The sequence below is a fragment of the Solanum verrucosum genome, unplaced genomic scaffold (assembly GCF_900185275.1).
Source record: "Solanum verrucosum unplaced genomic scaffold, falcon-dt-bn FXZP01000307.1, whole genome shotgun sequence".
NCBI lineage: Eukaryota > Viridiplantae > Streptophyta > Magnoliopsida > Solanales > Solanaceae > Solanum > Solanum verrucosum.
Genome location: NW_026020264.1, coordinates 2,024,575 through 2,096,663, shown reverse-complemented (window position 1 = coordinate 2,096,663; position 72,089 = coordinate 2,024,575). Strand labels below are relative to the sequence as shown.

The 72,089-nt window shown below is 31.7% G+C and overlaps 7 protein-coding genes and 1 non-coding gene across 8 annotated transcripts in view; 3 read left to right on the top strand and 5 right to left on the bottom strand.

The window, feature by feature from the left end:
- LOC125833648 (uncharacterized) overlaps positions 1 to 3,543 on the bottom strand; it is a 6,693-nt gene extending 3,150 nt beyond the window's left edge. Inside the window, exon 1 of the mRNA XM_049512816.1 lies at positions 2,915 to 3,543. Coding sequence (XP_049368773.1) covers positions 2,915 to 3,505 — 591 coding nt within the window. The 5' untranslated portion in view covers positions 3,506 to 3,543. The remainder of the gene's footprint in view (positions 1 to 2,914) is intronic.
- Positions 3,544 to 19,933: 16,390 nt separating this feature from the next.
- On the top strand, positions 19,934 to 20,015 carry TRNAS-GCU (transfer RNA serine (anticodon GCU)). Its single transcript has one exon. It is a non-coding gene; the product is annotated as a tRNA-Ser (tRNA).
- A 4,027-nt stretch (positions 20,016 to 24,042) lies between these two features.
- On the bottom strand, positions 24,043 to 26,367 carry LOC125833644 (transcription factor MYB46-like). The gene is made up of 2 exons (XM_049512813.1): positions 26,072 to 26,367; positions 24,043 to 24,923 (listed from the first exon to the last, which is right to left on the bottom strand). Exons 1-2 carry the CDS (start codon positions 26,365 to 26,367, stop codon positions 24,122 to 24,124), a joined length of 1,098 nt encoding a protein of 365 aa, XP_049368770.1. The 3' UTR covers positions 24,043 to 24,121.
- Positions 26,368 to 34,568: 8,201 nt separating this feature from the next.
- LOC125833578 (probable carbohydrate esterase At4g34215) lies at positions 34,569 to 36,603 on the top strand. Its single transcript, XM_049512733.1, has 3 exons — positions 34,569 to 34,915; positions 35,055 to 35,247; positions 36,391 to 36,603. Exons 1-3 carry the CDS (start codon positions 34,569 to 34,571, stop codon positions 36,601 to 36,603), a joined length of 753 nt encoding a protein of 250 aa, XP_049368690.1.
- A 336-nt stretch (positions 36,604 to 36,939) lies between these two features.
- On the bottom strand, positions 36,940 to 42,781 carry LOC125833655 (ATP synthase subunit O, mitochondrial). The gene is made up of 6 exons (XM_049512825.1): positions 42,516 to 42,781; positions 41,654 to 41,704; positions 39,720 to 39,963; positions 38,121 to 38,233; positions 37,446 to 37,532; positions 36,940 to 37,354 (listed from the first exon to the last, which is right to left on the bottom strand). The coding sequence occupies exons 1-6, from the start codon at positions 42,618 to 42,620 to the stop codon at positions 37,235 to 37,237; spliced, it is 720 nt and encodes a 239-aa protein (XP_049368782.1). The 5' UTR covers positions 42,621 to 42,781; the 3' UTR covers positions 36,940 to 37,234.
- Positions 42,782 to 43,495: 714 nt separating this feature from the next.
- LOC125833670 (telomerase reverse transcriptase) lies at positions 43,496 to 59,530 on the bottom strand. The gene is made up of 13 exons (XM_049512838.1): positions 59,215 to 59,530; positions 56,089 to 56,166; positions 55,859 to 55,924; positions 55,594 to 55,759; positions 50,473 to 50,536; positions 50,090 to 50,384; positions 49,462 to 49,588; positions 49,019 to 49,163; positions 47,774 to 47,912; positions 46,224 to 47,384; positions 44,949 to 45,508; positions 43,989 to 44,261; positions 43,496 to 43,802 (listed from the first exon to the last, which is right to left on the bottom strand). The coding sequence occupies exons 1-13, from the start codon at positions 59,503 to 59,505 to the stop codon at positions 43,520 to 43,522; spliced, it is 3,648 nt and encodes a 1,215-aa protein (XP_049368795.1). The 5' UTR covers positions 59,506 to 59,530; the 3' UTR covers positions 43,496 to 43,519.
- Positions 59,531 to 66,709: 7,179 nt separating this feature from the next.
- On the top strand, positions 66,710 to 67,141 carry LOC125833669 (uncharacterized). Its single transcript, XM_049512837.1, has one exon. It carries the CDS (start codon positions 66,723 to 66,725, stop codon positions 66,924 to 66,926), a length of 204 nt encoding a protein of 67 aa, XP_049368794.1. The 5' UTR covers positions 66,710 to 66,722; the 3' UTR covers positions 66,927 to 67,141.
- Positions 67,142 to 67,468: 327 nt separating this feature from the next.
- On the bottom strand, positions 67,469 to 70,040 carry LOC125833645 (uncharacterized). The gene is made up of 6 exons (XM_049512814.1): positions 69,748 to 70,040; positions 69,611 to 69,675; positions 69,377 to 69,429; positions 68,814 to 69,272; positions 68,464 to 68,638; positions 67,469 to 67,885 (listed from the first exon to the last, which is right to left on the bottom strand). The coding sequence occupies exons 1-6, from the start codon at positions 69,890 to 69,892 to the stop codon at positions 67,694 to 67,696; spliced, it is 1,089 nt and encodes a 362-aa protein (XP_049368771.1). The 5' UTR covers positions 69,893 to 70,040; the 3' UTR covers positions 67,469 to 67,693.
- Positions 70,041 to 72,089: the final 2,049 nt, after the last annotated feature.

Below are 72,089 nucleotides of genomic sequence, written 5' to 3'. Positions count from 1 at the left end.
TAAGATCCTATTACCCTCCAAAACTTATTTTTTGAGGCCGAGTCCGTGACTTCACCTAAGTTAGGCGCATGGGTGCAGTTTTTAGACAGTACTGACCAATAAAAATTGGCCACGTGTTAAAATAAACTTGAAAAAAATGAATATTAACTCAATTGTCTTCTTCTTTATCATTGTTCTCCATCTTTGGAAAAAGAAACCACCATTATCATTCAACTCCTTGCTTCGAAAAGGTAAAGTAAATTTTTAATATATTCTTTATATTTACACCTTTTTATGTCGATTATTAGTTCTGAATTTAAATTTCTTTCACAATTTTTATGTATAAATGTTGGGATTATGACAAAATCCGAGTTGAATAAGTTGTGTATGGATGAGAATGATTCAATGATCAATGCAGAAGTGCGATGCAAGCATGGAATCTTATTGCAAATGCAAACGTCTTGGTCAGATCGCAATTTCGGAAGACGATTTTGGTCTTGTCCTCACTATGAGGCCACAAACTGTAATTTTTTAGATGGAAAGACAAGGAGAGAGTCGATGAACACAAAGTACCAAAATTCAACATAAAAAATAAATTATGAGTCGGAAAATCAAATTTCTAAAATCAATTTTTGAAGATAATATTCTTTCCCTTGTTCCTTTCTCTTCCTTTTTGGTAAAGTTAACTTGAAAACGTAAAGTGATAACTTTTAAAATTTTGGGAAGTGTAAAGCTATTTTTGAACTGATAGCTTACTTTTTAGAAAGTTGAAAAAGTCGAGCCTAGCGCGTGTTGAACAAAGCTTTCAACCTATCTGGTTTATATTGCCACGTAGGCCTAAAAGTAGTAAAAATTAATTAAAAAATAAATTCAAGGATAATAGGACATTAATAAAGATTAGGTGTGTCTCAAAATTTTGGACATAGGCTAGGGGGTACTTATGCATTTTCCCGCATGTAAATAAAGAAATTTCTTCGATTTGCGAGTATTATAGAATTCCATTATCTTCATCTTAATGGAGTTCCGCTGCATAATTGTTGTAATTTTGAAAAGGAAATGGTAGATTGGAGGTGATTATTAATTTTCAATTTATAATTTGTTAGTAATTTTATTTTTGATTTAACAATAATTTGATGATATTAATGATGGAATTGGTATTATAATAGTGACGTGATGAAGACTACTCCGAAGGATTGACGAAGAAGGTGGCTACGTAGAGAATTCCCGGTGATGAAGGACTAAAGAAAAGCAGAGAAGGGTAAGGAAGAAAGAAGAAGAAAGAGAAAAAGAAAAAGAAAATGAAGTTAATAAAATAAGAAAAAACAAAAATGAAAACAAAGATTAAAAATTAAAATTAATACGTGGCAGTTAATAACTGGTGCGTGATTACACTTATTTTCTTGCAATGGAGGGTGGCTGAAAAATAAGATATTTACAACACTTTAAAATTGCTTAAGGGGGGGGACTAAGACCCCCGCAAACTTGAAATGTCTTTTTAAAAAACAAGTCTTACTTTAATGGGATAATTATATATTTTCTCTTTAATAAAATAGAACTTCAACTTCAAATTAAAATTTTGTTTGAAATCTCAAAATTAATAAAATAGAATTTATTTTTAAAAAGACTAATGTTCAACGAAAAAATTATAGTATTATATGAGAGAATTATATTTAAAAAATAATTAAATACTACTATTATTTATGTATTGGGATTTGGGCCATTGGATCTTTTATAAAAATATGTGTATTAAAAGTTTACAATAACATATAAACGCACCCTTTATTTATGAAAGCTCTTAGAATATTCTGATATTTTATTTATGAAAGCTCTTAGAATATTCTGATATTTTATTTATGAACAATAGTTTGCTCATTTGATATAACACTGTATAATAGTTAGAGAAGTTTGATAATTTTCACAAGCTACAGAATTTTTAAATATATAAAAACATATATAACTTTGTAAACCAAATCAATAATTACAAACTCATGTTCAAACGTCTATAATCTTTTTAGTCAAGCGGGTAAAAGAGATTTAGCTCCCTACTTATAGTTGTTGATATATACTCAGTATATACTATATACATTATTCGTTATATTATGAATATATAAACTATAATTTATGAAAATGCAATGATTTAAGTTATATTATTGTTATGAGTTTTGTTGGACGTATGTATAAAGTAACTAGATAACGTATTTTATCATATTCTCTAAAATTTCCTACTATTTAAAAAGATTACAAAAATCTCCTATTCATGAATACATCATTTTGCCTAATGTATCGATTAAAACATTGAATGATGTATCGAAATCAAGACATAATGTATCGAGACGTTAAGGGATGTATTAGAAATCAAGACGCAGCGTTTTGAAATGTATTCGGATTCCACCAAATTTAAGGAATTTTGTAATTAGAAAAGAGTAGAAATATAATGTTATTAGTTTTTTAATAATAGAGATTTATGTAAAATTCCCTCAAGAGAATCCAGTATTATCTGTGGCCTAGTGCCCCTCATATTGGGCCTCCTTAAAAGAGAGCCTAACATGAGTTTGGGCCTTCATGTCTTTTCGAACTTAATCTTTATAAAATGGGCCTTCATTCAACAAGCATTTTGACCTTAGGTCTTTTCAATGCCTTTACAAGAAATCTTACGTCTTTTTCACTTTTTAAATAAAAAGGATCAAAAGATAATGGTAGTAATAAAAACAAATTTGGTAGCTACGTTTTTAGAATTTTCATTAAAATGTTTCAAAAAATAAAAATGCACTGCTTGAGATTTGAAATTGAAACTTAAGTATAGACAGCTTCTACACTTATATATAAAGGATCAGATTTTTTTATCGAGGAGATTCGGACAAACACCCTCACGACCCTAGATCCGCCTCGAATCGAATAATTAAAAAATTTAAAAATAAGAAGGTAAGAGTGTTACCTCAATAGAAACCTTAGGTGAAGGAGGCTTTGTGGCAATGTAGAAAACAACCAAAGCTACTATCATACTCACAATAAGCCTCCATGTTACTTGCACAACAATCCACGATGTCGAATCCGAATATCCCAACGAAAAAAACCTCATCCAATTTCCTTTCCCATAATAATCATCGTTATCGTCATCGTCCTCATCATCGTCATCGTTAACACGAACACTACTACCATTTTTCCCATGATTAACCAACAAAATTGCACCACAACGCTTCTCATCGATCCCCGTCCCGTGGCTCTGAAGAGAGTCACATGAAATCTTCTTCTCGTGATGCGAAAAGGAGTGGTTAGATCCACGGGACGAGGAGTATCGAGAGAGAGCTAACGGACCGGTTTCCGATCTAGGCAACGGCGAATCATGACATCCGGAGGAATATTCGTTAATATTATTATTATTGGTGTTGGTGTTGATGTTGTTATGACGAGATAATTCTCCGCTATTTGCATGTGAGAGAGTTGATGGACTTTGAACGAAGTAAAGTGGATATGGAGAATTTCGAAACAAAGCTTCCTCTTCTGAATCCATTCTATAGTTAGCCATTGTGAGATGAAATTTGGGGGAAAAAAGAAGAAGAGAGGAAAATGTGATTTTTTCGCAAGTGTGTTTGGAGGGTATTTTAAAACAAAAAAGGACGTCGCTTTTGATGTTGGCTCAGCTTTAGTGACTTGTTCCATCATTACTCTGACACTCTGAGCCTGCACTCTGTGCCTTATCACAGCTAAAGCGGTACTCTCTGTTTTTATATGAATTAGTTCGACAACACGAAAGTTAAGATAGAAAAAAGATTGGATTGAAATTTGGTGGTTTAAAATAATTAAGTGATAGAATTGAGGGAATTATAAATTATTTTATTAAGCATAAATTAAATATTTTAGGGTTAAATTATTACAATGCGACATTTTTTTTAAATTTGATAAAAATAAAAAAGTGAATCATATAAACCACAACAAAAGAAGTATTGTTTTTTTAACCGATAAATCCTTTCACTTTCTCAATCTTTTTTGGTTTTAACATTACAAGTTTGACTGAGTAATGCTTGTCAAGATCATAATTGTGTGTTACTACATTAATGAAATAACAAATATAAGTTCAACCGAAAAAGGTAGTAAAGTTTATTAAAGTTCTAAAATTAAAAAAAAAGTTTGTTTGTCATATGTTTAGATACTAATATTTACTGTTTATTTATCAAACATCAAAAAAAAAAGGAAGAAACTAAATATACTTATTCTTTGAGAGATGCATTGAAATATCCATAAATCTTTAGTTTCATTTTGATAGCCTTAAAATACTTCTTTATTTGACTAATTGAATTTAAATACACATTCGATTTTATAACATGAGTGAAATGTGTCCTCAAATTCTCGTCAAATTTAGAAGTGTTTTCAATATTTTTCTCAATTTTTTATGAAGAGTCACATATTTCTATAAGAGTTTGAGACCATTTTTATTATGCCGTATCACGGGGTGTATCTAAGTTTCGTGAGTTGAGTAGAGAGATACTTTTAGGCTATTAATAATTTGGAAACATAATGAAAAATTTACTTTAAATCATGAGTGTTTTCAATTTTATTCTTATTATTTGTTTTACAAACATAGACAGGTCCTTATATTATACAAAGAAAATATCATAAGTTGCAATAGTTTCTATTTCAGTGGAATACATATATAAATGCATATATACCATATATTGATCCCACTTATTATAATTAATTCTTGAAATACGATAAATATTTTGAAACGAAGATAATAATAGCAATGACAAAATTAAAATAATCAAATTTCAACTTTTTATTCGAACTATCGGTAGAAGCTTTGATTGTGCTATCTATGATTCCATTGTATAATATAATTGATATTTCCCGTCCGCATTTTTTTATTCATTTATTAGAACAAGATATCAATGTTTTCTTTCTTCAAAAATTCAAAAGTAAATAATTTTTTTTTGTGAAAAATAAACTAATCCTTTTTGTAATTAAGATTATCCTACGCCACCTTCATAATTTGAAGGTAGAATTGATTTTATAAGCTATTAATAAAATTTTGATTTTCTTTTCTGATTTTCATTTTCATATATAAAATGATCCTTTTTCTTTATCATTTTTTCTAAGTGGCTAATTTTTCTTTTTTAATTCCTCTGCTTAATTGTGTTTTTAAAGCTGGTAATAATCTCATTGTTACGATTTACGATGCTTTTTCCGAAAATTATGGAAGGGCCGGAGTCATAATTAAATTGATTTAATTAACCTCTACTGCCTATTTTATAGACTATACTATTTTATTATGCTTTACACCGAATTGTTTCCCCTTTTTATGTCCGAGAGAATCATGACAAATTAAGCACGCTTTTTAAGCATAGATCTAGCGGTATTTTTAAAGAATTTTAATAGCTCAATTTGCCAACTAATTATTTTTAGCGAACGATTTTTTTGCAATAAATTTTAAAGTGATGAAAAAATAAATTACAATCACAACTAAATATAAAGTAACATAATTTTACTGATAAAAATTGTGGATACAAATCTGTTTATTCCTTACTTCTTTTTTCCTATAACTTTTTCGATATTCAAGAGTCGTGTGCATTGCTTCAGTTTTATGTATTATCGGTCTGATTTATCCATTTTTTATTTTTAAATATGTTAAACGAATAACCAAATCAAAAAGATATTTTTTATCGATTTTCAATTTAACCAAAAAAGAATATACTTATAAAATATATAACTTCTCTAATAAATTTGACACAACATAATAATGCAACTTAACAAATACTCATAAAATAGAAACAATATTGACAAACATAAAAAGAACTATGCAAGTGCAATACAAAGAAAAATTAAGAGGAATAGGGTTGTTACTTTAGATTTTGACGTTTTGCATAATGTAAAGTTGTGAACTCAAAGTCACTGTGAAGTGTGAATTAAAGACTAAATAACAAAAATAGTAACTAGTAAGGATTATATATTATGTACAAATAAAAGTAGTTAATAACAAGTCTTAATGGATTATCGATTTATCCAATAATCAATATTAAAAGTCAATACCTAACTGATAACCCGATAATTTTTTTTACAAAACCACTAAAAAACCGTGAACCCAATAACAATATATCAATAACACTTTTTCCGATTTCGTTTATCGGTCAGTTCGATTTTTGCACACCCTCAATCATACTGACGTAATTTCTCAAACTATGATCATTTCCTTTTTAATGAAAAAAACATGTGGATATTCCTGGAGTATTTTATTATCAATAAGAGTCAAACATATCTTGATCTCTTTATGAATATCTCAAGAGTTTACTGGATATACAAGATGCCTTGTTAAGGGGAGTTGTTAGAATGATAAGCATTCCTCAGTCACCAAGGGAGCAAAAAAAGTGCGAGCCCCAAAGGATGAGTAAAAAAATAATCTCTATCTCATTTTTTATGACTTATTTTTATTTTTAGTCCGTTTTTTAAAATGATACATTTCTATATCAAGTGACAATTCAACTTTGAAATATTCATTTTACCCCTACAGAAATGATTTATAGCCACAAAATATTTATTACTTATTTTAGACCAGAAGTTTTAAAAGTTTTTTTTCTTTTCTTAAATTTCGTGTCAGGTTAAACTAACTCACACAAAATAGAACAAAATGATAAATAATAAGAATGTCCTTGTTTCTTATCTTTTTTTTTGTTTCAATTTATTACTTTATCTATTCCATATGAACTGAATTCATCAAACAATGCATACTTATTAGGAAAAATATTCAAAGACGTAATTTGAACCATATTTTTCACTATTGTCGTTTGTGAATTCATAAATGTAACTTTCTAAACTATTAAATTTATGTCCTATAAAACATCAAATGTCACAAAAGGACAATTATGAAAACAAATTCAAACATCCATCTTAAATTTTAAATAATTTAATTATTTTAAATAAAAAATCACAAAAATTGAGTTAATATAGAATAGATAAGTAATTTTATTCTCTATGTCTCATTGAGCCCCAACATTCACGTCTTTCATAAAATCTTTTCAAATCAGTCGGTCAAACTTTTAAGATGCCAGGCAACTGTTTTTTTTAAAAAAAAAAATTTTAAAATTAGAAGTGCCAAATCGATGATCAAATTGAATAAGAATGGATCAAAAAATGGGATAAATAAAAACAGAATAAAATATTCAATATTTAACACATAGAAAATGAGTTAACCAAGGAATAATAGGGATTTGGATGGAATGACAAATTTAAAATGAATGACAAAAAGAAGAAGAACATTGGAATCTCTTATTTTCTTGTTTTTGGGGCTTTTACTCAGTATTTGATGCTTGCAATGAAGCTTTGACTAGATTTAGACAACAAACTACAGGGTTTATTTTGGGGGTGACAGTCTCAATAACTTTTCTCTATACATATGTTGAGATAGCTTACAGTTTTCTTCAATGGAAGTTGTAGCTATAGAGAATTAGGAGATAAAAGGAATTGAAAGCAAAATAGTAATTGCATTCTCTATTATTCCATACTCTCACACTGTTTACATTGTATGTACCAATACGTATATATACAGATTACAATGAGATACTCTACTCACCTCTAACTAACGACTGACACAATTAACTAACTAACTACTAACTAATATCTTGACTGACAACTGGCTTCACACTCCTCTCAAGCTTAGTCGTATGAAACAGGTTGAATACTCCAAACTTGGATAGTAAAAAATCATGTTGTGTGTGTCCAAGGCCTTTTGTCAAGATGTCTGCCAATTGGTGATCTGTCCTTACATGTTCTGTATGTATCATTCTCTTTTGTATCTTTTCTCTAATAAAGTGGCAATCAATTTCAATGTGTTTCGTCCTTTCATGGTATATAGGATTTGCTGCTATTTGTATGGCTGCCTTACTATCATAAAACAATTTCACAGGCAGTGTTAGCTTCCAATTCAATTCTACAAACAACCCAATCAACCAAACTACCTCTGTTGTGGCACTTGCCATGCTTTTGTATTCAGCTTCTGCTGAACTTCTGGATATGGTACTTTGCTTCTTGCATTTCCAAAATATCAATGAATCACCTAGGTTAACCACAAAACCACTAACTGATTTCTTTGTCATGGGACAAGTAGCCCAATCTGCATTACAATAAATAGTCAGTGCATGTGAAACTTATGATGACAGGATGATTCCTAAGCCAGGGGCATTCTTCAGGTATCTAACCACCCTTAATGCAACTTTCATGTGAGACTTCTTAGGCAAATGCATGAATTGACTGAGGTTTTGTATTGCATAGGCAATATCAGGTCTTGTTATTGTAAGATAAAGTAACTTCCCAATTAGTTTCTGATAACTAGTAGGGTCTTTTAAGAGCTCATCATTCAATGTTTTTCCTGAGCTAGCAGCTATATTCTCATCATACAGCACACTAGTAAGTCTGTGATTTGCTTCTAGTGGAGTGTTGACAGGTTTTGAACCTGTGAGGCCTAGGTCTGAAATCAAATCAAGGCAAAACTTTCTTTGGCAGACTGAAATACCTTTGTTGCTTCTGGCAATTTCAAGACCAAGAAAGTACTTCATCTCCCCCAAGTCCTTGATCTTGAAATGGTGGTTGAGAAGTGTCTTAGTCTCCAAAATAAGAGTGGAGGAAGACCCAATGATCAAGAGATCATTCACATAAACTAGGACTAGAAAAATGTCTGATCCAACTACTTTAGTAAAGAGAGAGTAATCATGATGGCTCTGAAAGTTTAACGTTCCACTGCCTGGAAGCCTATTTAAGGCCATAAAGGGACTTTTGTAACTTACAGACTTTGGCTGACTCCCCCTTGCTTAAAAAGCTAGGAGGTTGAAACATGTAAACATCTTTCTCTAAGTCACCTTGGAGGAATGCATTGAACACATCCATTTGGTGAAGCCTTCAACCATTCATAGCAGCCAAAGATAAAACAGCTCTAACAGTGACCATTTTAATCATTGGAGAAAAAGTTTCCTGATAGTCCAAACCCTCTTCTTGTGTGTAACCTTTAGCAACAAGTCGAGCCTTGTACCTTTCAACCTCTCCAAGAGCATTATCATTCACCTTAAACACTAGGGGTGTGCAATAGTCGGATTAAACCGAATAACCAAACCAAACCAAACCAAAATTTTATTTGGATTGGTTTTTTTGGTTTTTTGGATTGGTTTTGGATTAATAAATTACTTTGTTTGGTTTTTTGGTTTGGTTTTGGATTTTAAAAGATAAAAACCAAAAAACCAAAAAAACCAATACTGCGTGGAGTCGCGTGGTGTGCCACATAAGTCAAAAGGTGTACAAAATTACAAAAAAAATGAGTTCAAGGGGGTAATAGGACCTTAATTTAGCTAGGGTGTGTCTCTGGGATTTCGGTCATAGTCTAGGGGGTACTTATGTCTTCTCCCTTTTATGTTTGAATTACATCTACAATAGGTATACTTATAAGTATTGTGGTTTAAGTTTTACTTATGATTTATATTAAAAAGTATATTTAAGGGATTAAATATTATTACTTTGGTTATATATGTTATTAATTATTGACATAACCGAATAACCAAACCGAAAAAAGCCAAACCGAATACAGAAAAACCAAACCAAACCAAATTTATTTTGGATCGGATTGGGTTACACTTTTACAAAACCAAAAACCGAAAATCCAAACCGAATAGTGTAAAACCAAACAAAAAAATTGAATGCACACCCCTATTAAACACCCATTTGCAACCAATAGCTCACTTGTTAGGAGGAAGATCAAAAAGACACCATATATAGTTGTTTGTAAGTGCTTGAAGTTCTTGTTGCATGGCAAGTACCCATTCAGAGTGACATGCAGCTTCAACATAGGTGGTAGGCTATTTGATGGAAGAATAAGCACATATGGACTGGTAGTGAGGGACAACAATATTAGCATAAGACATGTATGCTGATAAGGGATACTGTCAAGAAGAACTAGACACATTATGTGATGGTAAATGAGCATGCATAAAACTTTGGAGCCAATATGGAGGTTTAACTGTCCTAAATTTCCTAATGGCAGGGGAAGGCCGAATAGAATAAGGTTCTGCAGCAGGGGTAGGAACAAGATAGTCCAAATCATTTGTAATGTCATCATGAGCAACAACCACAGTATTTGGAAATTGAGGTGGAAAAGGAGGTGTAACTAGAAAAGGGAAGACATTTTCCTGGAAAGTAACTGTAACATCCGACAATTTGAAATAGCTTGGAAGAGGCTTAGAATCGGAAATAGTCAATTTTGGAAAGAATTTGAAAATCTGGAAAAATTGGCAAGTGTGGAAAAAATGAATTTTTGGCCAACTTTGAGCAGTCATAACTTCCAACTAAGGATGAGTTAGGAGTAATTACAGTTATGGTTGTGAAGCTTGTGAAATTATCTTTCCAACGCCGTCGAGTTTTCTCAATTCCGAGTTCGTATGAGCGAGTTATGCCTTTTAGAAGTTGGGCAGTTGGCAGGGAAATCTGTCCGAAAAATTAAGGGCATTTTGGTCTTTTCCCTAGCTATTTCTTTTGAGGTTATATTGTTGAGTTAGGCTGATACTTGGATCATTTTGTTCCATTTTAAAAGAGAGAAAGCTAGGGCTTGAGTGAAGAGAAGAAGAGAAGAAGAGAAGAAGGAGAAGAAGAAGAAGAGAAGAAGAGGATATCAAGAAGATTCGTCGAGATCATCGTGGATTTTCGTCGGGGGTGATCCCTATCATGGTATGTGAGTTCTTAGTGTGGGTTGATCCTTTCCCCCACACCCCCAACTCATTTTATTATTGGGAAAGAGGATTAGTTGTGTTGTTGAAGTTGATGGTTGTGTTGTTGATATTGTTGATTGTGTTGTTGAAGTCCCTTGTGATTTGTGATTTGGGACATGTTTCCGGTTGGTTTTTGAGTTGTAATCTGTTGAATATTGAGGAATTTATGATTCTAAATGTTTGGGGTTGGAAACCTTGAAGATTAGAAGGTTTAGAGTTGCAGTAAAGAGGGAGAAAAGTCGAAATTGTCGGAGAAAAGGGGTGGCGTGTCGCGCCATGCAGAGCTCCCCAAGAAGTGCTCTGACCTTCACCCATTGGGGCGCCGCACCCTGCAAAGCGCCTCAGCTGGCCCTCTGAGCTGCAAGGGCTGGCTCCGCGCCTTGCAGAGCGCCAAGGACGTCATGTTCCCTCCTTCTTTCCATTCTTCCTCATGTATGTTCCTAGGCATTATACCTACGTTCCCTAGTTGTTTCCAACACCTCAAAGTGATTCCAAACATCCCGAACTCATCTAAATACGTGTGATCATACACCTTGAATTCATAATTCAATTCAAGGCGAATTAGTATCAAGCTAAGGTGAAGTTAGAGTCAAGTCAAAGAGTGTTAAGAAGTAAGTTCAAGCAAGTCCTCCAAGCTTTTCAAGAGTCGTTATTGAACGTTTTAACTTCGTTTCAAGTTTCAAAATCAAGCAAGAGTGTTGAGTTCCAAGTCAAGAAAAGAGTCTCAAGTTTCAAGTCGAGTAAGAGTCTTGGATTTCAAGTTAAGTCAAGAGTTTAAAGTCGAGTCCATTTTCTCAAAAGCTATTAGGAAACTAAGTATTCCCGAAGAAGTTTATAAATGTTTTTACATTTAAGTAAGGAAGGAACCATGTTTTCCAAAAGAGCATTTGGGCTAAGTTTTGAGTAATTATCTCAATCAAAGAAAGAAGTTAATTTAAAAGCATGAGCCAAACTATTTTTGGGAGTAGTATTGAGCACCGAATTGGGGACACGAGTTCATATTAATTCAACTCTCCATAAGAACCATGCGCCAACATGGGACTTGACGTATCATTCTTTTTAGATGATCACGTAAGATTAGGCTAGTGGATCCACTAAGAAAAGTAAGGTCTTATATCACGGCAAGGTATAAAATGGTCCTCGGGCAACGGAAGTAAGACGTTGTATCATCACTAGGGCTCATAGTGGTGGTTATCGGTTAAAGAACCTTCCACAAAAGCTAACTTATTTTTATATAAGTAAAGTTGAGTTTGTTATCGTTTTATCCTTAACGAACTAAGTTGTCTACATTGTTTTGTAAGCTAAATATTTAAATATTGCATGTGTCTTATTGTTTTCTATTTTTGAGTTCGATTATTCATGAGTCTAACAAAGTCAAGGTAAGTATTCTCTCTTGTTTTCCTTTCAAGCTTAAGTCGTGGTTTAGCTTTCCAGCTCACATACTCGTACATTTCATGTACTAATGTCAGTTGGCCTGCATCTTATTATGATGCAGATACAGGTACCCCAGATCAGCATCCTGCTCGTCGTTGATCCAGCTGAGCACTCCAGAGTCAGTGGTGAGCCTCCTTACATTCCGGATGACTCAATTATTTTGTGTACTTAGTTTTGTTCTATTAGGATGTTGCGGGGTCTGTCCCAACATCCCTCTTAGTATGTTAGAGGCTTCATAGACAGTCAATCAGTTAGTTTTGAGTCTCTCTTCTATGTATATATGTAAATATCTATTTTGAGATTCGAGATGCCCTTGTGGTCGGATTCTTTTAAGTTAAGTTGTTGTGTAAACTTGCATTACTTTAAGTTATTCTGTTGAGTTAGGTTTCCGCTGAGTTAAGAAAGCCAGGCCAAGGGTTCGCTTGGGGCCAGCAATGGTCTCCGAGTGCCGGTCCCGCCCAGGGTGTAGGCTCGGGGGGTGACAGTAACATCTCTACTGACAAAAAAATGTTTGTGAATAAGACTATACAAAAGATAGCTATTTTGTGTGCTAGAATAGCCTAGATGAACAACCTTTTCAGCTCTTAGACCAAATTTATTACCACAATTTTTAGTGATAGTTGCATAACAAAGATACCCAGTACTCTCAGATGCTGTAAATTGGGTTTTTTATCAAAAAGTATTTCAAAAGGACTCTTTCCATGTAAGACTGTGGAAGGTATTCTCTTAATAAGATAAATTGCATTTTGAACACATAAGCCCCAAAACCTCAAGGGTATATGACCTTGAAACCTAAGTGCTCTAGCAACCTCTAGGATATGCATATGTCTCCTCTCAACTACTCCATTCTATTGAGGTGTATGAATACAAGAACTTTGATGTATTATGCCAGCAACTTTAAAAAAATCTCTATAATGTGCATTAAATAATTCAGTGTCATTGTCACTTCTAAACACCTTGACAAATGCATTAAACTAGGACTTGATCAGTAACAAAAAATCATGAATAACAGTTCTCACATCACTTTTCAAGTGTAATAGAAACAACCAAGTCATTCTGCTACAATCATCAACTAATGTTAGGAAAAATCTTTTCCCATCATGGGTAGGTAACCTGTTAGGACCCCAAACATCACCACGAATAAGTTCAAAGGGTTTTTTTGCCCTGCTGTCACTTCTTTGAAAAGGAAGTCTAGTCTGTTTTGCCAAAGGGCATACAAGACAAGATAACAATACAATATTTTTAGAATCAACTAAAGAAATTTGTTGAAGTATTTTGTTTGGAACACGGCCAAGCCTCCTATGCCAAATCTCATGATCAGCCTTAGTTCATATTGAAGTTGCAGATACAAAACAATCATCTTCTTTATGATCCCAGTAATATAACCTTCCTTCCATTCTACCAGTCCCCCTCACATTGCCAGTGTGAATGTCCTGCAGTAGGCAGAAGTCGGGATAGAAAACCATACAACATTGTAGTTCATTTGTCATCTTAGGGATATACAACAAGTTAAATTTAAAGTCAGGAACATGTAGAACATTCTGAATAACTCATTGTGGTAATCTACATTGTCCTATATGAGAAATAGTAGCCTTACTTCCATTAGGCAAATGAACACTTTGACCTTGTTGTGCATATGCTCCATATAACATTACTAAGTTGGAAGTCATGTGGTTTGTAGCACCTGTGTCCACTATCCATCTATCAGGCACACTACTAGCATGAAAAGAAGTAACAATACCTGCAGAGTGAGCAGCTATCTCAGGAGCAGGGTGTTTATCTTTGTCAAGTATGTGTGAGGACTGATGTTGTGTTGAAGGAAAAAAACCGGGCATAGACCCAACTCTTTCACCCATTTGTCTTTGACCTCCATGGGTATCTAGTGGTGAATAACCATTATATCCATATCCATTGTGAGCATAACCATCATGAAATTGGGGCATTTGAGACTAATGCATTCTAATCCCATTTTAACCATATGGACTCCAAGTTTGTTTGCGATGAACAAGAGCCCCGGAATACTGATCATAATTGTCCTTACTATGAGATGAATCATCACCTAATGAAGTACTATTTGCTGCAATACCCTCTTTCTTCCTGCCTTTGTAATTTGGTGGATATCCAATAAGCCTATAACAATTTGCCTTGATATGACCCTTAATTTTACAAAAATCACACTTCTCATTTCAATACTCATTATATTGTTTCTTATGATTTTGTGGTGGCCCTCGTGCACTCCATAAATCAGTGATATCATTACCTCTAGCAATTGAGTAAGGTACAGTGTTCATGATAGATCCTTTCTGGCATTCATCCTCATTGATCAAAACATGAGCTTGATTCAGAGAAGGTTCATAAGTCTTCATGAGAATCTGTCGTGTGGCTTGATCGTAAGAATCATTCAAACCTCCTACAAACTGTAGTAATCGTTGTTGTTGAAGGTGTTCCACATACTTCTTACCTCTAACACAACCAGGGGAAGGAACCACTGCATCAAACTCAAACCATAATTCCTTCAGCCTCGTGAAATATTCAGCCACACGTACTTGTTCCCTGATTACTTGTTCCATGATTAATTGAATTGATCTCTTTATGCAACCAATAGATCCTTATTCGATTGACCTTATCAAACCTCTATTTCAAGTCTTCCCAAACTAAAAAGGCATTCGAGGCATATACGATTCCACTAAGAAGTGAAGGTGAAACATTTGATCAAGGGTGTAGCAATATTATCAATGCACCACAATCAATATTGATAATAAGCTTAGAAATTAGAATCTCATCAAGCAAAAACTCATGAGAAATATGGACTGGGTAATAATTTTTTTAATTTTCCACCTTATGTTTAAAGCCCGCATTGAAACTCCAAATAAATTCAAATTACGCACAACATTGACATTGATAAAATGAATATTGATATTATCCATCTAAATTTCTACTCCCTCTGTCCCTAATTACTTGTCCATTTTTCCTTTTATAGTTGTCCCTAATTACTTGTTCATTTTGACAAATCAAGAAAGGATAAAAAAAAATTACCTATTATACCCTCAATTAAATGACTAATTACTTTGAAAAATGTAGAACTTTTCATCCACTTCATAATTAATAGGGGTAAAATGGTAAACTCACTATGTCATTCATTGTTTTATTAATAGGTGTGTCAATTCAAAAGTGGACAAGTAATTAGGGACAGAGGGAGTATTATTTTTTTAGTGCATGATTCTTATATATTTATTTGGAAAAATCTTTTTGGCCAGAAAATTTGGCTAGAATGATATTTTATCTATGTTATTTTACCTTTTTAAATATTTTTACCCTTTTAACTTTAATACACTTTAACTAAAAAATGGAAAAAGATCAGTTTATTTTAAAATAAAAAAATATTATAATTTTCTAAATTTTCTGGTCAAATTCTGGCCAAAAAGATTTGATTGAACGATATATTTATTTTAGAATATTTTCATACCAGAGTTAAACTAAAAAGGCATACAACTTTAATTATCAATGAAGAAATTTGCTATAATGGTAGATCTTATGAAAAGAGAGAGGGATGTGTTATATTAATACGAAATAATTATATTTCTTGCTTTTGAAGGCAGTAAATAAATGAATTGATATGCAAGATTTGTATGTATAGTTATGATATGATTGGAGTTTATTGTGAGAGCATCCTAAATAAAGCAAACGATAGCTTTTCCCCTTGCTTTATTACAAAGAAATCATTCAACCCACTATACTATAAATAATAATTGTCATATATTTATCTTGTTACATTTTAACGTTCAATTTTTTATTTTACAAGAAATAAAGAAAAGATACTTCACAAATTGAAGAACTGAGGATGAGAGCTAGGGCTGTTCATAGTTATATTTTAAAAAATTAAATCGAACCGCAATTTGGATCAAATCGATATTTGATTTTGTTTAGTTTTAAATTTTTAAAATCGATACTATTTGGTTTGATTTTGATTTTATATAAGAAAAAAACAGCAACAAAAATAACCAAATCAAACCAAGAAATTATATATAAAAATTAATAATTATTTATATATTATTCATAAATAAAACATAAATATTTTATTAAATTTTATGGGAAAAGGGTAAAAAAATGCCCTAAAACTATGTGAAAAGAACAAAAATGCAATTTATAGTTTGTTCAAAAATGCTCTTGCCGTCAATATTTTGGTTCAAAATGCCCTTGCAGTCAATACTTTTGTCCAGAAATTCCCCTACAGTTATCAAATGGGTCAAAAATCCCCTTTTCTGAATAAATATATTATCTTTTTTCTTTTTAAACACATCTTCTTCCTAATTAAAATATTATTAAAGAACACTATCTTGTTACTTTTTCTTTTAAAATAACTTTAACCAATAAAAATGTAGGAAATATATTTTTTCTTCTTAATCTCATTTTATCAATTAAAATAGAGTAACTTCATGTACCCTTTTGCCAGATAATATATGTGATATATATAAGATCATAGTATATCCATCATTAATTTATAATTTTATAACGATAAAAATAATTATAATAAAATAAGAAATATCTTAATTTTTAATTATTTTTTTCTAAATTGAAGTAAGATAAACATTTGCTAATTTTAAAAAGTATTATTAGAAAAAGAAAATAAAGAATACTATATTTATTTGGAAAATGAGCATTTTTGACACATTAAAGACATTTTTGGACCAAACTACAAACTGAGGACATTTTTGTTCCTTCCTTATAGTTTAAGGGCATTTTGACCCTTTTCCCAATTTTAATAAACTTCAAAAGCCTTTAACTTTACCATTTCTCAAGTCCAACACTTAAATTTAAAATAACTGTTACAATCCTAATGCCAAGTCAATCGAGATACATTACTTTAGTCTTTACCGGATGAGGCTCCTCTCCATTACTCAACATCTCCATATCCCCAAATACCTACTTAAATAGTAGCCACATGTCATAATTAAGAATCAAAGGTTGAAATTTAATTACCTAAATTAAAGTCTAACCGAATAACAAATAATTTCTTTATTTATATTTAAATTTTTTATCAAACCCACTATTCTATTACTTATAGTTTTTAGCACGAATGAGGAGTAAAATGGTCCAAAGGGATCATGTGGGGGTGCTTATTTTGTTGTAGATATACGTATACAAAAATTAAATTCAAGTATGTTAGTGATAGAAAATATTTTGGATTTCGTGATCGCGAAGTTCCAACTGTAAATGATCAAAATCTAAAAGAGAAAAAATAATGATATTTGAAGTGTTGATTACTCTTAGAGCCCGTTGAGATTGACTTAAAAAAAAGTAGTTTTTAAGTTAAAAATAAAAAGTCAAACTGAAATGACTTTTAAATCAAAAAATAAAAAGTAGGGAGAGACCTACTTTTGATTTTTGACTTATTTTAAGTCATATTTTTACCTTGTCAAACACTCTCCGATTTATTTTAAGTCATTTTTGACTCATTTTAAATTATTTTTTATATTTGCTAAACACTTTTATAAGTCAAAAAACTAACTTGAAAGTAGATTTGATCAACTTTTAAGGCAATCCAAACACCTCTTATACTTTTTTTTTAGGAAAAATTAACAATTAAGTCATAATACCTAACATAATTAGTCAAAATAACAACACTTTAAAATATTTATTTAAAATGACAGAATGATAATATTTTTATAAAATAATATGTATTCAGATTTTAGTATTTTAAATTAATTTTATTTATGGAAAGAGTCCTATATTAGACCAAATTATATATCAATAACCGTTTAAAGTGAAAAAAATAAATTAAACCAATACCATTAACCTTTTTTCATCATCATTCACGTTTCAAGTTTATCTTTCTTCAAAGTGTTACATTGTTGTTCATCAAGAAATTTTCTTTATTGTTAAACGAAATCTCTTTATTAATTCAAGCTGATTTCTCGATTGGCAAGGTAATTTTCATTATCAATTTTGATTTGTTTTTATTTGATCTTTAAATCACTGATTCTATACATTACGGATTTTCAGTCAAACTTTCCAATTTTTATGTGATTTTGTTTTAATATTCATCATATATTTATTAATTTCAAATTTTTTTTGTGATTTTCTTTTAATTTTTCAGATTTTGTAGATTCTAGAAATTCATATATATGTTTGTTTTGTTTGATATTTAATACATTTTAAAATTTAATAATATCGAAATTTCCTTTTAGGGTTTTAGATTATGGGGAAAGCATCCGATTATCTACAATGACTGATTCAATCAGAATTACTAGATATATACCAAATAATATTCAAAATTTTGGGGAATTTCTCTCATTTGATTTGTGTATTACCCAAGGGTTGCATTGTATTTCAATCTCAATTAGTATACTTACATGTTTGTATTTCCTTCTTAATTTGTATTCATCCTAATTGTATGCTAACAATTTTGTATTTTATTGGGTATTCATTCTGTATTTCAATCTCAATTTATATGTGAACAAATTTGTATTTCTCTTTTGTTTTGTATTCAACCTAATTGTATATGTAAGTTTTGTATTTTATGTGCCTACTTTACCTTTCAAAGTCACTTTGTATTTCAAATGAAGAGAGTATTTAATTTCTTTTGTATTCACAACTTTATATTCAATCTCACTTTGAATTTATAACTTTGTATTTTCGTCTCATTTTGTATTCATATATTGTTGTATTCAACATATAATTCATGATCCATTAGTTTGTATTTTACCTTTCAAAGTCACTTTGTATCTCAAATGAAGAGAGTATTTCTTTTGTATTCACAACTTTATATTCAATCTCACTTTGTATTTTCATCTCACTTTTGTATTCATATATTGTTGTATTCAACATATAGTTCATGATCGATTAGTTACATTAACTTAATGAGATACAAATTATTGTATGCATTCAAACAGAAAAAAAACAACTACTAAACTAAAAAAAAACAATTTCATTCGTTATACATCATAATTTGGATACAAAACATCCGAAAAAGCTATAAATCCCAATGCATACAAAGATTTCACTGATTCAATCAGGAAAAAAAGTAACACTCTTGTACTCGACATATACGAATATCTCATCCAAACAAATAAAAAAATCGAAAAAAATACCTGATTGTTTTTCGATTGTTCACTGGATGCGACAAATTTATAGTTGTCAAATTTGAAAAATTATGTTTCAAAAATATGTCGTATTCAACTGTAAGAGGTTTTGAAAGTTATCAGATGAATGATTCGGAAGACAAACTAAATTATTTTAATTTTATTTTTTGATGTTCTTAAGAAGAAAGCAAAAAAGCGCTCGATGGAAAGATGACTATTTATGCTCTTTTCAAAACGTAACTGATTGGTATTTAAAATGTTTTTTACCTTTTTTGATTTTTTTTGTTCCATGATTTTCTCTGTTCTGTTATTAATTATTTGTATTCTTTCAAATTAATCAAAATAAAATAAATACATAACTAATCCCTTAATAAACTAAAATAATGACATTTTTAATAAATAATGAAACTGTTGCTAAGAAGTCCCACTTAAAGCTAAAATATTGCTCTTTTGAAAAATTTCCCTACTTTTTAAAATAACTTTGCATATACTGACTGTATTTAGGGCTATGGCCTATGTGATTGCTGGGCCTAGTAAACCCAATCAAAATGGGCTTATATTCTTTTTTGTGTTTGTTCTTATTTTCAAGAACGGGCCGTTCAAGAATGTTGGGCCTTAAAGCTCTACTTTATTATTGGATATTTGAAGTGTGATTTTAAATTTATTTATAGTTATAATCCATTTTGAATTTTCACAATAAGCGTCGCTTTGGCCGAGTGGTTAAGGCGTGTGCCTGCTAAGTACATGGGGTTTCCCCGCGAGAGTTCGAATCTCTCAGGCGACGTTTTAATCATTTTTCCTTCTGATTCTCTAATATAAATTTAAGTAAAGACTTTAGCCCTTTTGTTATTGTATATATTTATTGCCGCTAAAAAGTGTTTTTGTTGTAGTGTTAGTGATACAATTACTAGTTATTTTTTAATTCTCCATCCCGATATTTGATACAAGCACTGAGGTTATATTGGGAGGGAGAGGTAAAGTACTCCTTAAAGAAAGTAACTCCATATCTAAAGAGACTCAAGCCGAAAATTTTAATTAAGAATGAAAAATACTTTATATTATTGGTCTAATTGTCCAAAGTAAATGTACTTCAAAGTCAAATAATAATGATTTCATAAGACATACTTATAGTTTCTAGACTTTATAGCTCGTCGTAGATAGATAGATATAAATAGTATAAGTTCTAGACTACTAGTAGACAAACTTGCACGAAGAAACCGTGATTTAACCATTTCCTCCATTTTGATTTAATTTTTTATTTGGTTTTGACTTTATGCGAAATTTAAGAAGAAAAAAAAAATCAAATCTTATGGTCTTAGACAGGGGCGGCTCTTGTGTATAAAATTTAAGGCATTGGCCTTAGGCCCCCTGTTTTTGGGGGCCTCAAATTTCTACAAATAAAAAATTATGTATTTTAATTCCATTAAAATAGAAGAAATCAAGAAAACATTGTTCTGGACTCTTACATTTTTTTCGCTAACACTCACATTATTTATTATTTTTTAACTCTTTTTTGCACTCTATTTTTTCAAATCTTTGATAGTTAGAGTAATACACTCTCAAAAATATGAATCAATAGTCGAAAAGTGTTGAACAAAGTAAATTACAAATTCATTTTTTATTTCTTCGTAAATTTTCATATTAAAGTAGGCATACAAAGTTATCAGCTTTTTGAATCAGATTCTATGATTCTAACTCTTATCTTTAAAGTTTATCAACTTATTACTTATAGAATTATGTTCATAATTCATATAATAATTATCTTAATAAAAGGATGTTTTTCAATGTTGAATTGATAAAATCTTACCTAAAATAATAATTGAAAAAAGTATTTGAAAAAAATTATTTATATAAAAGATATTTAGTAGTAATTTACATCTAAAAATTTAGAAAAATAAATAAATACAAAGAAAGTTTATTTAGATTTTAGGCCTCTAATTAAAAGTTTGTTTTAGGCCTCGAATTATGTTGAGCCGCCCCTGGTCTTAGACAAAAACAATATCGAATGGATAACAATATTATTTGGTCTTGTAATCTAAAGCATGTCATATGAAAAGTTCAGATTATAGAATTTTTAAAACAAGAAAAAGTCTTTTTTTTTTAAAAACGACTAAAAAGAAAAGAAAGAGATTCAAGTTGAAACAAAGAAGTATTATTAATTGACCTTAGGTCACCCACTACTAGGAATAAAGTTCTTTCTACGCGAATAAGTGAGAAATTTATGATGTAGAACATGATTTTCCTACTCATTTTTTTTTTTAACCAACTTAATGAAAAATGTATGAAGATTGGTAGGAAATAATTTCTCACTAAAATAGTAGAAAACATGCATCTTATTTTTCCTATATGAAAACATTAATATATATATTTTTTCTGCCGATTCAATAAAAATATTTGTAGAAATAACCATTAAACATTTTTCAACGAATATAATAATTTATTTGGTATTGACCTAATTACCTCATGCATATATTCACACCTAATGATGCTACCATAATGCAAGTCAGTGTAGAAGAAGTGCCATGAAAATAACTCAGGTTTAGTGGTTTGAATCAGATGAAAGTTTAAGCAACTATGAGGTGTAGAAATCTCACGTCTAGGATTAGAGAAATCAAGGATTGTATTGATGAAAATAAGGTTGAGTTACAACCTCCTTATATAGGGAGAGAATTGTAGAGTCTTAAGTTAACTATACTTAGAGTCCTACTACAATACATATTACTACTATAATAATAAGGGATAAGGGTCTAAAAAATACCTCCACTTTGGTCGAATTTGCTGTTGCGATACTAAACTTCCATGAGGACTAGCTATTACCTCCCTAGACTATTTAATACCGTATTTTAAACATATATATTTGCCCACGTGGACATAAAAAATAATGCAAAATTATAAATTGTAATGTGTTCACGTGGGCACATATATACCTTTAAAATACACTATTAAATAGTTCAGGGGGTAAAAAGTATACTATTAAATAGTCCAGGGAGGTAATAGGTCCTCATGAAAGTTTAGTATCGCAACAACAAATTCGACCAAAGTTGAGGTATTTTTCAGACCATTATCCCTAATAATAATAATAATGCAATTATAAATAATCTAATCCTAGTCGTAATATAATCCTAATCATAATATAATTATAGTCGTAATATAATCCTAATTAATATAAGTAGTCTAATCCTAGCAGTGTTGTAAACTCGTCAGTCAGCTTCGTTGGACTTGTTCCAATCGTCAGCTTCCTTCTTCTTCAACATGAGGTAAGTTCCCAAACACTATATTTTTATATTAAGATCAAAATTAGATTAAAACTAATTTATGATCTCTAGCAGTTATTAGGTTCTTTACACAATTCCAACTATATGAATTCATTTAATGCAATATCAAATTTCAGTATATATATCATCTATAGTCCTAAAATATACTGAGATCGCAATTTCTTTATTTTCTAATTTCTAGACAAGATGCGATTACCTAGCATAAGAATAAGATACGATAAAACCAATTTTTGGTTAGTATATGCAGAAATATTAAGCAGTGACATAATTAAACATTCTCCTTTTTTTAGGATTACTCGGCAATCTCGCTCTGATGTATATATACTTTTGGGGTAAGGCGGAAGTCCCACCTTTTGTTGTGCTTCTACATGATTTATATATACATCGTTATGATCGCAATCCTGGGAATTGATATATATATATAAAAGATTTCATAGGCAGCTCGCTCAGCTTGGGAGGCAATTTTGTTGCAACTTTTATTAGTAGTAATGGTCAAGATTAAGCGACGAACAAAATGTTTAATGAGCTTTGTTAAAGAAAATAAAATCGTTCCACCTACAAATTGATCCAACTTAATTTAATTTCCCATCATCAAATTAAGTGTCGAAAAAGTTAAATCATATATAATGATAGCGTAAAAAAAACTATACACAATTATTATGATTTAGTCCATTACAAATAGTAGCTTATTAATTTATTATTTATTTTATCATATCTAGGTTTGATATGTTGTTGAATGTCAATTTTAACCGGATATATAATAAAAAAATATTTATTCTATCAATGCATACAACATGAATTCAAAATTAAATATTGTATATATGACTATATGAGTTTAATTTCTACGCATAAAACACAAAACCATATTATATAAGCAATTTTGAGAGAGAAGGAGGGTATATATAGGGGGATTAAAAGTATTGAAATATTGATCATATGAAAAAACTAACAATGCTTCTTATTCCTTTGTAAATACAAAGTACGTACAACAATTTTTTCTATCTATATTTCTGAGAAACATGTAACTGACTAAAATTCTCTTAAAATTCAAAAGATTATTGATTGATTAAATTGATCCACATCTGTACACAAATACTGCTTACAAATCAACAATTTTGACCTTTTTATTTACTTTCTCTTCATAATCTTCTATATGATCGATCTGTACTTTGCTCATTTTTCTATTCACACTTTGCTCAATTCTTGATGAGAAAGATTATTATTTCTCCCCTAGAATCCCCATAATATTCCTCAATGTACGATTCAAAGAAAAAAAAAAGGAAATGGTAAACAAAAAGAAAATCTAGTGGAAGTATTAGATAATTGCAAATAAAGAAAAGAAGTATATCTCAAAATTTTCTCTAAGATGAAGTTGTGGAGAATTGAGGAGGGGGACAATTTATGTATAATGAATTGAAGGAAGAAGAAGAAGATATGGGAAGGAAGATAAAAGTCTCGACAGACCTATTATTCACTGAATTTCGAATTTTGCTTCATTACTGGTCTTCTGAATTTAAATGTGCAATTATCAAAAAAAGAAAGAAATATTGAGAAGAGGGGTATTTGTGTCATTTTGTGGGGGTATATGTGGGGTTGAAAGGGTTGGAGAGAGTAGTTATTCAACTTGAAAATCAAGGTAAGGTAAAGAGGAAACATTTGCCAACAAACCTTCCCAATCAAATTCTCCAATTCTTAAGCTTTCTCCATGCCAATGATGATGATTCCCAAAACCAACCATATAGTCTTCAACCTTTAGGCTTTGATCACTACTTCCACTCATATTCATCAAGTGTTGGTTGTTGTTGTTGTTGTTGTTGTTACCATTTGTAATTTTCTTCTCAATCATGGAATCATAGTCATTGGCACCACTAACAATGTTATTACTACTAAAATCAACATCACTATTATTGTTATTATTATTCTCTCCCATAGTAGTAGTACTCTTATTATTAACACCCTCTAAAGAAGGTATTGAAAATTCATCACTTCCTAACCCCATCATACTATAAGTTTCCACAACTCCATAGTCCAAAAATCCAGCATCACCTCTACTACAACCAAATTGACCTAAATTCACTGGCCCGACTAATCCAGATATATCGTAACTTGTATTATCAAGCTGAGGGAAAGGGTTGAAATGGTTGCTAGGTACCATGGCTTGCATGGATGATCCTGAAGTAGTAGACGACGAATTATCCATGCATAACGCTGCCATAACATTTACATCGTGCCCTTGCATTGGAAATATTCCTCCCATCGAAGAATCACTCGTGTTAGGCGATGGCGTGCTGTTGTTACTGTTGTTGTTGTTGTTGTTGTTATTGTTGTTTTTCAGTCTCTTTTTAATCGTGGAATTCCAGAAATTCTTGATTTCATTATCTGTCCTCCCTGGAAGACGAGCTGCAATTTGTGACCACCTATAATATAAGCAAAATATATAAGGTTTAAAGTAATGGAAATAAAGTACATCATGGATTTGCATGCATTATGTTAGTTTCATTAACAAATAATATTTGTTTGAAAATTGAAATTGTTTCCCTGCTACGGCCTACAAGTGTTGGAGGAAAATCAAATTGACTAACTAAATAACGGATTAATTATATAGTTCCTGAAATAAATTAATTATATATGACAGTAGATAGTCATTTTTAGTTTTCTTTTACTTAATGAACTTCTCTCCCTATTTAATTATCTAATTTTCCCTTCAGATTTTTTTAATTCATAAATCTCCTACTTGAAATCGGAAATACTGAAAAAAATTAAGTACAAGTGCTTGGACTCTGGGGTTGGAGTCAATTATATTACTTATTAGTAAAAAATTATACATATACGAAGTTTGAGTCAAAGCTATTAATAGAATGGCTTAAGATTTAACAGTAAATGGGGTTTGTATAATATAATGCCCTAACATAAGAGAAAATGGTGAAAAAGGACTAATTAAACATGACAATTAGGAGTTGTAGAGTAAAGTAAAATTATCCTTCTCAGAGCTTGAGATTTAGTGTTGAAAGAGGATTTTTATTTTGTGTGTGTAGGCATAAAGTAGGTTAACCATAAGTCAACCAATAATTTTAAAAAAACTATACCCCTTAGTATATTTAATGCATAGAAGATCATATGCAAGTGTCATATATATGTACACCATCCTCTATCATTTTACTAAAAATGAGTTGTATAATTATATGTTCTTTATAGCAATGTCTCGTTATAAAAGTCAAAAAATATCGCGGTTTAGTTATATTAAAATCAATATCTAATTTCAAGCTAGATGATAAAAAAAAAAAAAAAAACCTATTCACATTTTAGTTCCATTAACACCCTCATACTCTCTTGATCGATCTCTTCTTCTCAATATCAATAGTGTCTAGCTAGCATGATTATTGGTTAACTTTGACCACCAATACAAATACAAAAAGATAAGTACTACTAATATTTTCGTGTGTACTGAAATTTGAACCCTAACTTCTCATGATTTTCACTCATTTCATTCACGGTAAAACCAACATGGCTCCAAAATATACTACTTGATAGAAAGTAGAAAATGTGAAAGAGTGTATATGTGTACCTATTTCCCAGAATAGAATGCAAATGAACAATGAGTTCTTCTTCTTGAAGAGAAAAGGCGCCGCGTTTAAGGTCAGGCCTCAAGTAATTAATCCATCGAAGACGACAACTCTTACCACATCTTTGTAATCCAGCATTTCTAGCAATGTCACTCCAACATCCTTGACCATTTGTTAACATGTAACTCATCAACTTCTCATCTTCTTCTGGTGACCATAAGCCTTTTCTTAATTTCCCTAATTTATTCACTTTCTCCTTCTCCTTCATCGTTGTATTATTATGTTCCGGCTTCCTCATCGATAACAAAGACTTAAAAACCCTAAGAAGATGATGATGAGGAGAAAAAAATATATGATATGTTTTGCTAGGCTTTGATGGTGAAAAGATATGAAGAAGATATATAGAATGGAATAATAAGAAAGAGAAGGAAAAAAATATAAAAAAGATTATGTGAAGTGGAAGCAAAATGTGTTCCATTTCTCATACACATATGATGATTACCTTGTGAGTGAAGAAAAATGCAACGAAAGAGACTAGATAGAGTCAAAGACAAGAAGACCAACCATCACTCTCTCTCTCTCTCTCTCAAACCGCGAAATCAGAATTTCAACTTTATGAGTTCTGAATTTTATAATACGATTTTCATTTGATTGATAATAACTGAGTTTTAAATTTAAATATGTGTATATATTTAATGAATTTATCAACATAAATACACTGTCTGAACAAATCTACTGAATTCAACCCGAACTTGCTTGCAGGCTATTAGCTCCGCCCCTGGCCCAAAGGAACGTCCCTCTCAATCCGTTTTCCACTCCACCTATAATTGTTTTCTTTAACCAACTAATTTGCCTCTTTATTTTTTATTTAATTCTCACAATTAATAATATTTTATAAATGATTTTTTAAAAAAAAAAAAAAACACAACCCCACAAAATATCACTTTCATCATCACCATTACCACCCACAGAAGTTTTCATTTCTCTTTTCTTTCAACTTCTCACTTGCACCTTAAGTCTAAATTTTCAAAGAAAAGGAAGAGTACATGTACAATATATTCACAAATAACATAAAGTACTACAATTGTTGTACACATTTTCTAAATTGTGTGATGGTAACTTAATATGTTATATTAAGGTACGCGTGTCTATGTCTACTTTGAATCTTTATTTTAACTCAAATTTAATTAATCTTCTACAAGTCTTTAATTTGAGTTGTTTGTTGCATGAAGAATGAAAATAACGTTCAAAATAATAAGCCTTTCAGTTTCATCTAACGGATTTTTGAAGCAAATTATCTGTCGACAGATACTATTGAAATGATTAGTGCTTCATTTTGCATTATATTATTCATATATGTTACTATTAAATATAATATATATAAAGAATGTTTGTATAGTATTCCTCAACACTATACCAAACTTCCATTCTTGTAAAGTAAGTTAAAGTTACTAAAAAAATGTTTTTTCTTTCCACTACGTGGGAAGACAAATTTAATATTTATGTTCTTTTATGCAATCATGGGGTTGTCTTGATCAAGAAGGGAATTCTAATATAAAATCAATTATTTTTCCTTAAAGTATATGGTACAATCGTCAAAGCTCATGGTTTGATGTTCAGCACGTCTTACTGAATAAAATAAAAAAAGACTAATTGGGAAGTATTATCATTTGCCCTAAGAAAGAAAAAAAGAAAAAAGAACACTATATTCGAAAAGCTAAACACCTTTACTAATAATTTTGCTATGAAGGGTGAACTTTTTTTAAAAAGAAGTGAATCCATTCAACTAAATGTTTATAGTTGTACCGTGTACGTTGATTATTCCAGGTCGGTCTTGGATGGATGTTTAATCTCCTTATATGATTTTGAGTGGTTCTTATTTTTATAAACTAGCTTTCGACATTGCTTTAGGTTTGAGATTCATTTTATTTTACATAATAATAGAATCAGACCCGTCCCACTTCAAAAAAATTTACTCGATGTTGAACCCACCCCCCCACAAGTTACATCTCGATATTATTGATGATTACAAGTCAAAATTATACTTCTTTAAAGTGAATAAAATAGGAAACAATTATTTAAAGAAGAGGGGAATAAAGTGAAATAATAGTAATTATTCAATTATAATTATAAGGGAAAAAGTCTGAAATATATCCGAATTTTGGTCGAAATTATTGTTACGATACGAATTTTGAAAAGGACCTTTTACCCCTACACTATTTAATAGTGTATTTTAAAGGTATATATGTGCCCACATGGACATCATAAATATTACATAATTATAAATAGTAACATGTCCATGTGGACACACACACACACACACACACATATATATATATATCTTTAAAATACACTATTAAATAGTGCAAGGGTAAAAGGTCCTCCATAAAGTTTGATATCGTAACAATAATTTCGGCCAAAGTTAAAGTATTTTTCAGACCCTTTTCCCTAATTATAACAAAAGATTTTACTTTTTAACTCTTGGTCAAAATTCATGTTCTGTTGTTTTTCCATGTGTAAATTGTTACATAGCCATGTGTTTTGCACTGTCTTTTAATTTTCTCTATGATGTTATTAGGCGACAACATTCCCTATTTTGTGCTATAATAATCTGTTTCACACTAAAGACAACAATCTTTAGAAATGAAAGCAATCTTTGACCATAGTGCAAATATTGGAAAAATTATTGTCAACCAATTATGCATCATGTGTTCAACATTTAAAACTCCAATTGTTACTTCATTCATGAACTTTGAAAATTGAGGAACTACTTTTCAAATTAAAAATAATAATCTTACACCCCGTTTGGGTCAGCTGACTTTATAAACACCTGATAAGTTTTAAGAGCTAAAAAAATACTTTAAAACTATTGAAATTGATTTTATAAATAAACAGTGTTTAAATAAGTATGGGAATTGTTAAAACTAATAATAACTAGGGTTGTTCACAAATCGGTTTGGATCGATTATTGGTCAAAACTAATTTAATCGATTTTTAAATCATCAAAACCAAACCAAATCAAATATAATATACATTTATCGGTTTGGTTGTTATCAGTTTCGGTTCGATTATTTGGTTATTAATCATACACAAAAAAAATTTTAAAAAAAATCATTCAAAAGAGGGAAAAAAGACAACAGTTCATATTCAAAACGAAAAATAGCTAGAACAACCAACATTACAGAACTTTCGATCACTGTTTTATTGTGAATAAAGCTTCAAAATTAACCATTTTGGCCTAGAAGGAAGAGACAGTGACATTCTTAGTCCACAAAAAATTATCATAGACACTCATATACATGAAATCAATAAGATTAATGTTCTCGCCTTGGACATTTTTGTTTTCATAAATAAATTATAAATATTTTTTTATGAAAACATATAATATAAGATATTTAAATTTGCTTATAAAAATAATATGTTATGCATGTATAAAAATAAAATATATGTATATAATTTATCGGTTCGGTTCGATTATTTCTTCCATTTTTTAAAAACAAAATCAAATATCGGTTTTAAAATTTTTAAACCCAAATAAAATTGATTTATTTAATCGGTTTGATTCGATTTTTCGATTTAGATTGATTTATCCAAACCGTGAACACCCTAATAATAACCAGCCGTTTGATAAAAAAATAATTTAATTTATAAGTATGAAAAAAAAAGAACAACAAATACAGAATGAAGAGAAAGTTAGCGTTTTGTTTTAAGAAACGTATTGAAAAGAAAAAAAAACCTAGAAAAATGGTAAAAAAGAAAGGGAAAATTACGCGGATAAGTAAACATATACTAGTTAATTAGCTAATATAGCTTTAGTTTGAAGTAATTACGGATCACAATTAATTTTAGCTATATTTACGTTGTTTCTCTCCTCTCTATCTCGCCTCCCTCCTCTTTTTTACATATACAAATACAAATTATCAAATAAAAATTGTACATATAAATATACAATTATATGATAGATATACAAATACAATTAGCTTCTCTCCACTCTCTGTCATTTTTTGTTGGCCTCTCTCCACTCTCTCTCAATCTCGCTCGCCTCTCTCAATCTCTCTCGTGAGATATACAAATACATATATATATATCAATTACATATATACAATTTATCTGAGTCCGGAGCCAAAAGGGCAAAAAAAATTGTCAAAAATTTCAAAGGGCACATCAAAATTTTTTTAAATCTAAAGGGCAAAATCGCTCCTAACGAAGCGATTACCCTCTGACACAATGCGATTTTTAATAAAAAAAAATTTATTACAAAATCGCATTGTGTCAGAGGGTAATCGCCTCGTCAGGAGCGATTTTGTCCTTTTGGTTTTAAAAAAAATTGATGTGCCCTTTTGGAATTTTTGATAATTTTTTTGCCCTTTTGGCTCCGGACTCCAATTTATCTGACAGATATACATATATAGTTTGCCTCTCTCCACTCTCTGCCCTCTCTCACTGACCTCTCTCCTCTCTTTCTCAATCTCGCTCACCTCTCTCCTCCCTCTCCCAATCTCACTCGCCAGATATACAAATACATATGTATTTCAATTACATATATACAATTATTTTGACAGATATACATAAACAATTCGACATATATACATATACAATTTGTCTCTCTGCCCTCTATTGCTCGTCTCTCTCCTCCCTCTCCTAATCTTGCTCGCCTTTCTCAATCTCTCTCTCCTCTCTCTAACATGTAGCTACAAATCATAATTAGTAAATTATAATTATGAAGCACAATTAAGTTATTTTTGAGTGACTATATGCGAAAATTCCCCCAAAAAATAATTAATCAAACTAGAAGTGATTATAAGCTGAACATTAATTTTAACTTATAAGCATTTGGTTTATAAGCACTTTTAACAAATGCATCAGTAAACTTAAAAAATTGCTTAAATTAATTTGATCATCTTATAAATTAATTAATTTAGCTAAATACCCTCTATAATTAGTCCAATCATTATAAGATACAACTTGATTCATTCTTTTCTCTTTCCACCAAATTTTATTTTTATTAGATACATCTCCCTTAAAATCACTCTAAAGTGTAAATATTTGACAATACAAAACACATTTATTGTTGAGCAAAAATTATCTCGTAGAATTGGTCAGCCTTTGCCTTACGATGACGAATTATCATTCGATGAAACAACATTATTATTAAAATGCAAGAAAGACTTTTTGTGAGATTGCAATTTTAATTTAATCTCTTGAAGTCAACTATACATTAATTCAGAATATAGTTTTTTTTTTAAATAAAAAGTAATGGAAGAAACATCCCATTTACGTAGGGGTGTCCAATATGTACTTTTTCATATTTGTGCGCAAATATCATTAATCATTATATGAAGACATAAAATTATAGTATGTTAAGACCGCTTGAAAATAATAAAAAGTAAATATTACTTTAAGACAAAAAATAAAAATCTTAAAATTACTACACCAAATTATAATATTACTTTAAATATTAATATTTTCAAAAAAAAAAAATGTCTTTGATTTATTGACGTCCCTCACCTACCCACTCAGAGGCGGAGTCAGAAGGGACCGAGGAGTTCATTCGAAAATCCTTCGATACTGTTTCTGCATAGTTAAATTGTTAGTTTTATGTATATATTGTAGATTTTGAATCCCTTTCGACTTCTCATAAGTTTGAGTTTTCATATTTTGAACTTAGTGAAATTTTGACTCTGTTGCTGCCTCACTAAATACCTAATTTAGGTCTTATTCATATGGGAGTAGTTACCATCAGATAAGCATGAAAAAACACATCAGAGGTATCTCTATCAACACAAAGAGGCAATGCAAATTAAATCAATGGTATTTTAAAATATATAGACTCTGTCAATTTAAGAAAAATATGAGGGACTATTTTGAGTATTTGAAAACTTTAATTTGCATGCTGAGTTGGATTTCCATATGAAAAAATAACAAGTGGAAAAGAAATACAACTAAGCTACTCAAAGATATATAAATCTACGTAGTTACAGCTGTATAGATAATATATTTTTTCTTTACTTCTTCAATTTACCCAAGCCAAGCAACATTCTTCTTCTTCAATAAGATTAATTAGGACCCCATCATGTGCAATTCTCGTTTCTTATAGGGCCGGCTAGCAATAATTCTTACTTGGACGTGCACAAATAGAAATTTAAACTATCATAAAGTTAAACAGGTAGACAAATACACGCGTTTTATGTGACATGTATACAAATCTTCAAGTGTATTTCATGTGAATTTTCATGTTAAGTGTGTGTCTAGTTGTTCAATTTTGTAGAAATTTAAATGTCTACTTGTGTGCACCTAAGGTTTAGAGGCATAAATATCAGTTAAGACCGAATTAGAAAATATGTTTATATATCCGCCCTCAATGCATTCTGAGTCGAACATGTCATATAGGGCTTGCCTAGTGCAGTTTACATCCCTTGTGTGGTTTGCAGGCTATTACACTGTGGAGGGTTTACCCAGTGCGCACAAAGTGCTCACCACATAATACTCACCCAAAGGGCAGAGGTTGTGACCAGTGGCGGAGCTAGGATTTTTAATAAGGGGGTTCAATATCTGAAGAATTAAACATACGAACTAACCGAAGGGGGTTCGACATCTTAAAAAATAATTTTAACCATGTATAAATGGTAAAATTTTCCGCCGAAGGGGGTTTGAATGAACCCCCTAACAAAAGGCTGGCTTCGCCCCTGGCTGTGACAGAGGTTGTAGCGGCAGCGTGTTATCTTTGGGTTCCAAAAAAAAAAAAAAAAACACTTTAAAGTTAGAAAAGATATTCCTTCACGTGAAAAGCTAATAAAAAGAATTGTAGCTCGCTCATTCACGAGAGAACTACTTCAATATTTTGAATTAGGCATTGCAATAGAAGTAGATGGAGTAAATGGTAAGAGTGGACAGTTTGCCCATTTTTGGTCGAAGTTCCATTTTGATCTATGTTTTTAGGGAATAGGGCGATCCCTTTTAATGTGTGGTGTTTAAAAAATATCCGTTTTAAAATCGAACTCTTTATATGTGGTTGATTTGATTTTGTTGAGCTTAATTATTAATAATGAGACCATAAAAATATAAAAATAAAAGAATCAGTCGTAATCTAACAAATATATAATCATCAATAAAATTGGTTCCAAGGTAGAATATCAATCCCTAGACAAGTTGACATAATGATTATTTGCACTTAAGCTCTCAACGAATGCACTCATAGGTGTTTGAAAGAGCAAGCCGGAGAAAAAAACGTTCAGATAATACCTTTTAGGCAGAATTGACATAATTATTATTACGAGGATTGAGCTGCCAAAAGAGATTATCCTCCTTTGGGCTGAAAGAACATATTTATGCCATCCATAGAAAAAGAAAAGAAGAAAGTATTTTGAAGCCAAAACAGACTAAAATATACTACCTCTGTCACAATTTATGTGACTTACTTTCTTTTTTAGTCAGTTTCAAAAAAAATGACGCATTTCTATATTAAGTAACAATTTAACTATAAAATGTCTATTTTACCTTTAATGAAATAATTTACAACCACACAATTTTCTATCATTCATTTTGGACCACAAGTTTTAAAAGTTTCTTTTCTTTCTTAAACTCTGTGCCGAGTCAAACTACCACACATAAAATAAGACGGAGGGAGTATTGAGTTAGTAAAATTATAGATGGTATATGGAGTCGTTGAATTATATGTGGCAAATAAATTGATTTGATTGAATTTGAACGAATTAAAATATGATGGACTAATTTTGCCACATTTTAATTACACTCCATAGCTTTTTGATTTTATGGATACTTACAATTAGTTAGATTTATAGATGCTTATAAGTTACGAATAGAATCTTAGTTCGTCTACTGGGCACGAAACTTATGAAAATAAAATATTTAAATTTTATGATCTTAAACTAAATATATGTATAATGAATTAAATTGATTTTGTATCTTATGGTATTAAATACTTCATGTTAAAATTAAAAAGGTACTCTCTCCATTCTCTTTTATTTAGTCCATATTTAATTTGACACTCTGATTAAAAAAGTAGGGGTCTATTTTATTAAGTTAATCTTATTAATCAGATTTTGAAAATTTAGATTAAACTACCATTAGTACTTTATGTAGTTACTTATTAATAAGGTAATCTGTCTTTGATTTACCAAAAAAAAAAAAAAATACTAAAAGGGAGAAGTAAAAAAAAAAAGTGACTTTTTTCTTTAAAAAAAAAAAGACACGTGAATTAAAATAGAGGGGGTTAAATTGTTTTTTTTTCAGGTTATTAATTTCCTTTTCCTACATACCTTAGGACTACTTTCCCATTCCTATTAGAATAATGAAATAAAAATTGTCTACTTAAATCATAGTACGCCACCAAAAATTAAATCCATAGTTTTTTTTTCTTCTTCTAATTTTATAACAATTTTTCCTCATCATTTTTAAATAATGAAATCAAAAATTAGATACGAAAGATTAACTTTTTACTTAATATTTTTCTTGATTTTTGCATGCATTTTATGGATAATGAATTATACAATTTTTGAGACTAAGGATGAAAAACAAATATTTATACTAGCTGGACAAAGTAACATGGCTGGACGTGGAGGGGTTGTTAAAAGAGTTTGGGATGGTTATGTTCCACCGGAATGTCATCGGAATCCGGCGATCCACCGACTAAACGGAAACTCGATATGGGAAGTAGCTCAAGAACCTCTCCATGAAGATATTGATTTTAACAAGACATGTGGGATTGGACCAACAATGGTGTTTGCTAATATTGTGTTGGAGATGGACCCTCAATTTGGGAAAATAGGTTTAGTCCCTTGTGCGATCGGAGGCACTAGTATCGATAAATGGTCACAGGGTTCCAGGTACATGTCTTATATCATTGTAACATATATGTTAAGAACTCATCAATCGATATATATGTACATACATTCTGAATTTATTGACGACTCTATAAATATAAATAATTATGTTGTAAACCTAATATTACTATATTTTTGCTAGGCTCTACAATGACATGATTAAAAGAGCTAGAATTGCTTTGCAAGATGGTGGAACAATTCAAGGAATTCTTTGGTACCAAGGGGAAAGAGATGCATTAACTTTGAAAAAAGCAAAATCTTATAAAAGAAAATTGGAGAATTTTTTTGGGGACGTTCGCAATGATTTAAATTCTCCGTTACTTCCGATATTTCAGGTACAATTTTATCGAAAAATACCCTTTTGAACTATGTTAATTTAATTTAAAAACTTTATTGTGGTATGAATTAATGATGATTTGAATCTAAAAAAAAATTAATGATGTTAGTGACTAATTTAAGGAATTGTATTAGTAGTTATCATTGTTTTCTAAAATTGACATGTTAACAATATCTACAATGGACCACGTACGACGTAGAATGTGTTTTTGTATAATATATGCTATATTTAATGAAACAATATTACTGTATAAGAAGGATAATTAATATCTACGTTATGTTTCAACTGAATTATGATGATTGTGGAGTTAGGTGATAATTGTGAGTCATAAAAGTGTTTATAATGTTGAAAAAAATTGGAGTAGAAAAAACATAAAGAGAAAATTAGTTGTGCAATATATTGTTTTTTACTTTTTATTATTAAAATAGAAAATAATTTCTTGAGAAGACATTTACCAGAATCAGTATGTGTGAAATACTTCTATTTTACATAATCATGTAATTGACATAAAATTTCAAATTCTTTCTTTTCGTTATTTTTAGAAAGAAAGAAAATTTATAACATTAGCCATATAAATTTTGTGATATCCTCCGATTAATTGGTTTATCTCTTTACAAATTTATTTTTTGGTTCTTTTTTACAAGAGATCTTTATATTTACACATATGAAAACAATATACAAGGGATCCTTACATGCTTATTTTCTTCTATTCTAATTAGTAAAGGACTCAATTGACCCTTTTTCCCGATATTTTCTCTTTCTTTCACTAAAACAAGAGACATTTAGTGGCAATAGATTTTTCTACTCAATATTTATTGCCGCAAATATACTTAGCGACAACTTGGACAATATTATATGCATTTTTAGCAGCATTTATCTAGAGTATTGCTTATAAATATCAATATTTATTATTACAGCTAAATATTTTATTGCCGCTAAATCCTTTTAAGTGAATCTACTAACCATTGGATATATATCCAAAAGATAGAAAGGGTGAAATGTTCATGTAAAAAATTTTTCTTTGTCACTCTTACTTGTATACCAAAATATTACTTAATATCATCATATAGTTTCACAGGTTTGTTACTAAATTAAGTATTTTATGTAAATTTTAGTAATTATTTTGGGTATAATTGTATAGGTAGCCCTAGCTTCTGGAGAAGGACCCTTTATGGAAGAAGTGAGAGAAGCCCAGCTTGGAATTAACCTTGCCAATGTAATAACTGTAGATGCTTTGGGCCTGCCTGTGGAGCAAGATGCCCTACACCTTACTACTCAAGCCCAAGTCCAACTTGGATATAAGTTGGCTGATGCATTTCTTAAAGCCCATTATATATTCAGAACAACCCAATAGCACTCTTTCTCCTTTTTATTTATTTATTTTCTTTTTACCTTGGTGTGATCTGATAGAATTAGGAAAATATCAGTTTAAATGTACCCCTCATAATAGTGATATCGTGGGTTTGTGTCCCACTAAATTTGTGTAATCCAATAACAATGGATATGTCATGTATTCATTGGTCTGATGTGAACAACAATAACATATGTGAATAATAATTTTTTACCAATTAGGCACCCATGTGAAGAAACTCACCACGATCAAACATGCAAACAGTGTGCCCAAAAATGAAGCCTTTTTTACTCTTCATAACCAAGGCTTCATATAAGTAACTTCTCACTCCATCAAATAAAACAAAAGAAGATGTTATTCAAACTCTAAAGAAGGTTTTGATAAACAAGAGCGAGTACAAAGAGATACAACTTCAAAATAAACCTTCATGCAAAAAAAAAAAAATGAAAAATCCTCATCAAGGTTTTCCTTTGGAAGATTCAAATGTAAAGTATGCTTTTTATTTGTGCAAGAACCAGAAGAACATTGTTATGAGAAATAAACACCTCAGGGCAGTCCAAAGCATGAGGATGTTTGTTAATCTTCAGCTAAAACCACAAAAAGGGTAAAATAACTAAAGCGGGCTTTCACGCAATCAGAAGTTGATAGGTTCCCTCAAGAGTCTCTCCATCTGGCGTGCCCTAGTCCTTATGGACATGTCAAAAACTTTCTGGCCAAATTCTATCACAAGCCCACCGAGAATGCTAGGATCAATCTGTAACGACAAGGATTCAATATCATAAACAGATGCGATCTTTGTCATTTGAGAATTTTCAAGAAGAAAAAGTTTCAGTAGCATAATGTACCTTCTGTTCAATGTTCACTTTCTTCCCTTTTCCCATCACCTCTTGCAATGTCTCCTTCAATTCTTTCTCCTCCTCTGGAGGAATAGGCTGGGTAAAGTAAACAATAAGATTTAAGAATCAGATATCTAACTACAAGGAAACAACAAACTAGGACTGCCAGCAATTAAAATCTTGTATCAATACAGCAGTTAACAACCCTAGTCCTCAGAGCACAAGAGAGCAGGGTAACAAAGTAGTCAACTCAAAGCATCATTCATTACATTACGCAGAATAATGAAGGGACCTCACCAATAATGACTATCAAGACATTGAAGTATTAGAACAGAATTATCCGCCAACTATTTACATTGGACATCATTTGGTAGTCACATTAAAAGTGCAGATATATTGAATTTCGAAGCAAACTGCAACATAGTCACTATCTTTCCACTAGAAAAGACATTTAACTTCATGCACAAATTTTCAAGAATCGCCATAAGCAGTTTATAAGCAACTCATACTGCTTTCATCCTCATAATTCAAGTATCACTTACTCTTTCAAAGCACCATTAAGTAAACACCATATCGAAAATATAGTTTAACTTGAAATAGCCCTCGCCACATTAAATTAAAAAATACAAAAGATAAGGATCTATATTCGAGCGCAAACTTTTAGTGCCAAATAGGTGGACTTACAATAACAGTTGTTACAATGGCTTTAAGTTCCCCCTTGTGTGCCATGGTTAACTCTGCAAACCTTTTTGCTATGGCATCAACATGTTTCAGCCTCCCATTTTCAGCCAAAACAACTAGAAATCCAAAGGTAAAAGAAAATATCAGACAAATATAAAGTGATCATAAATGGAAAGAAGATATTAGCTGAGCAGGATAATAAAAACACACACATGCTCAGCTACCACATGACAAATAACAAAGAGATTATGAAATCTTGGCGGTGTGAAGCTCTGATTGGTTTTTTTTTTAAATGAAAAAGGTGTGAAGCTCTGATCTTTAAATCGATCATAGCAACCAATGGAGAAAAGACAATAGTATGTCAAAATTTCTGCCAAAAAGAATAGCTTTACAAATGCTGCTGCCAATGTGATAATGAAGAAGCATTCCCGAGGCAATGAAAAAGTAGTAAAAAGGTGGAAATTCCCATGTCACTAGGAAGCCATAATGACAGAAATGGATACTGGAATCAAAGTGAAGTTCAAAATAAATTGTTCATTCTCGAGGCAATATTAAAAAACGTTTTTTTAAAAAATGACTTGACCACATATAAGATAAATCTTTCAAGTAAAATAACTCTACTAAATATTTTTTCACAGGTCACCCTACAAAAATATTTTCAGAATTATATACTTTAAACGCTCAAAAACATGTTTCTGAACAGGTGGTGGAAAAAAAATAGTTACTATGACTAGGGAAGACTTGGGGAGTAGGAGGAGATAACAGAAATGAGAAACGGTAAATATGGTGCAGGTTAGAACAATTTCTCCAGATTAGTACAGCGTGAGGGAGCAAACTGAGAAAAGTCCCCTGCTAATCACGTGATCTTTCAAACCAAACAAGTGATTGGTTTGATTTTCTTTTTCATCCCCAAATCCAACAAAAATACATGTCCAATAGACCAATACATTAACCAAACAGAACAAAAATACACAATGATCAGATAATCCTAAGTTGACTGTCAATCGCATCATTGTTCACCAGACCTTTTTTTGATTTCATCACCTAGATCATTTTGATTTTCGAGAAAAGAACATTACTATCCTTATTGCTTTTGTTTCTTTCTAATAAGTAACAATTACTAATTAATTACAAGGATGTATCTTTTGGATTGTCTTGTTCAGCTCCAAGCAGTACAACACAAGCCTTCAGTTTACAGTATGAAAAGATGACCACGCAGCTAGGATAATAAAAAACCAACAAATAGTGACATTGAAGAAGAATTTACTATTTGCTAGTGAGATTCACATTGATCAAAGGAACTTGCTCATCTAAACCAGAATACAGATACCAAATTGATGTGATTCTTTGTGTTAACCAAGAACCAATCAACCAGGATCAAAATCTTGAAACTGAAACAACGGTTGAACAGTCCAATATCAAGAAATGGATGTTATCTCAAGCCATATATCTTGGAATCAACTACCAAGTGATTCCAAAATGGGGTGAAAGATGAGATTCTGTTTAGTTATGCATCTCTCATTGTTTCTAAAACTACAAATTTTCACATTTTTTAAAATGAAATATAGTACTTTCAGAAATAACAATATAATTTTATCATACCCAAGAAGTTCCTTGTGAGCTCTCCAAATTTAGCCTCTGAAGAGATGTCAGACATGGCCTTCACTCTTGTCTCTGTAGGTACAGAGAGATCCTTCATAAACTGAGAAAATTTAGGACTTTTCTTTGAAGCCTCAATAAGGTCCAAAATCTCGGACTCGACCTTCTCCAATGCATTAGCTTTTACAGCTGCGATGTACAAAGCTGAGGCATAATTTCCAGAAACCCCATACATAGTCACAGGAACCTGATACATCATAGAGAAGCAAAAGATGTTAACACATTTAAGGCTCATATTCCAAGAGATTTGGTAATAGTATTCATTTCTTCTATCTCTTTGGATATGAAGGAAAGGACGAGCTGTATTGCTTCAAGTGACAGAGATTGCTATTATTTTGAATTTAAACTTAAAAGAGAGCAAAAGGTGAAACAGTTGAGATATCATGAGTCAAAATATAAAAAAGAACTTCCAACGTACAGTGGAATTGGTAAGAATGAACTGGTCCCAGACATGCATAACTGACAGGAGAATAGGGAAAGTTTTTTGATGAAAATAGGAAAAGTTTTTTACTACATAGCTAATAATCAGCCCCTATTACCAGTCTTCAACAACAATAATGAGGATATGAGTTGTTTTCCCCGACATACAGCTTGAAACAGTTATAGTTAATGCCGAACCCTGCGCTTCATTGATAAAATCAATGTTGACTCTCTATCAACCAATAATGTGGGACTATTACATGGTTAAAAATTGACTTGTTCTCTTGAATAATCCCCAGCAGTTGTGCCGCTAAGAACTTATGTAAACACTTTTCAGGCAGTATCTCAGCTCTACATGACAGACTTAATGGACTTGGCAGCAAAAAAGAAAAAAAGGAATCACTAGGAGCACATGTGAGATAAGCATCAGATCATGTCATCCACTGCCAAGGGAATCCCCAAACGAAGGAATCAATTTAATGATGTGTGCAAAATAATAAGTAAGTTATGTTCATTCTTCATTTCCAAAAACATAGGTACTTTTACAAGCAAGATACTTTATCCTATTAATACAAGGGAGCTCAAAATTTTGCTAATTCAGAAGAATTTCCAACTGATAGACAAGAAGTTGGTGTCAAATGTCAATATATTGTGTGGATTTACATCCAACCTTCAAAAAGAAAGGAGTTGAATTTTGCTTGAAAGTATTACCTTTTCCAATAAATTCAAGAAAGGCAATGGGCGTCAAATAAAATTTGAAATCAAAGATGCATCAGTAAGTTAGACTTCACTTTTCAAACTTCAGGTTTAATTTTTTTCATTGGAGCTTACAGTTGAATCAATATTGTAGTATCTTTACTAGAAAATTTAATCTGATGCAGATACCATTTTAAGGAGTTAATTTACTCAATGGGTTTCAATATGCATTTACTTTAGGCTAATGCACTGCTTTAGGCAGCAATAAGTTACATTTACTCAAGGCTATAAATGCAATGCTTTAGGCAGCAATAAGTTGGTGACTTGGTGTCAAATGTCAATATACTGTGGGTTTATATCGAACCTTTGAAAAGATAGGAGTTAGACTCTGCTTGAAAGCATTGATAACTCTACTAAATTCAAGGAAGTTCTTGGGATCCAAATTATACTTGAAATCAAGATGCATCAGTAAATTAGACTTCACATTTCAAATGTCAGCTTAAGTTTTAAATGTTGGAGCTTACAGTTGAATCAATATTGTTGTATCTTTAGTGGAGATCTAGTTATGCAGATACCATTTTGAGGATTTGATGTACCCAATGGGATTCAATATGTATTTACTCTAGGCTAGGAATGCAATGCTTTCAGCAGAAATAAGTGACATAGCGAAAGATTCAACTTCACTAAAAAGTAAAAAAAAACTCGATCAGAAACAAATATCAAACATACAAATACGGCTACAATCTCATAGGACTACTAACCTTTACTTTTTTCTCTTTGGCAGCTGGGGCAGTAGCATAATTTCTTGACAACTGCAAAAAAGAATTGACCAACATTCATAAAAAAGCATCAATAAAACAAACCACTTTACCATATCACAACAGCATGTACACTTTTAACAGTTCTGTAAAGAATAGCCATTCAATCAAACTTCAAATGGGATATGCATGCTTATGCACAGTCGAAGGTTTCTCCTTTCAAGTACTTCGGGTGTAAATAAAAAAAAAATTACCATCAATCAAAACATGATATTCAATTTCAATAAAAATAAAAGGAACTCCAGGAAACAAACTAAATATTCACATAGCAACAAGCTACCAACCCCCTTCCTGAAAAAAAGTTTTAAAAGGCTAATGCTTGGCCATGATGCGAGGATAATCTTAAAATTTCCGCCTCCTCCCATCCAACCACCACCACACATAGCGAGGTCAAAATGTTTTGTTTTGCAATAAACAAAGAAGACAAATAACAGAAAAAAGTATTTCCAATGACAATGATGACACTATTTTCACATGTGAATTCAATCAGAAAATCACACCAAAATACTCCACCCTAAGCTGCAAACATATAATCATTTCCATCAATTTCACTTTCAATTTAAAAATTTGTCTCCACATAGCAGGGTTTGTTCTGACTACGTAACATCACAAAAAGATTAGCACCCAGAAACAACATTCATCCATTTCACATAAACATAAATCGGGAATCAAACTCATCCAATTTCAAAGTCAATAAAAATAAAATCGAAAAATCTAAACGGAAGATGCAGATCAAAGCACAACCCAGAAAACACAAAAACATCAAAGACCAAAAGTAGGTCTAATCTGTGATAAGAATGAATACCTCAGGATTGGAGATAAGGGCCGGATAAAGAGCGGATCTTGAATCAGATGAAAGGGCTTTGCGTACGTGAGGAAGTGTAGATCTAATACGCCCTGCCATTGCCATCGCAGAGAAGCTTTTCTTCGAAACCGATTTAGCTTTTCACAGAGATACGTATGCCTTTTTCTAGTGTTGAAAATAGCTGAGGGTTACGGGTAAAGGAGGCTGTTGATTTTACTGCCTTAACAATTCAAAGCTTGTAACCTAAGAGGGCATACAATTTCTATACTACCACTACCATTAAGTGACATGTGTACTTTTTTCATTTTTACTTTACAAGAAAAATAATGAAACAATTTTATTTTTAAAAAAAGTCGGATTTCAATGGATTGTGATGATAAAGTCACTCTATCACTTATAATACCCATCAAATAACTAAGTTATTTGCAAAAAATTCAATTCAATTCATTACTTAATAAAATTGTTATTTAAGGCATCAATCGCATTTTTTTACTGCAATGTTTAGTCTATAATACGTACCTAGGAGACCACAAGAAAAAAGTTTAGGATTTGATTAATTAAATTCCTTCTTTAGTTTAGTAATTTAAGAATAATCATATTTTGTTATAGTTTTATATTAGGTAGATGTATTTCTTTGATCATAAATTTATTTGAATTCTATAATTTGGCATAGCAAAATTTTTTATAATATAATAAATATTATATTAAACTCATAATTTCAATTTATAATGAATTCATTATAAAATATTTTAACAAGACAAAGTCATCAAATATGATCATGAATACCTATCTATGAAAGTGTCTTGGGTGCACAGTGCACACCAAATGGAACCTTTACGAGTTGGTGTCACTTTAAATACCTGCATAACAGTAAGAATAAAATAGGTTACCAAGTATGAGGATGTTTTAGTTTTTCATATGAAGCTCATTTTAGAAGGCCATGCAAAATTTACAGCCTTCTTTTCCAGTCACACACATAATGGAAAATTTACAGCCTTGTGTTGTCAATATTTAATCTTCCATAGTATGGAGGAACGCTTGATATCTGTGGCATGTTGCAATACTGATGCTCTACTTCGAACTAGGTTAAGGTAACCAAGTGCCTTGAGCTTAGCCTCTATTACATGTAACAACTCGTTATACCATGCTGGTTTTCTCTTCAACACTTGTTTATAAGCAGTTAATCCAAGCCATTCAATTTCCCCTTTCTCCACTTCAAGAACTGGACGAAAATCTGAACCAGATTTGAACGAATACATCCTCCTCTTGATGAGCCTTTTCATATACCTAGTGAAGTCAAAAAAATTAAGGAGTCAGTGAATATGTGACACACTCAGATATGATGCAGAAGGGCTCTTGGTCTATCCTTGATCAAACATTTCTCTATGAATCGGAGTTTGAACAAGGTAGGTCCAACACCAGTGTATAAAAAGAGCAAACAGCATCAATGATAATGTACTAGATGTTTCATACCTCAATGATTTTTCCAAAGCATCTACATAAAATTTGGTGCTGAATCTATACAAGCATGATAAATCATAGAGGTAGCAGTGGAACTTCATGGCACAGAGAAGAAAAGCTTGATAAATGTTGAGTCTGACCACAACTGCTGAGTTTATGTTAGAATCATAGAATATAGGATGGCATTTCGGTCTAAGATAACTGCACAACCTAGCCTTAAAGTTACGTCCTGGTTTATTTAGCCAGCCAACAGTGAGGGTTGAACTTAGCGGGGAATTCAAGTACCTGTCAGCAAAAGATAACATCAATAAATATCTACCTATTAATCAAATTCCTTGAGCATTGAGAAAGTCGATGAGAAAGAAGAGTATGAACATCATGCAGAGGAAAATGTTGCTAGTAGCCAAATATCCTAACCATTAAATTGTTTAAATAGGTTCAGTTAACAAAAATTGTTTTAATAGGCCAATTGCTAGTCAAATAAGGTTATAGTTGATGCCAGAATGCTAAATAAAATGGTGGTTGCAACAAAACACCATTTCAGTCTACAAGACACTTACTAGTCATGAAACAAAAAAATGAGCTGACGTGAAGATCTGCTACACCAATTAGATCATCTTGAAAGCCAGAAATGCCTTGCACAACAAGCCAAGGTAAACTTTCCTGTGGAAAATGGACACTCTATAAATGTACACCGATCTTTCCCAGATTTACAGCAAGGCAGACCTCTACAAAATAAGTGATGCTTATCAACCAACTCTTGATACGGTTCATGTTAGAAGAGTCATTTTGCTACACTATGTGCTTAATAGGGAAGTATCAGTTTCTTCAGCAAGTGAGTGAATGATTCCTAGAGTGGCCTACTCCGCTTTATCATAATATAAACAATTAAGAAACACTAAAATAAATAAAATAACAACTTGCACAAAAATCCGCAAGTGACGCCATGTTGCTACTAGGAAGATAGCTGACCTTGTGTAATCTGCCTGAATTTCCAAGGTTGAGCAGTTGATAAATAGTCCACTCCATCGAAGAAACGAAGTTCCATCTTCAACCACATATAATCTATCCGATCCCAAACCTGGTATAATATTCATCTGAAAGTTCGTTCCAAATTTTTGTTCATTCATGTTGCAGTTGTAGGCACGAAACCCTCTCTGCAACCGGGAGAATAACTTAGAAGCCTGTTCCTTTGAGGTTGAGATGAAAAGCAAGTCATCAATAAGCCTAAGCAACAGACTGATAGGTTTACATGCCACAAGATGATCATATCTTGCAGCTGTATCATCAAGGAAAGGTTCCTCTGAAGGAAATCCAGGGGCAGGTATACAAGCTTTCTCAAGAAATGGAAATATCACTGAATTCTCAAGATGACCATAATACAACGAGCAGAGCAGAGAGGACAAAACACTTCCTTGAGGTATACCGACAGATTGCAAGAAAAACTTGATACCTAACTGCAGTACATTGCGCTTTATGTGCTCCTTCAAATCATTTTGAAGCTGTTCTTTTCTTACTTTTCTGCCTTTAACCTGGAACAATCAATAACTTAGATTTTATTTTAGCCACTTTTGGAAGTAAGGTTCTTAAAGCATATCAACGTCAGGTCATGTTTCAACTGAAAGATATAACTGTTCATCAAATTATTATTTTCTTGTTCTTTGGTTGAAGGAGCCTTGACACAAAATCAAAACTCAGAAAAATGATTCATTCCTCTTTCTAGGAGTAGGATGTTTAATTGATCTGCCCTTCCCACCCCACACCCCATTCCTCATAGATCATTAACCTTGGGAGACCTACCTAGAGCTCAATGCGCAATTTTCTCTTTGAACTTCAAACATTCATGTTAATTTGCACTGCTTTAAGTTAGTTGGCTATTTAGTCGGTCTCATGTGTTTCTTCTTTTGCAGAACAGTATTCAGATATGCAAATTATAATATGTACAAAGACTATCAAGGATGGAAAGTAAAAGAATGCATGCCTTAAAAAAAATACAATGAGTACCAAAAAATTATAAAACAAACTCACATGAAGTGAAAGAAGATGAGAAGACCATGAAATGTACATGTAGATGTTTTTACCATAAGGCAGTTCAAATAATGGTAATAAGTATGACCTCTTTCACACAAACACGATCAGGGCCAAGAAATTATGAAACAAATTCACATAAAAGTGAACGAAGCCAAAAAACAACCCTGTAATTTGCATGTAGATGTGTTTACCCTAAAGCAGTTCAAAACATCCTACCTGTTGCTTTACAAGAATGCCATGCAACAAGTGAGTGGGAAGGAAAGACCTGACATTGGCAGGACCAGGTATATTCTCTTTACTCCCTAATGTCCAGTTTTCTGGTATCCTCAGAGACTTCTTAGTGCACACAACTTGAACAACTCGGCTGAAAAAATATTCATCCTCCAAATTGAGATCATCCAGCACACTTAGTAGCTTATCTTGGTCTACAGAGTCAAAAGCTCTTTCAACATCTGATACAACGATGAATACTCCAGATTTGACAGAAAACCCACTCTTCAGATTTGATAAGAAAGGGATAAGCCTTTTATACACATCATTGTAGCCAAATACAGATGAACCCAACCTCTCTGGTTCTTTTGCTACTACATGTTTGAGCACTAAATGCAAATCTTTGAGGACTCCATTAACAGACTTGTTATTGTGGTGTTTGCAATTTTTACCAGTGCCTACTTTTCTCCAACCTCTGGGTCGACAAGGATGACTCACTGGCAAGTGTAGGGATGCTTTAAGATTTGCAAGCATTCTTAACCCCCTTCTTTTTGGAACTAGTCGAACTTTTGAGAAGCCAAATGACCTAGTCCTTATTATATTCCTGACAGATTCAGCAGTTAATTCTTTATACCCTTGATCCCTTACGCAAGTCACGGCTTTGGAAATAAGATTCTTCCAGGTCGGCTTGCGGTAATATAATATATCTTGTTTCTCATGCTCAGCTTCAGTTGCATAAAAGTTGGCTTGAATCAGTGGCACAATAAAAGAAGAAAACAACCAAAATATCCAGTGTTCTAGTAATTTATGTTTCAATAAAAGGGAGTTCTCATCTGATAGTAGAGGATAACAAGATAGTTTAACTTTCCTCATGCACTGCTTGGACATGAATTTCTCAAACCTTCGTAGCTTAACAAGCTTGTAAATATTATTCGTTAGAACTCTCCAATTAGAAGGAGTCCCCAGCAAATCTATGGGCACTATATTTCGACAAGCAGCCCAAACAAATGATACAACTTGCTTCTTCATACAAAAACACTTGGTTGGCTCCACAAGAGAGGATTGTGATTCTGAAGTTATATTGCAACTTTCAGACTTGAAGTAAGAGTGTGCCAATCCATTTTCTGGACAATCATTTGGAAATATACTTGCCTCAGATTTGTTTCCCTGAAATCAACCAGTTCAGAACATCACACATTTAATAATCATATATCTGGAAATGCTAGATATGGAGAACTGAGTTGGATCATTCATTGACTTTTCAGTTTTCACTAAGTGCACCTGGTTATGTCAGATAAAAAATGGCACCTCATATGAGCCAGATTTCTTCTGATAATTAACAATAAGAGATTGTAATAGGAAACAGACTGGCCCACACATTGAAGTAATATCCAAAATCTCTAAAATATTTGTGGCTCGGTTGACAAATCTTTGGGAGTCAAATGGAATACTAGTAAATAACTAGTTTTCTTTCTTTTCATATAACATTAAACCTCAAGGGACCGTAAATAAGAAGGGGATGAACTAAAATTTTAAGAAGTTCAACAAAGACAAACCTTCAAGATAGTTGCAGCAATATTTTTGGTGTCTTGGTCCAATGATGGAGCAGAACAGTGTTCTTCCAACAGCCTTAAGTGTTGGCACTGGTGAGCTTTGCGGATGAGAGATTTCAGCAACTTAATAATTGAATGGTATCTAGGCAAAACAACAAGTGTTAGAAAAAAGACAAAGTAAAACAGGTATAGAAGTACACTCCTGTCCCCAAAACAGAACTAAAGGACCATGTCAAATGAACAAAATAACTTGTGCTGAGACATGTACCATGTTATTTTAGGATTAACAACATACTGGTCCACCTTTTCACTGCCAAAAGGAAGTGGTGATAATAGTGCAGAGCAAGACAAGTTGTTTGGAACAGAATCAAAGAGAGTTGAGCCAAAAAAACAACATTTTCTGGTTACTTCAGTTAAACTACATTAACAAATTGAAGCCAATCAAAGAGTAAAGGGGGCAAAAATGTCGTTAAATATAATGAGAATTATAAAGCAGCAGGTTGCTCTCGAATAACCCATTCAAACTTAAGCTAATGATTGAAGGCATATTGACAGTAAAAATTATTGACGAAGGTTTTCTGATAAACTAGCCCCAGCACCCCCCACCCCCCGCGCGCAACAAATAGTAAGTTTGCTTGAGCTCCTACAGCAATGCCATCTACTAGTGTACAAATCAAACAGCAATATTATGATGATCTGGCTTCCCACTATCAGGTCGCACCATATATTTTTGGCCTTTCTGTTGACAAGAAACAAAAAGCAGCTTCTAAAACTTGGCAAGCATTTTCTCGATAAGCAACCCAATGCTTGACTATGGCATAAAGCTCCTACACAGTTTATAATCTTTGTCTGATCAATAATTATGTATGTTAATCATCCATAATAATTCCAAGCTCATACGAAGTATTCATTAGCCCCTAAGTGCAGACACTTTGAGCTTGAGCAGACAAAAAGAAACTTAAAATATGATAAGAGGAGCACCATGTCTTTTCAGAAGGGATAAAATCTCAATTTCAATCTTTGGACTGTTAGAAAGAGAAAAAAAAAAGTACAGTGCTAAATCATTTACTCCAGAGTATTTTTGACAAAGATTATCTGCATATTCCGCTGAGAGATATGCCTTCAGTATGTGAAGAACAACCAAAGAGACTAAATGAGATAAAAATCCTTGAAGAAAAAGACAACTTAAAAGAGAAGAAATGAACATAGATTATTATCAATAAAGAACAAGGGAAAGCTGTTGCTCACAGACACGAGGATGCAATGAGATTACACTTGCTTCTGTGCATGCAAGGAGCTACCTCAGTAGAGACATTAACACCTAGGGATCCAAAAATTTCCTTGAAGAGTTCATTTGCTCCAGAAGAGTTTGGCTTCAAGGAATACAAGATGTCTGAGTATTCTTAAGTTTGTCAACAAAGTTTTCCCTAACGATGGCACAGAGGCCAACAACAATCAGTTTCAATTTTAGTTCTTCCATTTCCTCGAGTGACTTGGAAATAAAGGCAGAAGTAAAACTCCTCTCTAATTAAAGGGAATGAAACCATTTAGCTCTTAAGAAGCAGAAAGTTTCAGAACAAGTATGAATAAAAGTGGTGGAACTCCATCCCTTTCTTAATTTCGACTAGTAGCAATTAAAGTGAACCATAATATCAAGCGAGATTAGCATGGGGGACAAAGTAGAAGGATACGCTCGGATGGGAATACTGATGAACAACTATCCAACTTGTAGAGCATGGTTCGCCTGTCGATTAGAATTTCCTTTTTGACCTCTGAAAGAGGGTCAAAGACCGAACAACACGAGCACCAAGCATTTGTCTGTTGATAAGAAAAAGGGAAAACTTTTTATTAAACCAAAAAAAATGAGGGTGAAGATCTAAATAGATGCTGAAATATTTGTGAACTACATGCAGAATTTCCTGAGTTCTGATTGTATAAACTTTTACCTTTTTCATCAAAAAAGAAAATTTCTAATTGTTAAAATGGGGCTAAGGATGACTCATCCCAATACACACCCTTTAGCAATCCTAAGAAAGATAAAGTAGGTTTCAATCATTCCAATGCCTAGAAGTTATCAAGCTACTAAATGTGCACTATAATCATCAAACTGCATCATTTCACAAGAATAATATGCAGATGCATTTAATGGTTATAAGATTGAAAACCTTCAACTGCAATATTCTGAAACATCTTACAAGTCAGTGATCTCTTATCAGCAAATGCATCACACGCAAAAAGGGCCATATTATGGTGTGTAAAAGACCACAAGCTAGATATAAGATCAAATTTGGTAACAGCAGTATAAGTTTCATAAATAACCTTTTCAAGAGGAGGTCTTGAATTTAAGATTACATCACACTTCACGTCTCCCAACCTCTCGTCCTTAGTGTTGGAACTCATACAAGGGATTAAGGAATGTGTTCCTTGAGCCTTCAACTGCCTAAGCTTCCTTTGACGCAGCCATTTAGACAGTCTTTTACGCTTTCCACGCGATGGAGTATGTCTATTAGAGTAACATTGTCCTTCCCTAGATGGAAGCACTTCACAACAAGCGGAATTAACTTCAGCAGATACTGTAGTTTCTGTAGATAACTTCTCCATCTCACATATTTTCCTGCAGCACCAAGGCATGGAAACTATAATCCTACAATGACAGCAAAGCCAGGTAGTACAATTTACAGTAACAACATCAGAACACAAACCTAATGCCCATTTCTTTCCTTGCTGATGAGTAAACTTCGTCTACACTTCTCTTTTTCCTAGATTCTGGGATTAGCAATGGCTAAAAGATTTACAATAATTCAAACAATGTGGAAATCAGATACATAAGCAGAAATCCACAACTTCACAGTATATTAGAGACATATGAGAAAGAAATGAATTATGACCACTCCATGAAGAATCTAGACTTCTGGTACTAATGTCTTAGAGAACGATTTGGAGACCTAACATGACAAGGCTAACCTTTAATTTTGTTGTTCAACCATCGAAGTTTACTGGCCCGACTAATCCGTATTCGCACCATGGTAGGCCCACTAAAGGGGTAAAGCAACTCCCGATTGAGATTTGAGATGTTTCCATTAAGGGGGTAAAGCAACTCCCGATTGAGATTTGAGATTTGAGATGTTCTTCATTCCCATGGCTCAAACTTGAGATCTCTAGTTAAGGATGGATGTATCCCAACCATTACACCACACTTCTTGGTGAAGACAAGGCAACCTTTAAGTACTCTAAGTAGATAACAGAAGATATAATACTCAATATAACCTTTGACTGTGTAAATTGTTGTGCATTGTTCAGTTCTCTACAACTTATCTCAATAGTCCAATTGCTTTTGACCATGAAATAATAACTCTGTCATCAAAAGTCAGGAACCTACTGTACTCTTCTGTCAGAAAAGTCGACTGACCATTCAGTGGTTATTGCTGAAATCCACAGTTCCTTTTTCCAGAGAAATTGGCATACTTCAGTTAAAGAAACTGATGTATTTGCACTTCCCCGTATAGGATAAAGACAACAAAAGAAGTTTAAATGAACAGGAAAAAACCGATATTAAGTAATGCAGACTATCAACTAACTTTTTATCATTTTGAACAGGAGAAAATGTCTCTGAGTAAATCTACCAACTAATGAATTTATAAGTTACTCCACCATATGACAACTTGAAATTCAGTTTGATCAGAACACCACGTGATGATTTTAAATTGGGAGAAGGACAAGGATTAAAACTTGATTGAAATCTCTTCCCATTAAAAGTTTGAGATATGGGGTCATCAAAAAAGTTTGAGATATGGAACAATAATGCTAAGCTACACAAAGCAGGATTCGGGCAATGAACCCTACATCTCTCTAACTTGGGCGACAACTATGGAAATTTGAGGAGAAAGCTTTGCCATGGACTTTGCAGTCGTGGTCCAGCCCCTCCTGCTGGGCTTAGTCCTTCCTCTTCTCGGCGTACTCATGCAACCCTAATTAAAACAGACACCAATCTTACTCCCACTACACCATTAAAACCCAAGGAAGTAAGTTACGTCCATGGCAAGCCAACAATCTTATTTGGAACTGCTGATATTGATGCTTACATAACGATCGGAATTTACCGTTTGCTTTGATAGAAAAGTTCTCATATGGTAAACCTGATATGGCAGAATTGAGGAAACTTTTTCCTCAGCAACTGGGAATTAAAGGAGGCTGCTCATTTGGTCTCACTTATTCAAGGCATATGCTAGTAAGGCTTTTTCTTCATGGAGACTTTATCTCTGTTTATTCCAAGACTGTCGCATATATTTGGGGTAAAGACGAGGGTCGGGATGTTGATTATCAGTTTAGAATTCAAAATGGACACTTTTGTTTAATCCAAACGAGGAAACCTCCATTGCTCTTGCTTGGATTTCTTTTCCTAATCTCCCCGTAAAACTCTTTACTAAGAAACTTTTTTTTCTATGAAATAAGAAGGATATCATTAGCAGAAAGCATCAAGAAGATGCGAGCATTACAGAGAGATTATCAGCTCCCAGGAAGGCAAAAAAGCTATCACAACTATCAACATACATCTATGGAGCTAATAAATTCTAGGAAAGATTCAACAGTAATTACAGAGGAGTGGCTTACCCAACTAAAAAGACTAATCAAACAACTAGCCTTAAGAGAGGAAATGGGAGTTGGGATACCATCAAAACATCTTTTGTTCCTCTCTATCCATAAGCACCACAAAATACAAGCAGGAACCAAAGGCCAGACCTTTTTTATGGACTTCCCAACTTTTCAGGAACTCCAACACACAAAAGCCTCTCTCAAAGAGCCTGGCACGGCCCAAGTCAGACCAAAGGGAGAAAAGAACATGTTCAAAAGGTCTGTGGCAACAGTGCAATGAAGAAACAGGTGATTGGAAAACAGTTAACTGCAGATAAGCAATCAATGGTCAAACGAGGTCTAGTGTGGCTAGGGTCAGGTTGAGGTTGATTTATTATCAGCTTCGCCGGATCAACATTAGAGAGGAAGCTGCATGTAATCTTAAGGAAGTGTGGCAAAAAGTTGTATATAATCGATTTCCTTCATATGCAAGAGTTGTAAACATCAAGGACACTGATAATGTTTGCAGATTATCAGATTTAATAATAAAAGTAAGGATGAGGTAGATGCTTATGGAGAAGTGCACACCAAGTTTCAAGTGGATTTGACGGATATTTTAAATGAGAAGAGGGGCAAGAAGAATATGTAAGTAATAGTGCTACGTAAATAGTAAATTCTGGTAGCATCAACAAGGGGATGGGATACATTAGCTTTGATCCAGAAGTTTAATCCAATGCTGATCGAGCACTAGCTACAGTTCCTGAATCTGGTGGAGCTAGTAAGAACGGGCAAGAACATGATAATGTAGCAATTGCTACCACTGGTTAGATTAAAGAGGGGCAGTTGCAAGCCCCAACTTCAACATGTATGATTGTTGAAGCTACAGATGGAATTGGTGATATGCAGCAGATTGAAAAAGCTATGTGATAGCATCCATGTCAGCCTACTTGCACTAAAGTTGACGGACTTTAATGAGAAATCAAGAAGATGTTTATCGTGAAAGAAAAGCCCAAGATTGACCCAAGAATCATAACAAGAAGTAGACTAAGTGCTACATATATTTCATGGTCCAAGTTCGAGTCCAAGAGCCGAAAGATTGGGCCACATGAAGGCCAAGAAGAGGGCCCACATGGAGCCCAATAGAAGCATAGAAGTTACCTATTTTAAAAGCTTCCTAGTTTAAAAGTTTCCTTGCATAAAGTTTCCTAATTTTAAAAGTTTCTTAGTTTAAAAGTTCCCTAATTTAAAGTTTCCTAGTAATTATTTCCATAAAAGTAGTATTTGAATCTCCTTCTATTTGGAATAGGTTTTCCATTTATATATATATATATGGAGTAATTCTTAATTTAATATCTAAGGTTATTAGTCTTATACTTATTGTTGTCTCTAATTTCTTCGAAATAGGGGTCTAAACCACTTTTGATCTAAGTTCTTGAATTGACTCTATTAGTATCATAATTAGTTTTAATCCACTAATTTTGATCTAAGTTCTTGAATACTAAGAACAATTAGATTTCTTAGCACTTTTCTTGAAATTTAGGGATTTTAATCTCGAATTTCACATATCTTTCAATGTATGCCCGTTAATCTTTATAGTTTTGTTTTGCATTATTTTCTTGTTTATTTTGATAACCTGATTCTTATCAGTTATCACTATGGGTGAGAGCTCTAACTGTACTAACAAAGCTGGTAATGAGGAATTCATGATGGTTCACAATTCAGGTAAGGGCAACAATCAGGTTTCTAGACCTAAAGCTCTTGCTATGCCTATCACTCGTCCTTATCAAAATGGGTTTGAAATTTTGGCAAAGGCTCGAGACAGGGCTTGCGACAAAAGGAGAAGGATAGTACTGTTTCAGTTTTGGCGTCAGGCAAGGGATAGAAAAACAGAGGGGCTTCCTTGGTCTACACGAAGCTTCAAGCAACACAGAGACAGTGGCTTTCATTTAAAGATTTGAAATCTGGTTTAACTCAACCTCAAAAGCTAGCTCATGAAGGTAGGATTGCCAAGTCCATATAAGCATTCCATCAGTCCATTCCCCAACCAATATGGGAGTTAACTCACTCTAACCCCCCGTTCACACCCAAGCCCCAACTGGAGCATGCACCGGGAGCCCAAATGGGCATGGACCTGCATCTAATACTATGTAATAGAATGGAAGATCTTATTATATTCCAATATGTGAGCAATGCATAAATACAATACTTTTGGGGCTAACTAAGGAAAGAAATTCAGAGGGGTTCCTATGAATATGCTTTCCTACTAAATGTAGCTATGTACATTACTAATATTAAGATCTAAACATTTTGCAACAGAAACTAAAGGAGCAATAGTCTCTTTCTTCTATGCAAGGAAAAACAATAATTTTGGCTGATTTATAAGCATCATAATTGTACAAGGAGGTACAAGATCTGTCATTATTATTCCAGAAATCACATTTAATGCTGGATGGAGGGACATTGCATTCAAGATTGCTTAGGTTCATTAAAGAGGATACATGGACATTTACTACAATTATGTCATAGTTAAGATGTTAAGGTGTACAATCATATGACAGTGTCAACAACTTAAATAAGATCCATTAAATTCAAAAGGAAAATACTTCAAATTGCTTTAAATGGACAATCTATCTTTTTAGTTCATTCATTTGTAAAATGAAGTTTGAGTTTAATAACTCAACTACTTCTTGACTTAAATATTTTTGCATTACTTAAGCATCCTCATTTGTAATATCATCATAGAGTATATTATAAACTTTGAGATGATAACAGAGTACCTACTTCTCTTTAACTTTTATTTTCTTTATGCTTGTTTATTAGTAGAGGTTCATTATCTCACTTGGATTGGTTAGGTAAAGTCTAGCCCCCTTGCTTGTACTTATGCCTGTTAGAATTTTCTTATTATTATTAATAGAGATAAATATTGAAAACACCACTAAATTTTTATTATTATTATTAATAGAGTAATAACTCACGTCAAGTTTAGAGATGTTTTCAATACTTATCTCTTATTAATAATATAAAAGGTCGCTAGACACCCTAACTAGTGGTATAAATTCACAAAAAAAAAAAAAAGGATTCAGGAAAAATAAGAGAAAACAAGAAGACAAATCATTAGTGTACTCATATGAAATTTTCTAGAGTAATTATGCTGCAACAGTAGATCAAGAATTATTTTAACCGCGAAGAGAAACTTGAACTTAATGGAACTCAAAGCCTCAAAAGAAGACGTTTTTGAAACTGGTAGTTACCAGGATGAAGTAGTGAAGGCTTATAGGTAGTGACAGATATGTGCACTTGAGATTTTAGGCATAAGTCACTGATCGGAAATCCTGCCACCTGATGATGTTTGTTTCGAGGGAGCCACAAAAATATTGAAGTGTTCTTTAGTAAATAAACCATGAGAACATCCCCAATCTGCAGGTCGACAAAGCTCATTTTAGTAAAGTCTACTTGCCTACTATCACATAAGAAAACAAAAGAGTACACCAGAAAAGCTAATATTATCTCACACACCCTTGTTAGGAGAAGGCTCCATGATGGTGATGTTAGAGCCTCTACTATGTCACTACACCGGCTCATCTATCAGATACGGAAAAAACAAGTTATATTACAATAATCAAGCAAATTAAAAGATAGGAAAAAGAGAATAGTTGAAACCAAAAGTGTTGCTACGTTGAAAGGGGAAAAGGCATATATAAAGATGCAGACAAACGAAATCAGCTTGACAAACGCATTGCTGTTACCTTATCATAACCAAAACTTATAACGTTGGAACTGCTGCATTGCTCACTTATAGTCATTTCAATTGTCTTTCTAACAAGCTGAAATGGCAGTGTGTAAGAGATTTTCAGTCTGAGTTCAAACAAAAGACTGATATCTTTATAATAATTCAAGTTAAAAGTGTACTATAGAGGGGCATCTGTTGCAGTAACAGTTATCGAGAATTCCTATCAGAGCAGCAGTATTGAACTATAACAAGGTTGAGAGCATCTTGAATTTCAAGCATATTGCAATCATGTTACTAATATTTTAAGCATCATATAATTAGAGAGTTGTCATCAATGTTATTTATGAATAACTAATCATTAGATGAACAGTTCCACATCCTTACGTTGAGATGAGCTAGTCCAAGCATTAATCAAACGATAGCACATAAATCAAACAGATAACACGTTCAAAACACAATATGAATTCCCAACAAAGCATATTAGGCACCCTTGCACCATACTCATTCCCATGTTAATTCCTGCATATATAGGAACTATATTTTGAAGATATGACCATCACTATAAATTTAGAAATTAAAAATATTTATAGCTTTCATTTTAGAGCAACTTTAAGGGGTGTATATACACATTATGACATAATGATGCTTACATACTGAACGAGTATAGCCCCAGGCATGTACTGATTATAAGTCAAATGCAAGAAAGTTTTGAAAGAAAAAGAAACGAGTTTACTACACAACTGTTTACCAACATGGAAAATTTTATAACTCTAGTGACTCCTCTTTTACATCAATATGGGATATAGCATGTTCTTCTAGAAAAGCAGAACATTTCAGGGTTTGAGGCCTTATATACATCTTCTTTTTTATGACCGTGATGTATGGGCGAGTTTTTGTCACCTCGACTTATTCAACAGAATACTTGTCACTTCCCAACAACATTAGGTACCATGTAATTCTGTCTACCAAGGCTTGGACAGATGGGAAGAATCACCTTGTGTTTTTGTCTTTACTGGAATTTGAACCTGAGACTTCATGACTCTCAACCATTTTATTAACCACTAGGCCACACCCTTGGGTGGCCTTATATCCATCTCTTAGGATGATCACGCGTATAAACTTGTTATGAACTAGAAACTTAACATAATTAATCATTGTTAGTTGTGTTTCACGAACTTGGACAAACAGTGCAACATTTGAGATGTCTCTAAAGCTTCCACCTTAGATACCTTCTAATTTAGCAACCAGGTGTATCTAAACTTGTCACAGTAGAAAAAATGCTACTTAATTCTACACTCAAAGCATTTCCTGGAAATGCTACTCAATTCTAGGCAGTACTTTGCAAGCTTATGTAGTTACTTAGTCCTGAGACTACAATCAACAAAGATAACATTTCAGCCATGAGCTACCATTCTACTAAACTAAAACGAACGTCTAATTACCCTTTTAAGTCATGACTCTAACTAGTGTGGGGCATACTGAAGGAGTCAATAATCACACTCTGGAGGCACAACATCTCCATCAATATCATCCACATTCTAGGCAGCACAAGTGCATCCCAATGTAGATCCAAGTTCACACTAACACCCATGGTAAGGTGTATTTTGTTGTTGTAAGCACAGCCAGCCAAATGGATCAATTGGCTGTCAAACTTTGAATTATGGCCTACATATATACATCAGGTGAATGACAATATATCAGGCTGTCAAATGAATTCTAATAGGTATAGGCCAAGTGTATGATGGTACTTATCAAGAAGAAAACCCCAAGAAACATGAAAGGTCACTATTTACGGAAAGTATTTTCATAAAGAGAAAAAGAAGAAAAAAGACTAGTTACATGAATGAAAAAACAAAAAAGGGAAAAGAAATAGCAATCCCGGGGAATTAGTTGAGATGCGTGCAAGTTGGTGCGGACACCACAGCTATCAAAAAAAAAAAAAAACTCAAACCCATGTCAAAAGAAATACACTCAAAAACATGCACAATCAACCCCAAAATTCAGCATAAACTATTTGAAACTGTTCCAAAGTACATTCATATTTAGCCTTTCAAACTGGCTCTTTTTCCGTTGGGCTGTCATTCTGCAGTCCATGTTCTTCCCTTTGCCAAGATAAAAGTAACAAACTGTGTACCATCAAACATTTGAACCAGTTACACTTCCAGAATCCATTTCATACAGTAATCAAAGAAAAGATTTGTCTTTGATGTACTAAACAATTATGATATTAGTATGCTGACACAAGGCTTCTTGGGCTGTTAAATGCAGGAAACCGGCCCATTTCTCATGATATACAGGAAAAATCTTGGGAAATAAAAAGAATACAGGAAAAACATGAGTATAGTCAGCCCAAACAACAAGGATGAAGTGATAGGAATGAGTTGATCTTAGGCATGAAACGGAATACACGTGAGTCTTGTCTCGTAAAACTGTTGAAAGTTTTATTGGATTATTGTCACTATTGAGGCTAAAAACTGAACTGTCAGCTATTTCCAAACCAAACACATGAAACGCCCTGCTACACTCTTCGGTTTCTGCCAAGTTTGTCAACTCCAAAAGTTGTACACAACAAAATCTTAACAGTGATCTACAGCCTTATTCAATTAGCTAAATAACCAGCCGAGTTTAGCTTAAGCATATCAGCCAAAAAAGATGATCATATTTTGTTTTTCAAGTGTCAACTGTATTGCTCTTCAATTAATTTTTATTCTGAAAATATTTTGCTGAAATATATTCAAATTAAAGATTTTCACCTCATAGTATCCTCTATATGGTTTGTAAAATTCCATTTCCAAAACAATTTACGAAATTCATGCGCTCATCTCACACACTTTGACATACTTTTCCCTCAACTGCAGTAGCCCAGCATCAACATTTCAGCAGAACAGTCAAATCCTCAACGACAAACCACACAAAATTACATTTTAGAAAAACTAAGACAATATCAAGGAAAAAAGAAAAAGAGCTACGTAAAGATCAACAGTTTCCCGCCAAAATTGAATAACAGGTGAGAATTTCAACAATTTCCCGCCAAAATCCTGATTGTTTCTATTCAAAAAAAGTTATTTCGAAAATGCTTACAATTTTTTTTTCCCATAACATTGAATTAAAACAGATGCTAGTAGACAAAAAAAGCGAATACCTCAAGATGTGCCCAGCGGCAGTCAGGATCATAGCCATGTAGAGGAGGTGCTTGATCGGAGACGACAATGAAGCACTGGTTGAGAAGCTTCCGATAATCATCTGGATCGTTTTCCCTAAGAAGAAACGAAATGGCGCCATATTCTCCATCACATCCGAGGCACCGGCGACCCTTGCATTGGCAATTCGTCGATGATTTTAGAGGAATTAGAGATAAGATTGTCGCTCCCAGAGTACGTGCACGGTTGTGAAACAGCCTCCATAGAATCTCTGGAACTCTCCGTTTCTTCATCGCCGGCCGGCGAGGGATCGAACGGAGAAAAAGTGTGTTGAGAAGGAGAGTGTTGTGAGTGAAAACTGAAAAGCTGTAATGACTTTTTAACTTTCTGGAAAATCGCATTCTTTTTTTTTACCCAACGGTAATTGGGGTAAAAGTCAACAGTAAAGAAAATCTGCTTCGTTTTTTAGTTCCCTCCCAATAACTTTGTTTCCCGAAGTTAAAACTTACTTAATTTTTGAATTCACATTTGGTTATACTTGTATTAGTAAAGGTAAAATTAGTTAACCAAGGTTTGGTTATTTATACTATAGTATTTGTTATTGCATTTTCGATTTCGCATCAAATAATATACTATTTGTCTCATTTTGTATAACTTACTTTTAATTTTAGTCTGTTTTTAAAAAAATAACATATTTTTATATTTAGTAATAATTTAACTTTAAATATTCATTTTACGACATGATTTCTAGCCAGATAAATATCTATAACTTATTTAGACCACAAATTTCATTTTTTTCTAAATGAGTTAAATATATGAAGAAAAAAGGAAAACTTCATTAATTAGTTCGTGTGTTTCTCCCAAGACTTCTCTAGAATGATCCAAACAGGAAAAGAACTTTAATAGTGATTCATTCACGACATTTATGATATTCCAATTAAAATCAAACTTAGATAGATTTAAAGAACTTTCTACGTATATATTGTGAATTAAAAAGCCAATTTGCCTACTCAAGTTGACATTCGAGGGGCTTCTATGCAGTGAATCTCAGCCACCAAAACAATATGCCTAGCAAAGTGGTTTTGTATATATTAGCCTTCCCATGTTTGTGCAAACAAAAAAGTCTCCAAAGTGGTTTTGTATTAGCCTCATGTTTTGTGTTTGTAATAATCTTTATACATTTTTAATTTGTTATGTTATGTTTTTTTAAAAGTTAATGTAATTATTTTTTAAAGTGAAATTAGATATATTAATTTGATATTCTAAAAAAAAAATTAGATATTTAAAATCTATACGAAAAGTATAATAAATTGCAATTTTTTGCGTATCAATATGATAAAAATTTACATAGTAAAATATTAGTCAAAATTCTTCTTGTTTGACTCTGGAAAAAAAAAACTATGACAATTAAAAATGGACGGATGTAGTAATAGATTATCAAGTGTGGGGTCCTTAACTAGATATGCCACATGTATCATTAAATAAATTTCAAAATTAACTAATATTCTTTTATTTTAATTTGTTTATTTGACTTTACTTTTGACACAAAGTTTAAGATTTAAAAAAAAAATATCCAATTCTAAATTGTGTTATTTGAGGCATGTTTGCATCAGGAATTTTTCGAAATAGTTAACCACTTTTTTTATCATGAGAAAATAGATGTAATTCAGTTTGAACGAAGTGAGAGGGCTGAAAAAAAAGTTCGACCTACACAAAGAGGGAATTGTCCACCCCACCTAATAAAAAGAGCGTTCTAGACTTCGGAAAGTGCCCTTGAAAAACATGACCGCTGGACTCCCCGAGCCCCTCCTCTTTTTCTTTTTCTTTCCCAAGTGTAATTGTGCTTGATACTAATTCGAGTTAATATCACAAAAGGTCACTCAACTTTGAGAATTTGTCTAGTTAAGTCATTAAACTTTGTTTTGTATCAATAAAATCACTCAACTTAGGATTTTATATCAATAAAATTACTAGACTAAATTTGTCAATAAAAAACAAATCTGACATGGCAAAATAATATAAAAATATGAACCTTGCAAATAAATAAAATTAAAAAATTATTAAGAAGTTTTTATGGACAAACTTAATTAGTGAAATAGCTATTATAATATTATTATGTATTTAAATTTTGCAATATATCATGATAGGTGTATGAAAAAAATGAAGAACCGCACACATTTTAATTTTATTTTTTTTATATCAATAAAATATACTTGTAAATTAGATAAACAATTAATTAGTGTCGTTGTTTTACTGGAGTAACACGTTCAAATTGATCAACATCAAAAAAGAAATTATATCATTAAAAAACATATCTTTTTTTATTTATAATAATTTAATCAAACTTGGCAGTAGCATTATGCACTTTTATGTAACGCCTACTTAGTTAAAATAAATTATATCCGTTAAAAGGTTTTAATGAATTTTAAAATTTTATTTATTTGTGAAATTCATATTTAGGTGCTATAAAAAGTAAATTATTTTGTCATTTCAAATTTCTTTTATGATGATAAATTTGTTGAGTGATTTTATTGATAGAAATAACTAAGTTGAGTGATTTTATTGATACAAAATAAAGTTCAATGACTTTACTAGATTTTTTGAGATATTAACTCTACTAATTCGGATCTAATGAGTGTTGATTAAGAAGACATAAAATTAGAAGAATATTGATACTCCGAAAATCCTTTTCCCATTTGAAACATTTTATTTTGTACTCATATAAAGTCTATTTTTATTTTACAAATTTACAAATAAGTAAAACATAATTATATGTTAATTATGTAAGCACAAAAATACCTAACACAAATTACGTTAATTAGACAGGTGGGTCCAAAAGGCAAAAACAATAACAACAACAATAATAATAGGAAAAATACCTAAAATACACAATTTACTTTCTCATATTTTCTAAAATTTTCTACTAGAAAAAATTATAAAAATTCATACTATCTCCTATTTTCGGATACATCACTTTATGCAATATATCGGAACGTACGCAATGTATCGGCACGTGGAGTGATGTATCCAAAACAGAGACATGATGTATCAGAACATTAAGGGATGTATCCGAGACTGAAACGCGATGTATCGGAATGTTCTTGGAATATATCCGAGTTCCACCAAATTTAAGAGATTTTTGTAATTTGAAAAGAATAGAGATAAATATAATTAACTCTAAACACTATAAAAATTTGTGTAAAAAATTCCATAATAATATATCCAGTAAATCTGATGAGAATAGAATATATACACATTTTTCTATTATCTCATGAAAATAAAAAAAAAATCTGATTATTAGCTCGAATACGACAAATCAAAGTAAGTACAATTGGGTCTTTGTTACACGAATCTAGAACTCGCTAGGTCAGCCCGGTGGCTTCGTGTACCATAACCCTACCCACTTTATTAATTGTCAAATTGACTCCTCCTCTTCTACGCCATACATTTCTCATCAAAAATTACTTATTTAATCTTTGGTACCATGAACTTCTTTTTCTTTTTATCGTTTTCTTTCGAGGTTTGTTATACGTATTAAAATTTAATCAAATTGAAATTTGTGTATTAAAGAAACTATCTTTTTCTTAAAAGAAATGCTCCTAATATTATTAAATATTACATCAGGTCATTGAATACCACGTATTAAGAAAAAATCGAAAGTGTGTTGTTTGTTAAAAATTATTTATTTCTAGAATTTTTTTTTCGAAATGACTTTTAAAAAAGTGTTTTTGGAAAAAATAATTTGTGTTTGGTTAAATTTTTTTAAAAAAAAGTTTTTGAGAGTCAAATTACGAAAAAAGATAAGTATCAACGTGTTTAAAATATTAATATTATTTTATAGAGAGAAATTATTTAATTATCTATTACAAAAATTTTAATTAAGATTTTATTTTCATTAAATATTTAAAAATTTAAAAATCATTCCACAAACTAAAGCACTATATACGAAAAAAATCACCACAAAAATAAATAAAGTCATTCATATTTTTAATCCTACAAAAATGTTGTTGTTACCTTTATTTCTAAATAAAAAGTAAAATAACAATAAATAATAATATATAATCATAAAATGAATTTTTTTTATATGAAATAGTAAATAATTTTCTGCTTTTTTTTTTAAGAAACATAATTTCTTAGCTTCTTCACAATAACAAAAAACCTGATTCTTCTTCCATTTAAAAATAGTTTTAAGAATTTGCCAAACACTTAATTTTTTTAAAAATAATATTGTTTTTTTAAAAAAATAAAAATTGACCTTCCAATAACAATGTCAAACAGACTCTTAGTTCTTTAGCATCGATTATTTGTATATATAATAATTTATCATAAATTAACAGTTAAGTTTTACGTTGGCATCCAATGTATTGACGTCCTCATATTTTATTCACACTAAGTAGATGTTTGGTCATTTCAAATATTTTTTCTTTTTAAAAATTTATGAAATTAAAGTTCAAAATGAAATTGTTTTTAATCATTTTTTATACGATAATTTAGAATAATATTCATACTTTAATATATTTAATTATAACTTTAAAATAAATATTAATTAAAAAATGGCCCATGGCCAATAGCTTAATTAAAAAGAAAGTTATAAGTTATTTTTTAAATTAAAATATAATTTAAAATTGAATTTGAAATTTTTATGACCAACCATTAATTTTCAAATAAAATAAAAATTCATTCTAAAGAAAGTGTAGTAGAATAATTTTTATGGAACTATCAACATGTGAATTGACAATATTCAAAACAATTTTTAGATTGTCAATTAATTTTGATTTTATTTCATCAAAACTAATGTGCAACTTCTTATAACAAAATAGTCACTCAATTTTATTCGAGCATAATAAAAGCTATTAAACTGTTCTTTTATAACAAAAAATCACTCACCACATTTTCCTCATAATTACATTTCAATTTACCAAAATTAAATCAAATAAAAGATCTTGTAATCCAAACTTCCGAATACCCACAAGTGTCCATTCTTTTGTAAAATTATTCACCAATGAATTAGGCATTCGAAAATACTGAACATGATTATATAGATCACAATTTCAAAATCATTTTGTAACTTGCTAAAATAATTACTATTAAGGACTTAACCATTTTCTTAAAAGAGCTAGACAATTTAAATACCAAACTTTCTTTTTATTTAATCATGAGATAAGAATACAAGTCAACATCTTGATAATATCAACTTGTCAAAATCAAACATATACTACCAAAATAGTAAGGGAAACACCTCCAGATCAGCTTCCAAAGTATTGTATGTTCCACGACCCATAAGTAATAATCCATTAAAATAGCGGAGCCAGAAATTCAATAAAGGATATATTATTTTTTTTCTTAATTGTGTTACGAACGTGCAAAAAAAGAAATACATGATAATAATGATTATAATAATTTAATTTGTATACACTACATAATTTTTAATAATAAATTAATCTTTGCCTAAAATGGCTCCGCTCATATTTTGTATTGAGAACCATTGGATCTTTTCCGGTCCCATACAATCTAATGATACAAATTTCAAAGACAATTGAACTTGTATGGTTGTCATTCAAAAATAAAGTTAGAATGATGAGTTTATAGATTTTGAATTTTAAAAATAAAAAATTATTAAATATTTAATATATTTTTATATATGTTTAATAAATTCAATATAAAAAATAAAATACGTAAACTTGCAGTAAAAATGCTAACTCATCTTTAATTTTATTGAGAAAAAAAATTAATAATTGATTTGATGTAATTCGATTTGAATCTCTATTTTAAATTTTATTAGAGGTCATAGAGAGGAAAAAGGTAGGTGATAAACACCAAAATAAGATAGAAATTTTAAGGGTTTTAGGCCACATGACATACGTGGATTTGAGATAATGAGTTGTAGACAAAATATTTATGGTATAGCGGTTGACATGTAAGTGATTAATTGTGGTGGTTGATAGTAATTGATAATTAATTAACAATCGAATGATACAAATAACTAATGACCATAAAAAATGTTAAAGACAATTAGCTATATTGATTACAATACATACATTAAGAATATATATATATATATACCCCTGCCTGTTTCTTACACATCAATCAAATTTGTTTAATAATTTATGATTTAGTTGTACAAATTTCAGCCATACAATACACCTAAACTCATTAAACACAAGATTGTCCAAACAAAATCACCACTCTTAAATATAATAAATTTATTACAGAAAATAAAATATATTAAAAATAATTATAATTAATAACAAAAATAAATATAAAATCAATCAATAAATTATTTTTTAATTATCTAAACTAGACAAGTAAAAGTATTTAATTTTGGTGCAAGGTAGAGAGGGTATTGTAATACGCCATTTGATTCATATTAAGTAAATTAGTGATATTCTTTTCATAATTCAAAATAAGTAAATTATTTAAGATTTTAAAAAATTATTGATTTTTTTCTTATTTATCCTTATTTAATGAAATTCTTAATTATTTTATTTTATATAGAAGTATATTTAATTAATAATCAAAAGAAAAATGGTAAAAAATAATTTTAATTTTAATTAAATATTTTTGCTAAAAAAATATATCATATCTCGATAATTTACTTAATATAGACTAGACGAATTATGATATGTTATATAATTAAAGTTAACCGGATGTCCCATTAACCCCTTTACCGAAAAAAGAAAAAAAAAAAAAGCCCCAAAACCACTGATGACAACCAGGTGGCGGTAAAAAAGTGGAAAGAAACAGACGGCTGGTCTTTCTTGATTACTCACTCGGTTTCGTAATCATCATATTAAAAATAGTTATTTTATACTCACTCCGTTTAAAAAAGAATGACCTCCTTTATTTTATAGTCTGTTTAAAAAAGAATGATTTTTTTCTTTTTTTGGTAACATTTTAATTTTAGTTTACCACGTGGTATGTTTAAGACCACAAGATTAAAGGACAATTTTGTATATTTGACATAACTTTAATTTATGACCACAAAATTCAAAAGTCTTATTTATTTTCTTAAATTTCGTGTCAAGTCAAATTAGATCATTCTTTATGAAATGAGTGGAGTATTAATTGTCTATCTTATTAAATAAAAAAATATTAATTAAGTTTTTATTTATTTTTGCAATTAATTTTTTTTAAAAGTATTTATATTTATTTATTTATTTATAAGATAAGATTCTCAAGAAACATTTTAAGCAATTATCTTTTTGCTTATGAATTTTTAATACAGATATAAAAAGAAAAGTGATCAAGTAATATAAGACGGAGGAAGTAGCTTTCATTACACGCGCCTCACAATCTGATTTAATATAATGAACAAAATTGGTTCAAGTTCATCCAAATCTCAATTCCTCAAAAATCATTCACCACAACCACAACAATACTCCAAAAAACTCTTTTCTTGTATACTACCTTTTTTCTCAAAATTCATTACAAAACTCCCTTTTTGATTTTCTCAAGAAAATCCAAGTTGTTAGCTTTTTGAGAAAAACCCATCTTTTGGTTTAAGTGAGAGATGCTGCACTTGTTCTTTGCAGTGGCGTTTTCTGCAGTGCCTTTGACTCTGTATATACCTCCGATGAGAAGCTTGAATCTTTTTGTGGAAACTATGGAGGATCTTTGTAGGGAATCAAGTGTTTATACAGGAAGGATGTACCCAAGGCTACGACATGCTTGGGCTAGGTTCTTGAATTGTATGTTTTGTGTCACTACAAGGTAGATTATTCAAGATTCACTAAACTTGAAACCCTCTGTAAATAATATGTTTTGGTTTAAGAGTTTTTTTTTCAATTTCAAGTTTCAGCCTAAGATAACTCTGGGTTTGTGGATTGTTTGGTGGGTTCTCTCTGCAAGACCTTTTTTTTTGTTTCAGAGATTTGATGGTTCATGTTAAATCAAAGTGCATTAATAAAAAAGGGTTATTATAGGTTGCAATTTTTTCTATTTCTATGCATAATTCAATTAGTTTATAATGTTTCAAGATTAATGGTTTTGGATTTAGTTTTGTTAGACTGCGGTTTATGAGATCTGAATATTGCTGTTTTGGTTATCATTGTTCCAAGAGAATTATTGCCAAGTGAAAAAGATAGGACTCCTTTTCTGCTGTGGGGTTCTTTTTGGTGGTCCATCATGATAAAAAAATAAATGGAGATGGAGATAAAGCTGAAAGCTGTGTTTGGGCTCCCATGGCAAGAATCAATCACAATCTTTTCTGATCTTATCTTTCTAATAATAGTATATTAGAAAGATGCTATATTCCAACCAATGAACAATAAAAGGATAATGTTATTTAATATTCTGGACTTTTGAACTGTTTTCTTACAACTTATTGTCCTCAAAGAAATGGGGGTAACTCATAGATTGATTGAGTGTATCAGAAACTATAAAGAATGAAAGAATATGGAAAAACAAATTGACACTTTTAAGTATGGAAGGAGTAAGCACTTCATGAAATGTTTGTTCAGCAACAGTGGTGGCTTGAACCTTTCAGCTGGCAAGTGTGCAAGGCTTCAAGAACCAGAAAACATCCAAAGCTCTTGCAGCTTCTTTTTCAGCAACAATAGCAGCACCTCTCTGTCCTTGTTGATTATTATTACTAGTCATCATCTTCCCTGGATCTTCCTTTCTCTTCCCTTCATTGCTGCTTTGTTCCAGTTCTTGAAGGATCCCCCTTGTCTCCTAATGTTTATTTCATACAAATTCAGTGTTATTAGTCCCAGGATTATTTTGACCAACAGTTCAAAACATTAAAAGTACTCTTGCTTTTTTATCAGAACAAGCTAGTGGTGGTAACAACACAATAAGCCATGTCTTAATGATCTAAAATAGTGCTGATTCTAGCCCAAGCTCAGCTCAAATATCATATGAAATCGAATCTTGAGGATTAGTTGGTTGTAGCTAAAATTGCAGACTGCACTGCACTGAAACTATACAGAAAACCCTTGGCCTAGTCTTTAACTGGACATGATAAGTTAGCTCATAAGGTGAGGATTGCAAGGAGATAATGGGCCAAACACATCACAACAAGTAGAAAATAACAGTTCATAATGATGGACTCTGTAAGCAAAGAGGGTATTGTGTTAGTGAGGCTGAAAATTTCTGAACAAGTATCACTATGCACAAAGTGAGGAGATCACAGGCTGAAAATTTCTGAACAAGTATCACTATGCACAAAGTGAGGAGATCACAGGCTACTACTGTCTACGAGTCTTGAACTGCAAAATTCAATCTAGAGACACAGTAAGGTTTACACATACCAGAGGCCTAGATTTCGAAGGCTTAGATGGAGTAGCCTTTGTAATTCCCCGGCTGGCTGAGAAACACTGAGGAGTGGGAGGATTTGTGCGGATTTGAGACAAGATCTCTTCATCTCTGCGCTTAATGTTCTTCACATCCACAAGTATTGGTGTGTTTTCTGCATTATCATTTCTCCTGCATAGATAGAGTTCACCAACAGTTATATTCAGTACCTCTAATAATGTATTTGCTTGGCCAATTGTTTCATTTGGGTAACTATTCAACTATAAGCTATGCGGGTTCAACTGAAACTAGTATTTTCAATGCAAAAAATTGGCTGACTAAATAAAGTATGTGATGTAAAACTTACAGTTTCCTTCTCTGTTTCTCCTTAGTGATGCTCTTTGCCACTAGTTCATAAGTTTCTTTAGTCATCTCCAGCAATGGCTTCCTTTCCCTTTCTTTATCATCAACAATTAGTGGCAAGTTCTCATCTGCACACTTCTCTCTCTCTTTAGTCCTGGTAACTACCAGTCTCTTCAGCTCATTGCAAAACTCAGACACCTTGTTCAACAAATCCCCACCAGCAAAAAGATTCCTAGCTGAAAGAGTACTTTTCAGCTTTGGTATATGTTCCTCTTTTTCATCAACTGGCTTCTTCTCCGCGCTCGACTTGATTGTTTGTTTCATCAATTTAGCCTTGAACCTTGGAGGGGTTGCAAAATTGGGATTCTGATTTTCACCATCTTCAACAATCTTGTCATATTTAAAATCCTTATTCAATGATACCAACGGTTGAATTAGCCCCCTCTTCTTCAATGTTGCATCTCTGAAATTGAAAATACCATTTATTTCATAATCTTGTCCAAATAAAAACTCAGGTAGAATCGATTGCATAATAAAAGATTGGATTTTTTCTTCCATTTGTTATACCTCCTATTTCGTTCCCCAAGAGGAATATCAGATACACTAGCTGATCTTTGAAGCTGTTAATCACAACAAATTTAGCAAGTAAAACGTGTCAAATAACAGAGCAAATCTTTGATTCTCAAGAAACTAACCATTACCCACAAGAATTTAGAACAGAGTACTCTTAAAACTAGCAAAAACACTCAAATTACAATACCTCACTTGTGGGATTTTCAAAAATAGGAAGAAAGCACAAACCTTTGAAGAGGAGGAAGGGGTAGCTACTTTATAGAAATCTTCCACTGTCTTTGGATGATTACACTCTGTTCTCCAAAACAAGAAGAAGTTAAACAGAAAATTCCCAAAATGAAGTAAAATTAAGAATCAAAATTTACCAGGTCTGCAGAACCAAGCATCATCATCAACAGGAGCATCGGGGGCGAAGAAATCAACCCATTGAGGAGCTTTAAAATGCTCATAAAGATCGTCTTTAACAAATCTTGAATCAATGGTTTTCCAATCAATGACAGCTATCTCCATGAAGCTCTTCTGCTTCTTGAACAATGAACAGAGTATGTACAAAACCCAGATAAAATTTCGAGAAATAAAAATGAATTCACAGGTGAAAATGCAACGTTTCTTTGTTGTTGAAGGAGCTGACAACAAAGAGATTTTAACAAGACCGTTGGGATTTAAGGCTTTTCCAGGTTTTTTATTTTTTGTTTTATTTATTTCTTTTTTTGACCGTTAGGGGATTTTCTCATTTATTTATTTATTATTTATTTTGCTGAGTTTTTAATCCATGGGAATTAACTCCAGATCTAACTACAAGACAATAGTATTTACTTGTGGATCTAATGTGTGGTACGGCGAGGCGAAACATTTTTTTTTAGAAAAATAACTTTTTTTTAATGTAGGGAAAATAAATTATGTAAGTAACTTTCAAGTTCATTGTTTCATCTCCACGCATCAAATGTCTCCAAATCTCCTTTCTTGACCATTTCGCCCTCCATCCCATCTCATCCTCATAATGTTTTACTAGTTTACATATTACTTACTTTTTTACTTAACAAATACTAAAAGATAATAAGGAATCCAATTATTTTTCAAGATTTTTTTTTTTTTTGTGAAAACGTTTTCCTTCATAACAAACACACCTAAGTTTCAAATCAACTTATATCACTGTATCTCCAACTAATCTTAAGATACTTATTATAGTGCAAAACATAACTTTGAAAATAAAATATATTGCAAATTAATGACTATATTTAAGGTAATATCATTATACAAATACTCATAGATGGTTGGGCATCATGAGTTGTGAACATAACATATATATATTTCTCAATCAATTCACTCTTTGTAAGCCTACTTTATTCACCGATTTAAAATTCAACCTATTGGGAATTCTATCATTATTAGTAGTTGATTTGTCGCTTTATTGACCATTGAACATATAAATTCAATAACTATCCTAAGATATAATTGAAAAACGTTTCTATGATAGTGGTAACGCAAATTACAGAATTTCGAACAACTCAAATATCAAAGCAAATCATACTATATTTACGTTTTGTTTGAAAACAATGCACTAAGAAGACAAGAATAATTTTAGATTTTTAGTATATTCAATATATAAAATTCAAGCTACTTAATTCTATCTAATACATAAAGTTAATGCATGCATTAATTTTGCTAATACACTCTACCAAACATTACTAATATATTCTATTTAGCATTATTCTTATACACTCTACCAAATGATCCCTAAATTTATAGACCATAAAAAGGTGAAATTGAGAAATGCAATCTAAAAGTAAAAGGAGTTTTTTTTTTTTTTTCTCATTTTCCATTCCCACCTTATAACATTCATGCCTCCGCATAAACTTTAACGTACCTTACCCGTTCAACACCTTCCATCCGTCCGACTCTATTGCCATCCCTAATCATCTCAATTTTGAAGACAAAGACAAGACGTCCAGTGTCTAATTTAGAGTTTTTTTTTTTTAATTTTACATACTAATAAATTGGTCCTTTAGTTATCTAGTTATTATGAAGAAAACGATATTATTTAGAAGATAAATAAAATGTTAAAACTCTTGTTTTATTTCTTTTACAATTTTTAAATTTAAAAATATTAAGTGGCATTGAAAAAATGAAGAGAAATTAAAATATTTTTTTAGTTAGAAATGTCATATTTAAAGCAATAACATTCTCCTTAATTACCTCTGTACCTATCATCTCCACTTTTGACTCCACTGTTAGAGGCAAGAGAAAGACTCTCTCTTCTCTACATCTTACTTAAAAAGCAACCCATAATTCCCAAAAACTTAATCTCATTGATCAGGTACTAACCTTTTCTTTATTTTCTCTTTTAAAAAAAAGTTAAACTTATATTTACATTCTTCAAAGAGTGAAAAGGTAGAATTTGTTTTAAGTTTATTCCATTTTGTTTTGTTTTTAGATGATTGTTTCTTTTTATGTGATATATGATATTTATTTGGAATAAGTTTTGAATCTAATTTCACCTTTGTCACACTTGTTTTATGAAATTGAAATGTATATAAGATCATGTCAAAGTGATTTTTAGCATTTGAACAATTGTATATATATATCTACTAGACATACATACTAGTGTAACCCCCACGAGTGGACTCTCACGATGTATGCATACCTTATTCTTATCTTTGTGGGGTAGAGAGAGACTGTTTTTTATAGACTCTGAGCTCAAAATAAA

Bases quoted from the DNA above. Each gene is read 5' to 3' on its own strand.
- LOC125833669 (XM_049512837.1), top strand. From the start codon at position 66,723: ATGCTGCACTTGTTCTTTGCAGTGGCGTTTTCTGCAGTGCCTTTGACT.
- LOC125833670 (XM_049512838.1), bottom strand. From the start codon at position 59,505: ATGAAGAAACGGAGAGTTCCAGAGATTCTATGGAGGCTGTTTCACAAC. The intron at 55,925-56,088 runs GTAACAGCAATG...CGTATCTGATAG, and splicing joins TAAGTTTTGGTTATGATAAG to ATGAGCCGGTGTAGTGACAT. The intron at 44,262-44,948 runs GTCAGCTATCTT...TTTTGCTGACAG, and splicing joins ATTCAGGCAGATTACACAAG to GTACTTGAATTCCCCGCTAA.
- LOC125833645 (XM_049512814.1), bottom strand. From the start codon at position 69,892: ATGGAGATAGCTGTCATTGATTGGAAAACCATTGATTCAAGATTTGTT. The intron at 69,273-69,376 runs GTATAACAAATG...TTTCAATTTCAG, and splicing joins CTTGGGGAACGAAATAGGAG to AGATGCAACATTGAAGAAGA. The intron at 68,639-68,813 runs GTAAGTTTTACA...CTATCTATGCAG, and splicing joins GAGAAACAGAGAAGGAAACT to GAGAAATGATAATGCAGAAA.
- LOC125833644 (XM_049512813.1), bottom strand. From the start codon at position 26,367: ATGAGGAAGCCGGAACATAATAATACAACGATGAAGGAGAAGGAGAAA. The intron at 24,924-26,071 runs GTACACATATAC...CTTATATTATAG, and splicing joins CATTCTATTCTGGGAAATAG to GTGGTCACAAATTGCAGCTC.
- LOC125833655 (XM_049512825.1), bottom strand. From the start codon at position 42,620: ATGGCAATGGCAGGGCGTATTAGATCTACACTTCCTCACGTACGCAAA. The intron at 41,705-42,515 runs GTATTCATTCTT...TCTTTTTTGCAG, and splicing joins CCCTTATCTCCAATCCTGAG to TTGTCAAGAAATTATGCTAC. The intron at 37,533-38,120 runs GTAAGTCCACCT...TACTTTACCCAG, and splicing joins CCATTGTAACAACTGTTATT to CCTATTCCTCCAGAGGAGGA.
- LOC125833578 (XM_049512733.1), top strand. From the start codon at position 34,569: ATGAATTATACAATTTTTGAGACTAAGGATGAAAAACAAATATTTATA. The intron at 34,916-35,054 runs GTACATGTCTTA...TATTTTTGCTAG, and splicing joins AAATGGTCACAGGGTTCCAG to GCTCTACAATGACATGATTA. The intron at 35,248-36,390 runs GTACAATTTTAT...ATAATTGTATAG, and splicing joins CGTTACTTCCGATATTTCAG to GTAGCCCTAGCTTCTGGAGA.